The sequence below is a fragment of the Melanaphis sacchari genome, unplaced genomic scaffold (assembly GCF_002803265.2).
Source record: "Melanaphis sacchari strain LSU unplaced genomic scaffold, SCAv2.0 Contig13_pilon_pilon, whole genome shotgun sequence".
NCBI classification, from domain to species: domain Eukaryota; kingdom Metazoa; phylum Arthropoda; class Insecta; order Hemiptera; family Aphididae; genus Melanaphis; species Melanaphis sacchari.
In genome coordinates, this window is record NW_020270588.1 from 2,350,959 (window position 1) to 2,423,047 (window position 72,089).

The 72,089-nt window shown below is 30.2% G+C and overlaps 1 protein-coding gene across 1 annotated transcript; it reads right to left on the reverse strand.

Moving 5' to 3' along the window:
• Positions 1-16,052: 16,052 nt before the first annotated feature.
• LOC112591609 (insulin-like growth factor-binding protein complex acid labile subunit) lies at positions 16,053-49,603 on the reverse strand. Its single transcript, XM_025335473.1, has 2 exons — positions 49,209-49,603; positions 16,053-19,012 (listed from the first exon to the last, which is right to left on the reverse strand). The coding sequence occupies exon 2, from the start codon at positions 18,970-18,972 to the stop codon at positions 17,092-17,094; it is 1,881 nt and encodes a 626-aa protein (XP_025191258.1). The 5' UTR covers positions 18,973-19,012; positions 49,209-49,603; the 3' UTR covers positions 16,053-17,091.
• Positions 49,604-72,089: the final 22,486 nt, after the last annotated feature.

The following is a 72,089-nucleotide window of genomic DNA, read 5'->3' on the forward strand; positions in this document are numbered from 1 at the left end:
CAATAATACATGGTAATTGATGGGTACTTTAATAGATGAAACGAAATTGCAGTTAGTGAATAAAATGTTAAACATACCAATAAAAAAGTCTAACTTGGTATGGTTTATTAGTGGTTTGAGATTCATGTAAATAATGTACCTACAGACATATGTTACAAAAAATAAACTCTTTATTCTGTCAACAAAACTCGATAAAATAGAAGGTAGTTAACTTTTTTTTTTAAAAATAATTTATACTTAGTTTTATTTCATTTTTGTTTCTATCCTTCTGATGTAAAAATGGCATTTTAAAATATGACAACTGCATCTGTTACAGAATTCATTATAAAAACTTCGTTTAGAATTATGACAGTTGACATTTCTTAGTAAGGCCCGACACAGAATGTGAAGTCCGCAATTGAAAATCGCAATATCGCGGATTTGAGGAGTATTATTTATTGTTTACTAGTAAGTAGTAGTAAATTTATTTTAGTAAATGAGTATAAATAAAAATTTGATATTATTAATTTAATTTTCGTTCATTTTAAAACTATATATTTATGAAAGATTTTTTTTTGAATAAATTACATTTTTATTAAATATCGAATATAGAATCAAGTATTTGTCAATTGCTTTAAATCAATGAAATAAAAATTTATTAATTTTATCAAAATCCTAAATTTAAATGCTCATAACTAAATATTGTGAATATTTGTTTTCAATATTTTATAATTCGATTACGGATTATGGACAATTTATGAGGATGTATTAAATATTCCAATTTTCTTATATAAATAAAATATCATATACAAATCGAAAAAAATTAATAATTAAGTCAAAATTTAAATTACTTATAGTTATCACAAAAAGAGTCACCATAATATGAATACGATTTACTGTTTTATGATTAGTAACATGAATATTCTGTGAACATTTTAAGTCTTCAATTATTTATTTTTATTTAATTTTATTACAAAAAAAAAAAAGAAGTCTTGTCAAAAATTGGTTTTGTATAAAAATTCTGTAAATTACCTTTTTTAATTTTTTTAAAAGTACCTACTAGTATTGGTAATTTTTTATTTATGAACCCCTAAAGTACTAACTAGATTCAATTTACTATCAGACACTGAATTTAAAGTAACATATTTTTGTTGATCCAAGAGGTAGTAACAGATAACGTAAAAAAAAAGAATAACACACATAAAATAAAAAATTGTAAAATCAATATATTCATAGTTCAAAATTTAAAATACATTTTTTATTGCTTAAAAAAATATTAGCAGTGTTTTACACACTATAATGATTTGGAAGTTTTAAAAATATAAGTGTTAAATGTGTAAAGCAAGTTTTCTTTTCATGCATTTATACGATGAATTTACAATTCTTAAATTTTTTTGGTGTTAAAAAAAAAAATAAATGTGCAATATAAAATAACCTGACGAGCGCTCTATATATTAAAAAAATGGTACGCTAATTAAGTTTTTAAATTTTTGTAATGGTAATTAAAATCTTTATACCTTTTGGAATAATGTTCCAATAAATAACGTATTAAACCTATCGTCAGACGCAATTACCATAAAAATCGAAAGAGTTGCCAATATTGGTATAAGAAAAACCTTATATCTATAGGTATATATTGTAATAATATAATACAGTCCATTTTCAGAATCAAAAATAATCTCTATTAGATTAATAATAAAATATAGAACATATTTAGAGCCAAAACATTTTACTATCAAAATAAAAACGACCACAAAATTTTCAATAGCATTCCGTGGATTTTTATTTGAAAGAGATAATGGTTAAATAAGTTCTAAAGTATTTTGGTATAAATAAAAATCATTCGAATCCAAAATGTTAACACCAATTTGATAGATTTTTATCATGCGTACGATTTAAGTAATTTGTGTAATGTATGTTAGTATTTATATTTTCATATTTTATTTTATACTTATGAAAATGTATACGTTTTTTTTTTTGATAAATTATACAAATGCTTTTAAGGCTTGCACTGCAAGTGAAACTTAAATTTTAAAATCATGTGTGATTTTTCTCATTGTAAAAATTAAAAATATAAAATATGTTTACTTCAATACCAATTTATTATATAGAATAATAAATCAGTATCATTATTAAAATTAAAAAATAGATTACTTAACCAGAAGAGCCGAAATTAATGATATTTCCATAAAACAATTATCAACAATAAAATAATAATATTATTTACAAAATTTTAAAAGTTAACTATCTATTTTTTTCAATTACTAGATAACAGACGTGACCATCAATGGGGTTTTACCATTTGTATTTAAACTGTTGTTGCGTGTTAAAGTGATAATTAATTATTAATGTAATTAACTATATTCCTAAGTAAAACAATAATTCAATATTTTATCAAGTTCTGTTTATATTTATTATTTATAAATAATAGCCTTGGCGTATAATTATATCATTAGCTTACTTTTTTATGGGAAGGTATATATTAAAAAAAATAAAACATTAATATATTTTTTAACAGAATTTAGAGGAATATACCTGGTATAATATATTATTATTATATTTTAAGATAGGTACTAAAAATTTAACCTACGCGGTGGTGTAGCTAAATTGCATATCCTAAAAGCCGTATTACAAGAATAATTATATTACTAAAACCCATTTACATTATTTGAGTAACGTTTTATCATACTTACAAGATGTAAGACACCGAGGTAACGGGTAACACGTGCACAAACTTATTCAATGCCGTATTATGATACACTAAGCAGAGTAATATCTAGTGAGTATGAGTAAATTGATGCGTGTATTTTTTGTGTCTTGAAATGCTTTTTTTAGTCGAAAAATTATTTGAACGTAATTTTTTTTTATTTCATGGTAAGAAACTGAATCTTATTGGTATTTTGAGGAGTATAGAGTTCGATTAATTAAATACCCTTTGTTATTTTTTTAGTTTTGATACAACGGGAATATTTACGTTTTAATATCGTATTTGATAAAATCTTTTTTACCGTTTTATTGCGATTAAAATACAAATACCGTAGAAACTTTAAATTATCATGAAATTTTTATGTGAACATAATTTAGTATTAATATGATATTTTAATTGTATAAATTTGAGATTATAAATTATTTTTTATTAATGTTTATAACAATTTTTATACCTGCCTAAAATCCTTTAAAATGTATTTCCAAATAATTCATATAATTGTTTGCCTACAGAAATGAAAAAAAAAAAAAATTAAAATTCATATAGATTTATCATAAGAATTTGAGGTTAAAATTTTAATAAAATTCATTAGAATTGTGAAAATTTGATAATTATTTTGTAGTAAAAATTCATAAAAATTTTATTTTTATTTTTAAAGCTGAAGATTTTAATATAAAATTCTAATTAAATTATCCCGATTAAAATATAAAATATAAATAAAATTAACATTAAGTCATATTGATTCTTTTTACGAGCGTTTTTAAGTTTAAATGTTAAAAATATTGAAATGTACAATAACAAAGATTTATCCTAATAATTGTTGGTTATTTTGTTATTATTCAAACAAATTACATTGAAACATTTTATTAATAACTATTAAATTTATCATTTTCTATTCACCATAAAATTTCCAAAATATTCAAGCAAATTTTAAGTTGTTTATAAGAATTCAAAATTTTAGATTTTTTATTTTAAAAATTACATGAATATACTCAGTAATAACTAATAAGTTTTAAAATTTAATTCAAGGTTTCTAAGATTATGAGTTTTCTTTAAAATTAGTAAAACTTGTCGAAAATATTCAAGCAACATATTTTTTATAAAGCTTAAAGTCCATATTTTGAAAACATTCGTTAGAATTTCAAAAATTTTTAAATTATTTTATAACTGAAAATGTATAGATTTTAATTTTAAAAGCAAGCACTTTAAAATATAATATACATAGTTCCTTAAAAGTTGTTTATATAGCAACATACAAACATCGAAAATTCATATGCACACTTCATAAATATTTCGATATTAAAAAGGTATTATTACAATAGGATTATTTTTATTGGACTCTGAGACTTTTTGCTACTACGTATAATATAATTTATTTAAAAAAATAAAACTCTTTATATATTTAGACTAATTTTAAGATATTTATTATGAATTTATTTATTCATTACGCGATGCTACTAATTTCGGTATTAACTTGTAAGTTATACGTAATTAATAATAATTCATGAAATATTATTTTAATATAATATTATGATTTGTTTTTGTTAAAAAATTATTCAAATTATTTTGTTACTTATTTTAATATAAATAGATAATAAAATTTCCTTAGGCTTGTATGTATTCGTTTAGAATTTGTATACCAAGATACGTCATTGAATTCAAATTTAATACATCTATCGTAGTGATATCCTTAATAATGAGAAATATTCGATATTGCCCAAACAATAAAAAAAATCTTTAGTTTTTTTATTGTTTTATTAAAGTGTATCAACAATAATTATTTTATTGGTAATTTAATTATTTTAATACTAGAATTAGTCTATACATATTTTGTATATGTTTATGTTAGATTAAAGTTCAAAACGTTTTAAATATGCATATTGAACGATTTATGTGTATTAGTTATATTACTTGGATATAGAATAAACTTAATAATTAAAATATTAGTTGTTTGCATTAACTGGCTATTAATAATCAGATAAAATAACTATGAAGAAAGAAATAGATAAAATTACTCATGGACGATGAGAACTGGTCTAAGGGCGTGCAAAACATATGGAGATAATAATATGTACTTTTAAAGTATAGTTATAATTAATAATAAATAATACTCCATATAACAAAACTATTTATTTAATGTGACTAAATATGAAATTCTTGTTGATATATATTAATTTACTTACTAAAACAAATAATGTAATAATAACAATGTCTAGCAATAAAATTGAATTCATATAATTTAAAACAAATTTTATTTATTTATATTATTTTTTTTAAATAAGTCATCAAATATTTGACCATGATATATCATAAAATGATGTCCAAAGTTTTACATTATCCGCTCCCTTATATTTTTTTTTCATCATTAACTTCTGATATTGTCGAATGTTTACGTTATCTAATTTCAAACTTTTGTCACAACATGTACAGTACTACAATAGTATATGTATAATGTACTCGTATATTGTATAATCATTTAAAATGTTAAGTTTTAAAGAAAGTTTAAAAGAATAGCTGTAAGAAAAATGTAAGTATATAGCATATAATCTATAAATAGTGACTTGGAAACATAAAACATAGTCAACAAATATTATAAGATTAATATGAAATGATATTATTAAGAACTTATGTAAATATAAATATATTATTACAAAAATTGTAATATAATAGAACATAAAATATAATTACATAGGCTTTATGTAAAAGAAAATTAGGCACTAGATATAATTGATTGCGAAAAATATATTAAAGTTCATTATCATATTAAATAAAAAAATATTTTATGATATTGTATTAGATGTCTAATTTAAACATAATCTATTTTCTTTTATTATAATATATTATGAATATTTTTATAGCTTTATGATATGTAAGTACCTTTTTGAAGTACTTTTTTGAAACATTTTTTAAAGGAAGAAAAAGGTTCGAAAGTGCTTCTGACGTGAATTGCAAAATTGTATTAAAGTTATTTTTTTGCAAATTAATAATGATAATTACTTTTATAAATGTCGATAAAAACTTTTTAGGCAACCAATGTATATTAATATAATCAAACGAAATACTTCGGTTGGTGGTATAGGAGAAGGGGTTGGCTCTTGTTGCAACTATAATAATAATAATATTCTGTTAAGTGTACCGTCCATAAAAACTTGAGCTACTGTAATAAGTTTACGGGCTTTGCTTGTATAATGCAATTGATTAAAAACGCATTATTCCAAAGGATTGAAACTCAAAAGCGTAAATATACTCGTATACTCTTTACGTTTTATGCACGATTCTACGTAAATCTACAGAGAAGACCCAAAGGCGTCTCTATATAGTGTTGGAACTGAAAGGTCTTTGCCACCGTACCCAAGCACTCTGAATTTCCATTAGGCATATTACTCTACTGAAAATTGTTTTGTGTTATTCAGGTTAAGTCTCTCATTAGGAGTTGGCTAGGGACTCGGGACGTTTTATATTGTTTTTTGGATCATTTTCAGAATGATACCATAATCCTAGGAATTTTCCTTGGTATATCTACCATAGTGAAGGTAGAACGTCGTGACTTTGTAGCGGTAAGTCAATTGGCAACAAATGTTAAAGCACATTAAGTACATCATTGCACGGTGGCTGCACGTAAATAAATTAGTTAACAATAAGTATATTGATAGTTTTTAAAAATAAAAATATAATATGTGATAGAAAATTCAAAGTTCGTAGTATATGATTAAGCACTGAACAATGTTTGTAAATAGTTCATCCGGTGACAAATGGAAATTATATGAAAATTTCAGGTGTAAGTTTTGATAAATACATTTTACAAATTACATACGTTTGTCTTAAATGTTTCACTGTTTGGCTTGTTTATCCGTATAGTAATGATTTTTGACATTAAACTTTCATTCTATGATACAGTAATAATTTAATATCATCTTAAACTGTTTTAGTACTTAAATATTTTAAACATTCAAAAAAGTTAATAAAATAAAAATTAAGATGTAAAAGCATTTCAAACTCTTTCATGAATTTTGTATAATATATAATATCCTTTTTTTAGATTAAAAAAATAATATTTTAATGAAATCGTTTTATGTTTGATTACTTATTCAAATAATAATATTTTAATGGTATAATATTAGTTTAAAATATTTTTTTTTACATATAATTATTATATATTTATATAGAAAAGTTAAGAAAGATATTATATTTTTTTTTCTATACTTTTAAATATTGTATGAGATACCTATGTGATTATGTAATTATCTATAAATATTAAATTACGACGTAATTGTTACAATTATTTAAAAAATATAATTAATAGTTAAATACTGAAATTATAAAGTCATAAACAACAGATTATAGTTCTTTTATTCTTATAATTAATTTTAAGAACAAATTTACAATATTAGAAACTTAAAAAATAGTAATAACAGTTATAGATATAAGAATATATCAAAGTATAATAGACATTAGGGATTTATATTTTATCGCCACCTATCATTATAAATCAATATAACACTCAAATACATTTTTCAAATAATAATAAATAATATACATTATAGTAGTTTATTATATCAATATAATTAGAAGATAATATTAAGTCAAGAAAACTTTATAAATAATAAAAAAAAGATTAATATAATATAAGTAGGTATATCAGTTGATATAACAAAAAAGTATGTTTAAATTAATATATTGCTTGATATTTTCATTTTATTGTAATAACTAATAAATATTAAACATTAAATACATATATTATATCTATTTTATCAATAGTTTGCATCTTTTATAAACAGAAAATATAATAATAATATTAACTCAATTTGGTAAAAAAAGTGTGCTAAGGTTAGGTTAGCACACTTTATTAATCTAACTTGTGCTTTATTTTATTTAAATTTTCAGGTTATTTTTAATCAATTAATGATAACACTTTTTTGTAAAAATATATTTTATAAATTTTACAAAATGTATTAGATACTAATGGTACGTTATGTATGTTTTTTTTTTCAAATTTGAGATAATATATGATTAACAATATTAAGTTAAATTTTTAACTTTCATGTTGAATTGAGTCACAAGATTATAAATACACAGAATTATGAGTTTTCAAATTTTTAACTATGTTTTTACCTTATTTGGTATTTGTATAGATACTCTATCGACTATTAGTTATAAGAATTCTAAATTAAATAGTTATTCTTAATTATTTAAAAAATATTATAAAACAAACTAGTATTAATATTACTATTGTAGATACTATACAACAGTTATTTCTCATGCTAAAATGAAATTAAAATTAATTTTTTATTAATAAATTATTTCATTTAACGGGTATTGATAAATATCATTGTAAGTGGAAATTCTTATTATTTATTATCTCGAAAATACGAACTGTATAGGCTATATCTAATAATGTAATAATATTTTAATTAAAATTCATAATAATAAACAAATAACAGTTATTATGAATTAAGTGATGTATTATAATTATTAACTTAAATGGATAATTTTATATCTAAGTAATTATTTAAAAGGTCAATCATAGTTAACTGACATAATAAAATATGATATATTTTACAATTTAAAATTTTTAATATACATACCTACAGAACACATCAGATAAAAGAAATGAGTATAAATTTAAGTTATTTTATATAAACAGTATAGGTATTTTATATATAATTCCAAAATAGCTCTAACTTATAATGAGTTTTTAGTGATCACGTATAACCACCATTCTTCAATTAATTGACGTTCCAATAAAGTAGTTTACCCTTTTTTCTTTGATGTTGTACTTGTGTTTTAATAAGCCTTTCCTTCAAGCATTAGTGTGTGTACTTTGGTTTTAAAGCTGGCGGCAAACTATTGATTATTTGATGATCAATTGAATCTAAATATTTATAGCATTTCACTCGCTCGAATGTCAATATCAAACTTTTATCCTAATTATATATTTCAAACATGGTCACTAATTATAGTTTATTCTTTTTTTTTATATTATTGTATTGCTGTAGATACATGGTTCGAATGTAGTTTTATAATGTGTAGATTTTTTAAAAAATGAGGTAGAGGTGAAATGAGTTCATATAGCGCGAAATAAGTCGAAACTCAGTATGACGAGAAGTTAACGCTAAATTTATCATTGTATTTATTTTTTGATTTATATGTATATATTACACTTAAATGCATATTGACATGTGAGGAAATTAACTTGAACTTTCATAATACATTTTATAAATGCGTTCTTAAATTTGTATGTTATATTATATATATTTACTAAAAAATAAAAATCTCAGGTCGTCGGCCGCATTTGTGGCCAAGTGACAGGCTAACAGTGGGTGTTTGCGTGAAACGCATTGGTATAATGTTAAAAATGCTTAAACACTCTAAACATGTTAAAATCTAGTGTTATAAATCATATTCGTGTATCATGAAATATTATTATTCAAAGGTCTTTAAACGCGATAGTACTAATCTAAATGGAAAAACGTCGACGTTGAGTTTTCTCAACGTTATACTTCTTTTATTATAACGAAATAAAATATTAGGTCATTTTACTTAATTTTAATGTTCTCAGCGGACGTCACAAAGCCAGAATCTATTGTTATAAATCCCGAACGATTATCCTCTTGGCATTTTAACTTTTAGAGTAATGTTTATCCTATTTAACGCAAAATGTATGACTTTTGAAGACTTGTTATATTATATCAGGTTTATAATCAGGAGTTATAACTCATTCGACGGATATATTGTGTCTAATAAACTTACACAATAGAATACAATAAAGACTACACCGTGTTAGACAAAAACATCGTGCACTGAACATCGTTTCCGAACATTTAAAACGTCTATTTTCGTTAGCCGAGTACGATATTTTACAATAGAAAAGTAATATAATAGCACCGCTGTTAAATTTGACGATATGAGTGTGTTGTGTACGAAATCAGCTGATTATTTTTTCGACATACTGCCAGCCGAGGGTTTTTGTGTACCTTTATCATACCACATGCATACTTATTTTTTGTGAGCAACCCAATACGTTCTGCAATAATACTAATGCATAATTCAATAAAATATTCACGAATCTCGGAATTCATATTATTTCGCATTTTCTGCGATTCATAATGTTGTACAGACGTCATAAACGGTAAAATGCTTATATATACGTACGAGTCGTCTCTTATTTTACGCCTAGTTGATTTCCTAACTTCAAAATGACTATGTATGATATATAACACACACACACACACACACACACATATATATATATATGTGTGTGTGTATTCGAAGTATGTATAAAACCTTTTTACAAATAAAAGCATAGCGGGTATATCGATAATAATATTTGTTTCTTTCGGTTGTTTGTTCGTGGTAAGTGTTGTATAACTTACGGTTTACATTGTTTTCCCGATTTAAGGCACTTTCAAATACACCCGATTTTATTTTATCTGTTAGCGAGGTCGACACGAACGCCTGACAAAAGTTTGACTGTTTCGTGATCACAATCATAATTTTGAAAGCGTAAATAGAATTTAGAAATCCTTGAAACCTAACACTGTATAGTGTGTATACGTCATTGCCTCCCTCCCAGCTTACGATATCGTTAAGTAGACATACATAATACACAATGCTCGTCGACCTGATGACAGATCTGTCTATACTCAAGCTCTTAACGAACAAGTTTATGAAGACTGCACTATTACAATAGTTTTCTGCTTCGTCTGTTTCCAATGTTTCTATCCTTTCTACGGACAGTTTAGGAAAACCCAGCTGCTTCGTATGTACAGTATCTCACCGTGTGGCTAATATATACACTACGACAATTATTAATTAATTATAAACGAAATAACAATGTTTGTATTGCATTATTTGTTTTAAAGTTGAAATATAGAAAAACAGCTGGTATACGAACAAGCATTAATTTCTCCCTTCGTGATTATACGTTAAGTGAATTTATTCTAATATTAGATTACAACGTTCATGATGGAAATACGAAGTAATATTTTTTTTCCATTCCACCCGTTAACGAGACGGTGACAGTTAATGTCGGGGTAGCCGTAGCGTTTGTTTAATGAAATGTATAAATACCCACGTAAAAGTATTATTTATTTGTGATTACGAATGAAAATCTGGAAGTACTAGTGTTATTTGCAGCCGTCCATGGACTTGTATATGTTTAATTTATTGTTGTTTTATGGTTTTTACCCGATTCCAAAGCGTCGCGTCGTAATAATGTCACACTGAAAACGTATTTGGGCGAGGGAATGTGTGTTATACTTATTAGTTATTACTCATATAATAATAGGTATACACTTATAATTATCGAGTATTTTAATATATTGACGTATGAATCATATTTACCGATAAGAAGCTTAAAGTGACACAAAGAAAAATATTACTTTGTATTAAAATTGTTTAGAGACAAAAATGGTTTTTTATCAATTATAATTATTATTGAATGTTATATGGACTTTGGATTATTTATTTTGAAAAAGTTCTGAATATAATTTAATCTATATTATAAATTTTGCAGAAGCACTATAAAAATAGTTCAATATCTATAACTACCTATAGGTAGTTATACTCACTTATTTTAAATTTAATTAATGATATGTATTATTACATAAAATGATACAAATAAGGTATTTACGTATTTAAATAATACGTTAATTCGTCATCACTTGTACTGTATTCGATGCTCAATCCACTTGGATTTTTAATGTTAGTTGAGAGTTTGAGAAAAACTACTCATATATAAGTTCTACTGATTTATTACGTGCAATTTATATTAAATATAAGAAATTTATAAAATAAATGCATATTTATATAGTCTATATTCATTATTTTTAATAGGCACAAAATATATTTTTAGTTGCTTTAGCAACGTTTATTACAGGTCATAATATGAAAAGGTCGGTCATTATTTACTACTTCAAAAATATATTTAAATCCACACACATTTAACGGCTTAAAAATTCAAATCGTCGTAAAATCAATACTTAAACAATCCCGTTCTTTTCGGAATCTAAAATGTGCAACTACTTAGTTTACATTTGCTTTTGGTCATTTTCAATTGTTTTTTGAAACTATAATTATTATTAACACTTTAGTTTAATTAATATTAAAATACTATGTTATGTTTTACACCTACTATCGAATAGATTTTACAAATAGGTTAGAGTAATTATTAGATTATTCTGATGCGAAGATTATGTCACTTTCACGTGTTTACTAAAAATTAAGTTTTGTTGATTTAATTATTCATTAGAATAATGATCAAAAATATAATTTTTATCAAGTCTAAATTGTTGAAAATACCTTCATCGATTGGTTCGATTATGTCAACAGCATAATTCCGTTGTTTGTTTTTTAATTGTTTTTTAAATTTTTATCTCACCTGCTCTCCATTTTTTTTCCGACGAAATATATATAATGTAGTACAAAATTTAGAAATCATCCAGTTTATCATCTTGGTTTTTTTTTTTTTTTAATCAATGACAAGCTACTTAACTTAATCTATGCGCTGTGAAGATTTTCAAAATTATTAAAAACTAACGACACGTGAATACATTTTATTAATTTGCCGTAATAATATATTTTTATAATTTATATTTGTTATTTATTTTTTTATTTGCATAACTTTAAATACAGATAAGTTGTATACTATTAATATAGTAGTTATAACTTATAATGCTGTAGTATTAGTAATAGTTACTAACCCGGTCGGATTATACGCGTATCTAGTTGTTATTATTGTAAGCTATTTTACTTAATGCAGGCAATATCGTCTTTAGGGTTATTACTTAATAGACTGTTATCTATTACAATAATCCTTTATGGTCTGTGTTGTTGTTTTTGTTGGTGATTTAATTATTATACTATAATATCATGAATAATTTACTATAGCACCTAAATCGTTAAAAAAAAAAAAGGTCTAACGGAAATCATAAAATTTAAATTAAAAAAAAATAAAACAATAATAATAACAAAGCGGTAGTCTAATTTAAAGAAAAAAAAAACGATTATTATCAATCACTTTTTTAATATTATACTTTATGTATTATATAAGTGGTGATAAATGATACGAAAAAAAAGCGTTTATACTTTTATTTATGATTATTATTGTTATTATATTCTCTTGCCGTTTTTTCGTTATCGATTTATTCTCATTCTTTTATAACAATAATTCAACGTAAATAACGAACCGTAACTTTTGGTCTACATGGGATATATTATTATATATATATATATGATCGCAGCCTCGAGTATCTATATTATACAGTAGCATATAGTTACTCGTAGACGACCAAATACAATGTACGTTTTTGTACGATATTCTTTGATACTTGTCATCGGGCCGGTTTGTTGATCTGTCAAGTGATTGTACCCGCACTGGCCAAGCGAGCAGCTCACAACCGATATTTAAATAGTTGAAACAATGTGTGCATAACACTCATTAAGGACTTAAATGTAGATAGTAGGTACCATAAAAAAAAATGAGCCTTCATATTTTTATGAGCATCAAATATAATTAACATTCTGTACAGTACACAATTATACATTTTTATACACTATAATATTATATAAGTACAAAATAATACAACGTTGTAACTCGAGTAATTCGAGCAATTGCGCTCGCAACTATAGCCTAATCAAATACAAATGATATGCATTTTACATAATATATATTATACACATAATGATTAATAATAATAATAATAATAATAATATAGGTAATAATATTATATATATATAATACGAAACAAACACGGAAATCAAGATTTTCACTTACAATGTGTAAATAATATATTATAATATATTATGTATAATAAGAATATTATATTATTAAATAGTATTAAAAGAAGGTAGGTTTGAAAAAAAAATACTAATTTTTTACACGGTCATTCGTTTACCTGTGAATTGTACGATTGTTTTATTATATAATATATTATCATTATCATACAATAAACAAATATATCATAGTAATGTATAGTAGCCTGATACGATATAAACCAATAAATTAGTAAATAAAGATAACTGACTCAATAATTAAGCAATGTAGTCATTCTTTTTTCTCACACCTATAATAATATATGTATATATCATGTATATGGTATACACGCGTAGGTATAAATATATACATATATATGTGTGACCTATTTATTTATGGCAAAAGATAAGACGCTATTATTCTCTGTAATAATTATGTTACGATTAAATTAAGAAAAATAATTACACCAATGAATGATTATTAATAACTGTTACAGGTAAAAATGAAAAAATATATTTATTTTAGTCATACTTTTCAAAACATCTCGGACTGTTCGTTTATTTTGACTTTTCGACAATGTATTATATTAACATATCAATTGACTAGTTAAAAATTAAAATATATAATTAGAGGCCTTGTTATGTGGCCGTATTTTATTTCAATATCGGACAAACGGATTTTTCACAACCATCGCTTTTGTAAACCGCCTGCTTTAAAACGCTATTGTTATTTATGTGTAATGTTAATCGAATATAAACGTTAACTTTTAATTGTGTTTGTGAACTTCAAAATAGACAGGGCAATGTGTTGAAACGAAAACAACGTAAATTTCTTATAAATTAATTGTAATCCAAATAATACGACGTGTCGACGAATAAAAGTAGTTTTTTTAGAGCTTTATGAAAATAAAAAATGATAACGACAAATAACGAAGTCCATATGGCCATGAATAATAGAGCCCCTTTGTGGTTAAATATTACGCCAAAGGCTATGAGTAGTTGAAAAAATAAAAAAAAAAATGCGCGCGAAGAGAAACGCGTTGAAGAAGGGTCGCTGTAGATTATTTTTGCGCGTGAAAAAATAAAAATGAATTCAAATTTACGTGTAATTAATTCAAGTTAAAAGTAGGTAAAAATTCTGCAGAGGTCAGATATACGTGAACGTGATATTAATAGGTAGGAATTGAATGCGTTTTCGCCGGGACAAGGGGCGCGTAGATGATTAATCAAAATGATCATCATTCTATACTGTTGAAATGACAAGCACACGCAAAAATATCATTATCGCCGGGACCTTTATAGTCGATTATAACATTTTTTTTGTTTTGTTTTTAACTGCATTAAACCGTGTTTAAACCTGTAATGCTTCGCGACCCATTCGTTTACATAATATTATTTTGTTTTATCGTGTAGTTGTATCGGTCGTTTTGAATTGTTAAACGCGCTTTAATAAAAACCAATCGAAAAATCAATGCAAGACGGCATCTAATAACCATCGCCACGACTATTATAATATAGTAGCGTATTATATACCTGTATGGTTGTTGTGTTTCGTTTAAAACCGTTGTACGAAGTAGCCGTCGATGTATTTACACCGTTACGTCATTTGACGTACCTATAACTGCGGTCGAGTGGGGGGGGGGGGGGCCATTTAAATATTTTTAAACGCGTCTGTGGAGGTTACACGATTTTTAAACACCGTTCGCAGTGTTGCACGACGTTACCGCGTGTGTGTGTATAAAGGCGCCTTATTGCGTTCAAGCGAGGACAGATTTGAAGTACTCGACAAATCGTCGTTCGACAACAGACTTTATTATAATATATAATTGTGCGAGGAGATTATTACGAACGTGAAGCGATGGGCTGGGAACGGGGTGGCTGAGTCAAAAAAAAAAAAAAAAAAACAATGCTAACATCGTTGTGTATAAAAATCAATTATCAAATTATAATAAGTAGGAAAAAATCAAAAAATTTAAAGAAAGTGAGACCGTGAAATTGGGATTGCCTTGATGTAGAATGCTGTTAGGCCTCTATTAGAAAGCGAGTGATCGAAAAGATCATTTAATTTATCAATAAACGGTGAAAGATCGTTTAAAACAATTTTTTTTTCATTTATCAAACTGCAATGATAGATAGCAAAGAGAATAATATTATACATCCGGCGGAGAGTGTAGTGTGTCACTCCGCAGGAATTTGGCCGTGTGATATGTGGAAAATATATAATGTATACCGACACAGTTCATGCGACACCGAGGTGTAGTCGACGTCAGCCATGCATTTCGTTACGGGTAAACACAACAGATTTTCAGATTTTCATTAGATAACATTGTTATGTGCAATTCTTTTTCTAAGGCTACTTATTTGAAAACATTCCGTATAAGCACAAAGATGTATTATAATAGTTGTGTAATAATATTTTTTTTTCAACCCTAACAACACTACTAATAATCAAAATTAATTTTCTTGATTTTTTTTTTCTCATATTTTTTTTTTTTTTTTTTTTAGAAAAATACCGTTTTAACATGACGTATAATATACACTATGAAACCGTATTGAATAGTATATTATTATATATATAAAAGGAGTAATATTATTATGTTAAGTAAGTTATTTTAAATATTAATGTATAACATATATATTATGATAGTAATAATAATTTTATAAAAAGTAGAGAGCTACACATAACATAATGACGATTTCTAAAGTTGATCATTATTAGCACAAAAAAAAATTGTCGGGTTTGGATTACAACAGCAGTACCTTTATTAATTTTTAGAAAAACGTCTGACTCGTACAATGGATCACATAAATATTCGAACAGAATACAACAAGGAAAATGATTAATTTATCTTTTTTTACAAAATTTATTTTTTTTTCAAATTTATCTTTTAAACTAATACTCTACGACTAGATCTAGAATGTGTGTGTATGTGTTGTGGGTGTGTCCAACGTTCTCCAATGTATGTGTATACATGTTGACGTTTTGGTAGCGGCGGCCGCGACGGTATTGGTTTTCCTATATTGAATATTTTTTCGGACTCGTTCATGAAAGTATCCCGTGTAACACAACGACTACAGTCTTTACTCTTTCAAATTTTCATCAAACGGCATATATTACTATATACCGACACGTACCTACGATGAGGCATAGCGCGTGCTTTACATGTTACGCGATCGAAGAGATGCATAACAGGTTTATAAAGGCCACTTGGCCTCTCTTCCTCTCCACAGCCACCAGCACAATCGAGACGACAGCACGATGTCCGCCGTAGCACTTGAACCGGAGATCGGGTGGCAATTGGTTTTCAGTGGTTGATGTGGTGGAGGGTGGCGAGGGGATCGTGTGCAAGTCGGATTATTTTCATCGGTGCGATTAGGGTCGTCGGAGCGGCGGGACAAGTAAAATAGGGTCGGCAAGTGTGTATTATTCGTGGCTGGGCTTAAGAGTCGCAAAAACGACGGAGAGAGTGCGGGTGGTAAACGCGGTAGCCGGGCGGTGGTAGAGATCGGTTGTTCAACGTTTGCCCGCCTCCTCCGTATTTGCTTATTTCGCCAGAAATGTACGAAAAACCAGTGACATTAGTAGTACCGTCGGATGTGCCGGCGGTCTGGTATCGCCTCTCGCCCGTTGGCGTTGAGGCGAAAAGCTCTAGCTACAGTTCTGTGACCGGTATCGGTTTTTCGTTGCGGTGCGGCATCGTGTTCTGGTGGCGTGGTTGCTGTGGCTGGTACAGATGTGGGTTGTGATGGCTGTACGTGCCGTGGTGCAATGGTGGTGGCGGTGGAGGCGGTGGTGTCGGCGACATCATCATCATCATCATGTGATGGTCGTTGCCGTGGTGTTGATGTTGTTGCTGCTGGATGTGCTGTTGAAAGTTTTGGAGGTGGTGGTGCTGCTGCTTGTGCTGCTGTTGCTGGCCGTGATGCTGAACGCCTCCGTGGTGCTGGTTGTGCTGCTGCGAGTTGTGATGTTGGGGCTGATGATGGTGATGGTATTGTTGTTGTTGCTGCTGTTGTTGGTGACTGTGAGGACCGGTATGGTGTTGCGTATTAGTGTTCCGAACGATGAATTCGTCATCCGAAAACGTCTTCTGGTACTCCAGGTCTTTGCGGTTCACCGTCTCCTTGTTCCAGAACGTCTTTTTCAGTGAATGATGCAGACGCTTCCGAAATCGGTACGCCAATAGCAACATGAGAGCTATGAACGCCACCGTGCACCCGAATACTGCACCCACGATGGCCTGTTGCCTGGTGTAGTATTTGGCACATGATAGGTCGTCGGACCCGAGTGAGTTGAGCGGTTTATCTTTGAGCGGTGCCGGGCTGGCACAGTTTACGTGGCTGGTGTTACGGCGGGCCAGCAGCTCTTTGAGCCAAAGCACAGAACACTCACACATCAACGGGTTTTCGGTTAAGTCGATCTGTTGCAATTCTTGCCACGTGACCATCCCCTCGGCGAATGACGTAAACGCGTTGTTGCGCATGATCAGATTCCGAAGGTTTGGCAGCCCCATGAAAGCACCGTTTTCGATGGTCGCCAGCTGCTTGTTACTGCTGAAGTTAATCGTTTCCAAGTTAAGGTTGTCGTTGAATACACCCTTTTTGATGACAGACAGTTGAGATGCACCAGATACGTCGATCGAACGTAAGTTGGCTAGCCCTTTGAACGCGTTTGGTTCGATCGTTACAAAGTCATTTTGCCCTATGCACAGGTCTTCCAACCTGTTGAGGTCGGACAGCTGTTTAGTGGGTATGGCCGACAGCCGGTTGTCCGTCAGTACCAGCCGCCTGAGCACGGTCAGTCCCTTGAATGCGTTGGTACTAATGTTGATCAACGCCGCTCCGGTAAGCTCGAGTACGGAAAGCCGGCCGAGCCCCGCGAAACAATCATCGTCCAGCGTGGTGAACGCGTTCAGGCCGATGCGCATCTCTGCCAAGTTTCCTAGGAACTTAAATGCAGGAGTGGGTACAGCCCGGAGCTGATTGTCGTCCAAGTACAGCACCCGGAGCCGAGTTAGACCCTGAAAAGAAGCCGGATCGATGCGGGTGATGCGGTTGGCGCCTAAGTCGAGCTCCTCAAGCTTGGGCATCGCTGCGAACAACCGGTCCGGCAAGTCTTCTAGATAGTTGCCGCGCAGGTTGAGTATGGTGAGTGATGTTAACCCGATGAATGTCTTGTTATTCATCGACGAGATCTTGTTGTGGTTTAAGTGGAGCTCGACGAGCTTATCCTGGGCTTCGAACCCCTTGTTGGGTATGTTCACCAAGTGGTTGTGTGATATGTCCACGTACTGTAGGGCACCGTAAAACTGAAACGACGCATCCACGATCTTGATGCGGTTGTACATGAGCATCAGTCTTTGGATGGACGGGTTCAGTGTGATCGGGATCACGTCTAGGTTGCCTTCTTTGCATAGCACCACCAGCGTGTCATCGTCACACGAGCAGTTAGACGGACAGTGGGCCCGTATCATCGCAGTCACGGTCAATATCGTGATGGCCCACGTGGCCGAGACGCGGTTGGTCGCAAACATTTTGATCCGCTGTGACTTACACGGTCCGCGTGCGAAACATCTGTAACATAGCAAAAAAAAAAAAAAAATTATTTTACGTGATCAAAAACAGACGATATAGTGTCAGATTAAAATTAAAATACAATATTAATATTAATTTTCACGATCGTGTATAATTATCTCTACTCGAACCTTTTATAATATCAACGTTTGTACTTGTATTATAATATATTATAATATTATGATTTTGCACCCAATTTCGAATTCGTCGATCATTTTAACGCTATAATTTTATGTACATATTATCTAATGGAATATATAGTTTTTAATACGATTTTATGACTGTTGCATTCTATACGAGTGTATATGTATTTGTTCGTATAGTCATATAGGCGACGTTAAATTTACATAAAATGTATTATCTGCAGCACAATCACAACCGTGGTATCCACAAATATTAACGACTTTATAAAATACATCATGTTTTAAAATGCATTAAGGTCAAAGTATAGCGCCGTGATTTCTCTGTTTCAATGACGTTTTATAAAAGGTTTTCTTTTGTTACTAGTAATGTCAGCAATTGCATGTCATGTAAAATGAAAAAAGAAATCTAATGAGTAGAGAAATATTCTAAGGCGTATATGCCGCAAATCAATAATGTACGCGTTTATACCTATTTTTTTTTTTCGAACTTTGAAAGTACCAAGAATCATTCTATATATAATACATGATATTGAAAAAACACTTTGATAAATAATTATTATGAACCGTCGGACTTTAGCACGATGTCTTTAACCTTTTGTAGTCACCTAAATCACTTATCGAACTGACAAGGTCAAATTCACGAGTGTTTCGGCGAAATAATTATTGTTTACACGTGTGTTTTTTGCTTTTATTTTTCTACATTGATTCGTTTGCATGTTAAACTGCAAACTATTGAAAATGATAGACACTACGGATGATTTATTACGAGGTCTCTGAACGTTTATGATTGATATGTTATTAAATAACGTATTGACGTACAAAATGTGCAGTGTGCGCGGGATTAAGTGAGCCATAAGTAAATTGGTACAGTAAAAAGCTATTTAAATTTTTGTATTTAAAATTTTATGGAATTTCATACACGAATGCGTCACTTAAGAAGCAACAAAGGTGATTAGTATATTATTATATGACTCACGCAGGGGAAAGAACCCGTGATGTAGTAATATTTTTTTTATCGATCATCTGCAGGGTGTGCAGAGAGTATACATTATAAATTATTATTAAAACACGTATACGGTGCACTTAATATGAATAATGGTAATAATAACTACAATAATAAAAGTAGGCTATATTATTATGTGTTGACAAAGCAGGGATTTGGTTAAGTCAGGCTAGGCGTTGTTGGATGCGAAACGATCGGGTTAAACCATATAATATTTTGCACACGAGTAAAATAAAAACGTGTCTGGCCTGGGCGCAGAGCAAGCGATAATATGGTAGGAACCGAAACTATTCCGACGCGCGTGAAACAGTCGCCGCACCGTTGTCGTTGATTTATTACTATTATGGTTTAATTATTTTTCCAGCACGTTTTTATTATTCTTTGTATTTTTTATTTTTTCAACTCGTAAGCGAAACGATTGTATTTGAAATGTTTTGGTTGAAACACACATCGCAATATGTATGCGGACAGTGCTGTTTATTTTTTATTTTTTTTTTTAAAGATTTTTTTATTTTTTTATTTCACACGTTCACACATTATAAATCGACCCAGACGCGACAATTTAATAATATTATTAAAATGCATAACCGTGGTTTTTATTTCTCGTTAATGAGACGTAACTTTATGATACGCACTGCAGCAGTGAAACGGGTTTTTATCCGTGTAGAATGAATCCGGTGAACGACGACCAACAAAGAAATGAAATACGAATGGAAAAAAAAAAGAAACGTCCTAGTATAAGCATTATAGTCCGATGATTAGTAATATTATTTCGTTAATGCCCGTCGTAGAGATATTAATTGCGATAGTGTCCGTCAATGGATAGGTTTTTAGATTTTTACTGTCCATTTAAGTTACATCACTGTGCAGGACATAATATGTATATTTTTTTGCTCGGTCGTGTCCTAAGCTATATGCGCACTAAAGCACTAAACATAATTTATTTTCTAACATCGTAAATAAAAATATTTACATAATATTCTTGGGGTACGTTTCTGATAGCAGCAGTTGTTTTGTTTTTATTAAGTGTGTATTTGGAAGCGTTGTACCTTATATAGTTATATAATTGTATTCACAAAAGGATACGCCATTTTCCGAATTATTTTTTTTACAGCCAACAGTAGCTTTTATTTTTAATATCTTAAAATATGTAAAAAAAAATAATTGTTTTATTTAGACGTGTAAAAGTTATATTAATTTTGTTGAACACTATAGAAACTAGGACTTTTTTCAAAGATGTTAGAATTGCGACACAACGTTATATTTTAATAATATATTTAAAAAAAAAATTATAACATACGTAGTAGTACTCACGTTAATAGTTATAGATTGCACGTAAATCGTGTTGCACTATAATGTGGGTTATTAAAGAGTCAGTTAAACTATGTGAACTATATATTTTGTCAGTATTTTGAGAAGAAAAACTGAGTAGTTGTACAGAACAGTGAGCTTTTTATACGGATTTTAATTGATATATTATAATGCCGTTGTTGTTATCGTTGGATAATGATAAAAATATTCCACTGGCCGGTGTACGTGTCGTGCAGAAACCGTAATTATATCGAATATTCGGTTCAGTTTGCGCACAGCCGTCGCCATAGTGTACGAAATGAGTCGAGTGTAATATGATATATTGCTATTAAAAACTTGCACAAAACCGACGGTTCAACCAACTTTTTACTTTTTCAATTATGTTACTACATTGACATGTTTTGTTTTCAGAAATTGTTTTTCCCTGTACGCACTTGAACGGCAAACACATTACATCATTTAATCGAATTCGAAATTATTCAAAAGTACCTAACAGTCTTATATCGCCTTTCAAGCGTATAACGGGAGGGGTAATCGCCTACCCATCAGCGGTTCACCTCATCCGACGTTGATAAACATATTATATTATATACATGCACGAAATAGTTTTTAACTACGAAACGTAGGTATAAGTACCCATACATTATGTGAACGTTGAGCGGGCGGATCTCGCAAATGATTTCTATTCAATTTTGATACAAAGCCGACCCCAGTTCGTACGTTCATCAAAACTTTTCTTCTGTAGTATTCAGGAAATTCTGCGCTTAATCCATTTTTTTTTTTAAAACTCGCGACGTTCCCTGAAATTTAACGTTTTAAGTTTAAACTTTAAAGTTTCTCTGCCTGTTTCCGTCTGTCTATCTTTCTCTCTCTCTCATCATGTATTGTGTGCCACTTGAACGAAGTACGAACACTTCACGTACAACACCGGAATCGTATGCCTAGATCAGCTGTAGCAATAGTCTACACGCCGCCACACCGGCAAGGCCTACTAATTAACAAGTTTACCGTCTCGTTGTATTTATATAATTTGCATATCTAATGTGCATTTTGCGTGAACGAATCGGCCGAGTATTCAAAAAATGCTAGTTTGAATGGACACCGTTCGTGAATTTATTATTTAAACGGTTCACCTGTATGCTTATATACATACAATATTATGTATTATGTAAGATGAAGTAATGGGTGGGGTCTTACATATTAATTTTATCGGTGCGCTGTAGATTGTGTTTTGTACATATTGCGTCTATTGGAAATAATTGTTATATCACTTAAATACAAAACTGTTCGTATGGTAGAAATGGCAAGTATATGACCTAAACACAGTCATGGTGTCTTATCGAATAAAACTTTCGTGTGATGTATAAGTATTACATTATCATTTACAATGATCTTAATTGTTTTTCCATATTTTTTTTTTACGACATTGACTCAAAAAATGTGTTGCAATAGTCGAACTATCCTCCGAACTTGGCTCAGTCACTAGTGGGTAAAAGCCATTGTATTGCACGCACCTATAAGTAAGTTGTTATCGTTCCGCGTGATCGAGGAAACGAGGTGGGTCGTGTCGGGCTACGGTGTCGTTATTATAAAAGTGACGTGGCTGACGAATTTAAACGAAAACTCTTAAAACTCTGTTTTTAGGAAGCATGGAATTAAAAACTATAAAACTATAGTGTAAAACGCGTATGAAAATAAAATGTATTATACTATTTCTTTCCACTAGCGCCGCCCGTGAGTATAAACATTGACCCGTTCTGTGTTCGCTCTGCATCACCTCGCCAACGCCACCGCAGTAACCACGTTTGACGTGTGGTGGTCGTATAAGTTTATTCAAGTCGTCTACTATTATATTATTTATATTATAATACATTTGGGTTCGAGATTTTTATGTGCTCGTTGTACGTTACAGCTTTCCTCATTGTTGACTAAGTGATTCACGCGCAGACAAATACATAACCTAATTATACCATATAAGCACAAACTAATAAAACTATGTTAAAATATTTAACATATATTTTGTTATTTAAACACAGAGTGAAAAAATGCAAACGATTTTCCGTCGTGTGGGTGGAAAATGGACGAAAAGACCTTTCCGTAGGTCATATTTTATTATAAATCTTTCGGCGCATTCGAATATTATATTGATTAAAATAGTAAAAAAAAAAAAAACATAAAAAAAAAAACCGTATACAATACATTTTATTATTTTATTCTGTTGTTTTTATTTTTCGGTCGTCGTCGCCACTGTTGTCGTTGATTTAATTGCGAGAGATTGATTCGTTTAGTTTAATTATTATTATACTGTGTAACCGCTATTGCTATCGGGCCAACATCGTATTATAATATTTAAGCATGCGGTTGTGGCGAAAGTTCTGTGAATTGGTAGAGAGGTTGGGAACGCGTACCCAAAAACGGATCTCAGTTTAATATATTAAAGATAAATAAATAATAATAGCTTATAAGGTATATACGTGCAATTAATGTAAATTATTATTATTATTACTATTATTGTTGTTGCACTGTTATTGTTTTGTTTATTATGCACGGGGGTTCGTTCACCTTTTTCCCCTAATAACCCGGTAGTGATCGAAATGGTAATATTACTAATTACGCGTATCATAATATTATATAATGTATATTTATTTCGCCGTCCGTATAACTTCAAATGATAACGTAATAATATTATTTATATATATATTTATTTAAATCGTTAGGCATTCGTCATCAAATAATATTGTCGTAATATTTTGGAGTTTTCATTTAGATAACACAAAATAATATGTTTCATTTATTTTTATTGTTATTTATATTTTTTCTTTTTATCAACATTTTTTTTTTTTTTTTATTAATAACTTATTGTTTTATCTTTAAAATATTTTCTGGTTTATTTTTTATATTTATAAAAACCGTTTAGCTTATTCGGGTGAAATGTAAAAATACATTAGAAAGTTAGAAAACTCAGTTGAGTAGATAACGTTTTTATATTAATTCTATACGGTAGTATTTTTTTAAGAGATTTTTCGAGTTGATTACACAATACAAATCGGTATTAGTCAGCTTCATCAATATTTATTTATTTATCTTTAATTCTACGTATAATCTCTCATTTTTTTCTTTCATCCATTTAATCCTAACCGAGGGGAGGAGTTTTTCATCAGATGATGCTATTATTATATTATTTTAAGGGTAGCAATTCCATTGTCGTAGAGAATTTGTGTCAAATAGGATTTGAATAAGGATCATACAAACGGAGGGATTTCGCAATACAACCTCTCTGTGTTTATTTGTTTAATATAATGTCATTATTTATTTTAGGGAGTATTTTTTTTATCACTGTTCTAACAGTCTTCGTCTTTGTCATTTTTTATTTTAATTTATGTAATGTAATACATTTTTACAGTAGGTAAATGTCTGAAGAGAATTTCGAAAAATACCCATTTTTCGCATAATAATATTGCTTGCATAACAATACACATTTCTGTGGTACTATTCAGAAATTCGGGCCTTGGTAGTATATAATAGTTAATAAATATTAATTATAGTATAATTATTTGTAAGCGCGTGTTTAATTTTATGCGAAAAACTGAATAAACCTTAATGATTATGTTTTAATTAAGTGTTGACACGTATCTGCGACGACCACGAAGTTTTAGGTGATGACGACGAGACAGTTTTACGATAATATTATTGTTTATTGTTTCCATTACTTGAGCGTAATATTTGAGTTACCTATATATCTAATTGGAAACATTTCTGTAATAGTGTTGGAATTGAATGCATAAATACACCGCCACGAGCATAATGTTATAATTTAATTATATTACACATGTACATATATTGTTATACAACGATAGTACGCAATCAACAATCAGAAATGGAAATGTTGTATACACCACAGTAAACGGTTGTCTATCGTGTTGACGATGCAGCGCAGTCTACAGCATTAATAACGAATAAAAGAGGAAGGACCGAGAAGGAATGAAAAGAAAAAAAGCTGTAGGTAAATAAATAAACAAAAATCCGTCAAAATCCATTCGTCAGTCGATTTATTATTCAACAGACGTTCGATTTATATATACGATACACACAAACGCACACACGCACATACGCACACACGCACACACGCAGGCACACAGTAATACTGTAACGCACGCTATGTTTTACTGTCGCTATGTTAGTCCGATGATTTTGTTTTGTATGGTCTCGACGGAGGCCTAACCGGCAGGTGAAGATCGCGCTCCTTGTTGGATAAGTGAATTGTCCTGTTTCTTTGAACCGTTATCTCAAGCATATTCCAAGTATACGTTCAGAATCCAATGTGGTCGTCGTCGTGTATATGCACAGTATTGTATGTACTCGTAGTATATGTACAAACTTAAAAAAAAAGTAAAAGAACCTTTTTCTGTGAGTTTTGCAAGTTTAATCATTATTTGCCTACCGGTCAAGAAGTCCGTGAAACGTACGTCAAATACACGCGTTAGTCTTTATCTTTATCTTTCTCGCCTTCTCTTCATTTGCATAAATCTATTATATAATATATATAAATTACGTATATCATATTCTTATGTGCAGGTATTCACTATTAACCACTCCGCAAAAACGTATACTCGACGCACATGGATGATAAACCACCTAGGAATGTAAATTTCTTCAGTAAAACAGTCGCAGAAATATTTTATTTATTTTTTTCAACAATTCTGAGCGCGACTAGATAAAACATGAAACACGACTACGTAGATATACGTATGTATATATACACTTATAATATACGCGCATATAATGGACATAGCTACGTATTATATTACAGGGTATATTCTATGTACGCATACACACTCACTTTTATACACAAATAAGTGTATATGTGTTTGTTAAGTATGTGCGTATAGATATAAGAGACCACCATCACTTTGGTTGGCAGTTCTCTTTAACATGGTCAATAGGTATCAAAAAAGGAACGCGATTCGTCCGATCCTCGGATACGATGAAGTTGACCTACTTTTTTTCAAAGACCGTGCAGCACACAAAATGACGCTCAAATGAACGAATTTTATACGTTTATGTAGATGTATTAATGATTTTAGACGGGTAATTGCTTAGCGACGTTTTGTTTTCACCAATTACATATTGTTCTCAGGACAAATTACTTTTGCTAGATATATTTTTGCAGTGAACGATTCACAAAGAAATTTGTATATATATCTGTGTATGTAGTTACTTGTATAGTGTATACAATATATATATATTATATATAAGTACGTGTTTGATGCTAAAACAACAAATCTTTTTTTGACTTTTGTCGTTTAGCGAGTTTTCGAATTACACGCCCAGACGTCAGACGAATTCCTTCGAATAGTAATTTTTCTGAAAACCCTCTGCTTAAACAGAAATACAAACAATATAACTTATAACGACAAGCAGAAAACCTTTGCTTGCATTGATTTTTAAATTTAAACTATGTTCATGAAGAGTGCGACTTTGTTTTATAAGTAGATATATGCAAGACTTTATGTCTTTATGTTTGTTATGTAATTATCATAATTATAAAATAATTATTATTATAATAATAATATATTCGGATGCTCGGAGAATAATTTTGTAAATCGTTAAAGCTAAGACTATTTTTGTCCTACATTGCTTAATGGACTTATATATATATATATCATATAAGTATGTCCGTGCCTTTAATTATTATTCTAATTTGGAAATGTTTACGAATCCCGGAATATAGCTACGCTATGTATAGTATTAAATTCAACTGAAAAGGGTTTTAAATTAGTACCTAGCAAAAACATCGCACAAACTGTGGTAGAAAATAATATAAACACATCTCATCTCCGTTAATGATATACCTATGTTATATATAGAAAAAGGCATCGTATACCGCGCGATGCGTGATGCTATTATACATGACCGTTGGTCGAAAAATGCATACATATATACACAAGCACGGGCCAACTATACGAGACTATATGGTCCGTGAATAAATCGATTGTCGTCCGCATACGAGTGGAATGCTGCACACCGTTTAAAGAGGAAAAAAATTTAACGAAAAAAATAACTCACACACACACACATATATATATGTAATAATAATAATAATAATTTTATATACGCTGGGGCAACGGTTGCCCCCATTTAATATATAGATATAGTAAATAAAACGAGCGTTCGAAACCGAGGTGAAATTCAATTCGATTTTGCGGACCTCAAACGGCAAGATGGCTGAAGGGGAATCCCGTATTGGGACCGTATACACATTATAAGTATACCTATATATATTTACCGACGACGACAATACACGCGGTTTGGCTTGGTACCAAGTCTGCACCGTACAGCTATATTATTATAGTGCATAAGACACGCGCTGCGTTTGGGTCCTCGGCGGCGGGGTCGTAATACGTATATACATTATAATTGCGTTATATCCGCATCAGAGGCGCCGTCCAAGTCTGTTTGTCAAAATATAATATGTATATATACATAGGTATAATATATTCCTTTTTAATTTATTCCTTTTTGTTTATATAATATAATATACATGTGTTATATGTGCGTATTTTATGGGTCGGGCGAAAGAAGCTCTTAGTCAGTCGTCGCGCGTAACCCAAAGTTTTTATTAATATTACTCACGCCAGCGGCGATTTACAGTTTGATTTTGTATATATACTATATGTACTTACTAAACTGCTTTAGGTATTGTGCCCGCAGTATATAGGTAATACTATATTATGTATATATAAAACACCGACGGAAAATGCATATAGGAATAACATTTGTCGAGGGCCGATAGAATTTATTTTTATAGTCTCGTCATATTGCAGTGTCGTTGACACATTTACAATGTAGTATTTCTAAAAGTTCAAATTTCGTGGTTCAATAACAATAATTCTACTGTTCGAGATGAAATGTATAGATCTGTGTAGCGCTATTGTGTATTATCAATCGTTTGAAAGCGCGCAGAGCCAAAGACCGGAACACTCATGTAATAATATAGGTGCAAGACATTGTAGTTATGTATCGCGAAAAAAAAAAAATGAGAAAATTATAAAATACGTACAATATTATGATTTAACAGTCGACCGGAAGAGTCTGTCTTGGTGCGAGACAATATCGTCTAAACGATCGAACAACGTAATAATATTATACTTGTGGCATATTATAGATGATGTACAACAATAACGGCCGGCCGTAGTGGCATATTATTACACTCGCCAACACATAAACACACGTATAAAAAAACGTATACTTCGTATGTACATTTATAAATTATTGTATAAGAACAAGAAGGATAATATTGCGTTTATCCCGGGGCCATATATTATCGAGCGTATACGTGTTGCAGCGGCTGCAGTTTCTCGCATACGCGTATGCATAAAAATGTCATGAAATATGATTAGTGGTGACGGAGGGGGTGGGGTAGCCCATAAAAATCATGTTTGTATGCACGTTTTAATAAGCGTACTGTAGCTAGTATATTATGTAGAATATGTAGATACGCGCGTTTATGGTGCATGCGATGTGTATTATAAATATATCACACGCTTTGCTGGAGAAAAACAAGAAACCAAAACACGGTTTTCGTGTTCACGAGAGTCGATACTGATATTATATTATTTATATATATGTGAATAAATACTATATATATCGACTTTACGACGATATTGCGAAATTTTATGTGGAGCGCATATTATACCGGGTCACGGGACGATTATCGCCTTTACATTCTCCCAACGGCTACGAGATACCCGTGAGTATGTGCACCGATATATATTATATATATATATATATATATACATAATATACATTATTAAATATTGTGCTCCGCGTGGTTAACTCGAGAGGTCAACGTCGCTAGTGTCTCGATGAATGATAGTGAAGGTAGGGATAGGAGCGGTGGTGTTATAAGAGCATTTTTTACAATAAACATAAAAACTATGGTATATAATATAGTTGCGACGTCACACGCAAAAAGCACATGTGTAACTGGCGTATACTGTTCGTACCTGTATTGCATTATACATTAGATAATATCAGTGTCCGACGGACCGGCAGGATTGCCGCGTCATGAGGAGGGGTGTCAGAATAATATCAGAAAGTATAATATAAATACTCTTCGAGTCTCGCCGCCGTACATTTTATGCTCACACCACACACACACACACACACACAGAATATTTATACGGACATGGTATGGGCGATGTTATCGGTGACGGTGTGGCAGGGCCGGAAGAGGAGGCGTGACCAGATCCGCGCAAACGGCCGCGACGGAATCGTGGTTAATACCGAGCATCGTTTGTGCGCGAGTTTCGCCGCAGAGTCGCAAAACCGCCCGCTCACCCACCGTAGCCTCCGAGTTTTTTTCTCTGACTCGTTTCTCTCCCCCTCGGAAGTGCGTGCGAGTGCTAACGCGACCGGCGGACGGACGGCAGCTGCATTATTATTAAATTCAGGGTACATTTGCGTCCGAGAACTCCCCACCTACACGACTATGAAAGAACACAAAAATGTATGTTTATTGTATTCAAGTATATATTGCTACTGGAATAATAGTACACAATATACAATGTTGTTATTATTATTATTATTATGATTGTAATGTGTGCATACAGTGCAATTCGGAGTGTTTAGCCATATCGCGCCGACCGAAGCATGTTGAAAATGCAATATACATAATATACAATATACATGTCGTATATGGGTACTGTGTATAATAATAATAATAATAATATGTAGGTGTCACGTATTTTGATCGGTTTTTATTGTGGACAAAAAAATAAATAAATAAATAAATCTGTCTCACATGGTTATTGGAATTCTTTTGCAAGCATAATATCATCCAGTCGTCGCGGATCGTTTCCCGTTCATATTATTATAATATTTTCGAGATATTATACAATGCACAATAAGTCTGACAATGGAAATATATACAACAGTAATAATACTGCTACACATACAGATACACAGTAATGTCACCTATTGGCACAATAGTAATAAGTCATTGGTATTAAAATATACACTGCGTTATTGTGCATTATTTAGATTTTATATTTCGGTTTTAAATGATGCTAAAAATCGGAATAGTTGGGAAATGCGTGCAGAGTTTTATGACCACGTGAACTACGTCAGCTACACCTAATCAAATGAAAGCGATGGGGGATTATAGTTTCGATGTTTTTTCTCGGACGCCACTGCAGCAGTAAATTTGTCGAAAATGAAATATGCTCTTCGAGCTTTTTGAAATCCCTCTAGTACAACAAACCAAAATGGATGTAACCACGGGGGATTTAGGTTGGGAGTGTAGTTTTGGATAAACGCACAACTACTAAACGACGATTGAACCGTCGATGTATACAATAAAATGTGTACACATAACATATTACGTGCTTGTGTAATTTTACGATTATCGATATGTGTTGCATAATATTGAAAAAAAAACGCTAAGGTGATTTACAAAATAATGTTGTTTTACGAGTGATCCTAAATTTATTTCACTGTTTTTCAGATAACTCTATGTGATTTTGGGTTGACGAAATAACTTATAATATGTTTTCTTGTTGATTTATGATAGCCATATCATGTATCAATGTAAACACACACATGAGATAACGTAACGGCACGGGTATAAATAAACGAGCTTAAGAGAAAAATGATAGGGCCAAAGTGAATCGACCTTGACGGTGCGTTTAATGTCGTTGACGCGTTAAAGTCGGTCAACCTCGAAATCGGTTATTGTAAGTGAGAGGGAAAAGTGAACATTGAAGACTATAGATAATAATAATAATAATCGTACCACCATGTAATATAATATTACAATAATGGAGTGTTTGATGAAAAACCGATAATGTTATATTGGACAAAATATTTATACCTAATTTTTTTTATCGAACAACTATCCATTAATAATACAATTATTAAAATAATATGTTAAGGCTGGTCAACAATTTATCGATCTGATTCAATAACAAACTAATTATTACAAATACGCATTGCAAAATGTGAGCATGGCATGGTTATATAATATTGTTATATCATAATATGTATGTATTATCATTGAGTCTATATTGTACAATATAATAGTATTATCCATTTATGAGTTTATAATAAACTTGTATATTTTTTTTTTGTATTATTTTTAACAGGTTCCACAACGCATAATGTTCATGAAAACATCATGCTTACTGAGAAAGTTTTCTTTTCGGTTCACTTCGGTGGCAGGAAGCGTCGACGACAATGACAACGAGAACAACGAGAACAAGAAAAAACAATCAAGATTATTACGGTTTTACAACGGGATGAATAATGGTTTTTAATTGTTATTTAATAGTTTGAGCGGCGCAAATGTTCTGTTAAAGTCGTTTGTTATTTATTTTTCGTCCCACTCGAGAATAATAATAATAATATGATGCTGCTGCTGATGATGATGATGATGATGATAATGTATGAATATAATAAAAGACTATTATATCCATCATCGTACCACAACGCCATTATTATATTAATGTGTTTAACGTCATTTTTTTTAGAGTCTTTTACGTTGTCAAGTAGATTTTGCATAGGTGTTTTTCAGAAAGGACATTAGGTAGGTTTCGCCCTTCGAATAAATACGTCGACGTCAATGAAATGATCGTTTTGTTTGAAAAAAAAAAATCCACAACGTTTTAATTATAATACTTTTCTGACATTCAATCATTGAGATTACGAAACGACGTGTTACACCGTGTTACGTTCATACATTTTGAATAATAATATTTCCTAAGAATTTTAATTGGTTTTAATTTAAACACATCGAATAAATTCTAATAAATATGTAAATATTAAAATGTTTTATTAATTTTTTTACCTTATTACCTACGCCCATGATAATGACGTATTTAAACGCATAAAAATTCCACAACGCAACCGTTCGCATTGCAGTGTATTTAGTTATTGGTACAATAATTAAATTATTTTAATTAACTACCTACACGACGTAAATAAAATAGCGAACTGAATGCATGTAGATTTTCAAGGGAAAAATATTTGCTAAATCACTACAAAGAACACGCCTGCGGGAATACAATACAATTTTACGCGCAATTTGAAGTAAAATATTGACAAAATTAGTTTAATTTTTATTTCTTGTCGACAGCGCAAAAAACGAGTAGACAATCGAAAAGAATCTACCGAAGAATGCGGTTATTAAAACCTAATGGAATTTTACGGTTCACGACTTTTGCGGCGTTTATAAGCGTTTGTCCAAATTGATCTATAGAACTGCTAGCTCGTAAAAACTTTGGCAAGTTTGCTTCTTTTGACTGGTATTAGTTTTAAAACTTTCCGCCCAGAAATTCGAGAAGAGATTACCACTTTTAGAAAACTGTCGTTTATCCAATAATTTTGTTATATTGACGGAGCTTTAGCCGTAGATCGAGCAATATATTTTTAAATAACGTGAATATATAAAAACACAGAGTGGGCATTACCCGTGCATCGTGTTTGCACGTTTCTTGCGTTAAGTTCATGGAAGAACAGAGTGGCCATTCTGAATACACGCGGGTCTTATATATGTTGGGCGTACAACGTCGTTATCGCTCTTTGCGGAATACGTGTCAAACGACCAAAAGTAGTAGGTAGTTGCTGCGAGTCGAAGTAATTTTCCTGTTTATTTTTTTCTTTCGTTTCTATGGTTTTTTTTCTCAAGCTCTCCAAACAGTTGAAACGTTTCGACGCGAAACAAAATCCGTCCAAGGCTCGCTGCTGTTGGACGTTTACCAAATGTTCAATCCCCTACGTGGTTTTTTTTTTCACCGGTTGGAATTAACGCCCAAACAAAAAGACTCTTCCTTTTGTGTGTACGACACCTTTACGAGTGAAATTAAATTTAGACCCGTCAATTATATTTATATATATATATATATATATATATATTTATAACATGTGTACATATATATAAATACTCACACACATATTATTACACATATCGAGCATTGTTGTCCAATGCCAAGTAGGCGTTTGTATGGGAATATAAAAACCTATAGAAAAAACCAGCCAAACACCAGCTGCAAGATTTTGCAGAGATGATTTTTTTCACAATCGCGCATTGTTGTTATTATTTTTATTATTGTGCTATATATACTCGTATTGAATACATGTACATATATGACGCGTTCGGGATAAACTCATAATTTTATCGATATCCCGCTGTGTTGATCCATATACCCATTATACCCGTATATAATATGTATATTATATTATTATATTATTATTACTGTTATTATGTTTATTACTATCATTATTATGATTACTTTTATTTTTTATCGTAATGTATACAAATATGCATAGGTGTATAAAATAATGACATTATAGCGCATTAGTGGTAAAAACTCATGTGCGTTCTTCGAATTTAGATACAAAAAATATAAGAATCATAAAATATATTATTAAATTATATACATAGATAGACGTCATGTTTAAATGGATCGCATCAAATTCTCAAGTTCCTCAGAACAGCTAACTTTATTCTCTTACTCAATTAATTCAGGTGAATTATACACGACTAGTAAGAAATATTATAACAGCTATACATCTTAAAATATCACTTAACATTATTTTTTATACAGAAGAAGGTTCTATTATACCTACTTAGCATTTATATTGTTTATAGATCATTGATAGATATTATAACATATTATGGCTGTGTACACGGTACACCGCCTATATAAACTAATAATATATATGCAATATTATACGTGTATAATGTATTTTAAAACGTCGTGCCCGGACGTACGTAATTCATTTATAAGTAGTTGGGCATACATACCCTCGTCGTACGTCGTCGCATAAGGCCTACCGACAACGCATAATATATCCTAGACATTGTAATACAACATGACACGAGCGTGATGATACGATCGTCTCTCGTTGCTATGTCAATATTTCCCTAAATCGCATAAAAACTTTAACCGATTAAAATACCGTCGCCGATACCTATTACACGGTTGTGTGTTTATAGTCGTCGAAGTGTCGCAGACACGTAATAAAATCAAATTTCAAAACCCTTATAAAAATGTAGCATACTCAATGTACAAGAGTAATAATATGCACGGTGAATGTCTATAAAACCATGGTACGTACATATATTTTGTGTTTACTATAATACGCACACCCGTACACGCACACATCACGATTGATACATTATTATCGCTAATTAATATGTTAATTTTATTGAAATATACCATTTTTCCAATTAATTGAATACAAATTCCAGAACAATGTGGAAAAACAACTACAAAAAATGTAGTTAATTATACATATAAATAGGTTATAAGTTATAACATTTAAAAACAACTCGATCGAATTCAAACTCAAAGCTTAAAATTGTAAAAAATAAAATTTATTCGCAATAAAGAACAATTATATTTTAATTACTAGTTTAATGAAATACATCTATGCCGAAATAGCTGATTTAACAAATTGTTAATCATCATAATATATTTTAATAATGCAATTTTATTATTCTTTAAGTATACATATATTAATATTTAATATAAATATTCATAAGTACCAATCAATAAATATTTTGAATTCGTAATAATCTTCATTGAATACCCGGTTTAGAAAAATATTGGTTACATAAAAGCAAATATAATATAATATACACACTATAGCTATTTCATGATTTTGTTACTTTTCATACACATTACAACGCTATTATTGCTTTTTATATATAATTACTTAGTAGTACAGTGATAATAGTATTCCGGGTTGAATACCTAGGTACCTACTTTAATATAGTGATGCACTACAAGAAAATATACTCGCAATGTAGACGTATAATAATCGTCTGATGATCCGAGTCAAACTCTACGATCGTGATCAGTTTTACAGAACATGAGTTTTTTACGCTTATTCAATCAACGATGATCACTGTTCACTATAACGTATTCAATTACTATGGAATGCATACCGAATGCGGATATAATATAATATCTATACTCGGACCGTTTTCAATCATTGTAGATGGGCATCGTTATACGTAAGGTACCTTTTTCATTGAATATACTAGCTATATGTAGGTATAAGAATTATAATACCTGGCTGCGCACAAGGAATTTGAGAAATCATACTTAAATACGACCCAGCAGCAGCAGTTAACTATTTACGCGGGGCCACATCATAAACGACGATTAATTATAAATCAGCACGAAGAGATATAATAATTTAACTTTTAAAAAGGTAATTTAAAGAAAAAAATAGTAATAATAATAAATTGTCATAATGCCCACGCCACTGCTATATATTATATTGCGTACGGATTAAAATCCAATTAGAGTGCGTACATTACAATATTGCTGTATGCATTATGTAAATAATAATTACAACAGAACCATTTTTAAAATTAGCGCGTGCACTCCGCATATAGTTATATTACATAGACGTGTTATATATAATAATAATAATAATATATATTATTATTATTATTAACGCGGTCGCAAATTCCGCAGCCAAACCGATAAATCGTCCGAACGGGTCGTCTCGGTGATACATAATACGCACGGCCGTATATCATTACGGCGTACGTAGAATAAAATTATATAGAAAATAATATAACAATAATAATAATACTATACAATAGATATCTGTATTCAATATTAATATACTATATTATGTACCACCACCGTTGGATTGTGGTCGTCGTCGTGACTTAGTTTCAATTGTACTACTCATAGAACATATTATAAAATGTATTGTGTATTGTATATAATATGTTTATATACCTAACTCGTAACATTGCTCAACTCCGTCTCGAGTCGAAAACGGGTTGTGCGTACTCATGGATTGGTGTACATGGAATGATATTACACGTCTTATACAATAATATATCGTAAAATTATTACTTTGACCGTGCAGTTGTTGTAAACACACGGAAAAAAAAACACGTATAATTTTATAATACAGTGTAATGATATTCGATCGCAATGAAAAAAAAAAAAAAACAACAATAATAATGATAATAATAATAATAATAATAGAAGGATGAGAACAAAAAATATAATATAACGCCACGTTGACGATCTGTGGCGAATTATATCATTATTATGATTCCGGCGCAAGGACCGAACTCGGCTCAAGCGACATGCGAACGCCGTCGCGTTACCAAGCACACCCGCCCGTGTGGTGGTTTCGTGCGCGCCCTGCAGATCGATATTGTACGGTGTTATTATTATATACATACATATATGCGGCACAGAGAAGACGTCCTCGTATATTTTATATTTACATGGCATACACACGCGTACATTATATATTATTATAATATTGTACATACAAAACACACACACGCACGCTTATCCTACGTCGACCGTGTACCGTCGTCTGGGTTATGGGCTCGGCAAATATACCTTTAACCAGGTGATGGTTACTCGGCTAAAGTGTGCGGCACGGTTACAGAAATCGGGCGGATGGTTATGGGTTCTGTGTAACAGTAATTATACCGACGCGTGTTATATCGGTGTATGTGTAAATAGAACATACAATTACCTGCGTCCTGCAGCCATTCGTCCGAAATGAAGGCTAGTAAAATTCGACGAAATCGAATAATTAGATTTTCTATCGGCGCATCGTAATAACAACAACAATAATATAATAATAGTACCTACGATAAGTTGGAATATTAATCGTTACGTAAATATTTGTGATAAAACCCAAGTTTATAAAAGACCAACGTCGGTGTGCTGCGCCGCATTAAAAATCGCTCGGAAAGCGAAATTTTTTTTCGGCCAACATTTTTCACGGCCAACCGTCGTGTGAAAGTCAACGATGCCGGACAGAAAGTATTATTTTCACTCTCGTCCGAAACACGATGCGGTGTTTCTGAGAGGGGTAATGCTCGGTTGGTGGTAGGTCTTACACATATGACAGATATAAAGTGACACGCGTATAGTAGTATTGTATTTTCGTTTACCCACATACTATACATACACAAACGGACACTACAGAAAGCTCGTACTTAGATTGAATATAATATAATATGTATTATACGTGTTTACCCGCCGCAGAAGCGAAGGGTTTAGCGTTAACCCTTTGTGAGCGATATTTCTGGCTATATTATTATTAGGGGGGTGTGAGGCTTAATTTTTATCCGTTCCGAATTTTCGTCCTCCACCTCTGTGCTTTTCCATGTCAAAACGAGCACCATATAGTTTCTGCTATACCTATATATACCTATATATATATATTATGTACACAATATGATGCGCACATTACGATGCACGCCATAATACATATAGGTGTGACGGGCGAGCCGCACACGCGATTTTATTTATAATATTAACCCTATGAAGGGGTCTCGAAAATCCTTCATGTCAAAATATAAAAGCCACTTTTTATCTGTAAATGCGCATCACACGACCTATAGTAGGCATATTATAATATTATGACGAAATTCGTGTCGCCGGCGATCGGCATAGTGTATACCATAGAGTATTACATACAATGTAGATAATATATTATTTATACAACGTACACCGTAACACATACACTCACACACACACGAGAGAATATTATCGTACACGTATCGTTTACGGTATACACTTTGGGTTACTAGTATAAGCACTGTTTGCGTGTACCTATACCGGTGTCATATCTAATGGACCATACATATTACAAAACGCTTGGGCATAGGTTGCGTGGGCGTGTGCGGAAATCGTGAGCGCGCGGACTACACGTATTCATCGAGATGTTTAAGCGGTGATTTTCACGCGTAATATCTATAATTATTAACATTATAGATAATCGTGCGTACATTATCGTAGAGACACAAATACATAGGTAAAATGCACAATATGCGTCGGGCGTATTTGTATTATACGTATGAATTATATGGCGATAATGACGGGTTTAGGCCGAATATCATAACTGCTGTAGTGGATTGTCACCGTCTCCATTATAGGGAGTGGAAATTTTCGATAAACGCCGTTCATCTTATGGAATAATGGATACCACAATATTCTAATATACGTGTATAATTATATTATATAATACACACACTACATTATGCACATGCGCTGCGATGTACCTACACTAAAGTTGATAACGCACGAAATTACTGTACTATACACGCAGTTCGCAGGTTCAAATTTAGTGCATATTAGGTGATGGAGGTTAGAAATGACAAGTCAAATTGACAATTCCTCTTATTGGCGCCTCTCGAGGAGCAGTAATATTATTTTACAAATTAGCAAAATATAAGTCTATCTATACAAAAATAATGAATTGATATAGGTACTTAAAACAAATTGTTTTAGATAAAAATATTGTGAAGAGAAACAAATTAAGAAAACAAAAAATCATTATTAGGTGGTTACTATTAAAATCTAAAACCGATTTGACGTCAATTTTTTTTATTGCTCCGACGTCACTTTTTTTAAATACTGACCTAACTATACCTAGTGCGATAAACCTGCGTGTCACGCCGTCCACTTTTATTACCAACATAGCTAGTGATAGTAATATAATATCTAATGTGTGTGTTTTTGTCATATTATCCCATTATTATCCACTCACGAGCTATAAATGAAAAGACTTACTAACAATATAGTGATAATTTTAAAAACTCCAACGTGAACGCGTTGATGGTTTACGGTAAAAAAAATATTGTAGCTGACCTGTATAGCCTGTACATTAGGTATTTTAAACGAAAAAATCTTATCCACTGATAAGAAATGTGTAATAAATATTAATTGTATTCGGTGTTTTGCAGGTCAATACACTTAAAATTGCCCTCCTAGAATTACGTTACGGGTTACGTAGGTTTACACTAAAATAATATTAAAGTCTTACATTTTCGATGATGTAATCACTTTGCGGTATTCACTTTTTCGTAGTAAAAAAGTTTATCGATCTGTTGCAAAATCTACATAGATACTTATAAAAATGATATGGCATTGGGTCATATCTTTGAAAATAAATTTTTAATTTCTTATATTTAATTATTAACATTATAATTTTAGAAAAATTGTTGAATTCGTTTTAAGCACTTTTAAAATTCCAAGTTAAATTAAAACGTTAAAGTACAAACAATTTAAAATAAATCGGATATTATTTGATAAAAATTAAATTTAAGATGGTAAGTAATATAACCGAGAACCATTAAAATCAGGATAGTATATGAGAGTAGTCGACGACTCGTTTTAAGTGAAATAGGTAGGTTTAGTTTTTTTTCAGCAAAGAGCGTATTGGTACAAAAAAAGGTTAACTAGGGAAGCAGCTGGACTATACCCGATTTATCTGGAGGTGGTCTTGAGAGACTGAACAAAGATGACAACAACAATAAATAATGTTTAATAATCAGACGACTAAGTATGAAAGAACAACGTTTTAATAATATATATGAAATATAAAAAATATATACATGTATACACTGACCGCCGAGTGTCGACACAACCATTAACAATAAGCAATATAAACCCGATTATAACTCCATGCCTGGTGTGAAAGGGGGAGTAGAAAGGTTAGTCTTTAATTATATTTATATCCCGCAAAGCAGGTTATTATTAATTATTATTATACGATATTATATTAACTGCGAAAAAAAATTAAACGCTAATTCGGAACGACGTTTCATCGTGAAAAGCGACTAAGTGTGCACAATTAATTATCTCGGCGAAATCGTTAACCGAAACATTAATAATTTAAAATCACATCGGTAAAATATCATAGAAAATTTCAATAAACAATATTCAAACGTGTAACAGAATATTAATATCACATAAAGTTGTAGGTAATATTATATTAATTTCTATATTTTTTTCATTGTAGTTGGAGCGACTAGGATGATGGCGTTTTCGCTGGTAGTGGCGTCGGCGACGTACCTTTTGGTATTTAATCAACAATCAATTTAGACGGGTACACTCGTGAAAACAGACGACGTTGTCCCAACAAATTTGATTTACTTGAAACACGCTCGCGTTCGTCGTCGCTGATTAAAAGCGATATTTATTTTAGCGTGCAGAGTACAATGCGAAGGTGGGCAATCGGATGAGTGGTGGTGAATTAATTCAATTATAGTTACACCTACCCGAGCGTGCGTGCAGCTAAAAGTTTTATTTTTTGATCTATTTTTGGTGAAAAATATATTTTGTGAAATAAAGAAATGCCACCTTTAGAGCCACAGTTTCGTATAGTCCTATTATTATTACATCCATAGTACACACTCAGTGGCCGATCGTGTATATACTTCATAATGCCCTGTATACATGCACACACGCACAAAATTATCAAGTTGTTGATTACTATAAATATATATATATATATATATATATATGCATGTGTGTACGAGGGGGATTTAAGCAGCTGCAGTAGAGAATGACAAAGAGGCGGTGTAGGAGTAGACGCTGTGTATATAATTATTTGTTCCCTGTATGCACACATTTTCGTGGGACATTAGATGCGACGTCATAAAGGCTTCCCGTAGAACCGAGTTTATTCCATCCGTCGTTTTTAAGTCGTTCACCTCTCTATCACAGTTCCTTGCATTCCGTGTTCTAACATTAGCAGCACGTGACATTTTTTACTATTTAAATGTGATGTACGTTATAATAGGTACCTAATAGTTTATTTTATTCTATACTCGATATACGCGTATCTATGCAATTATACTAAACAATATAATGGTATGCAAAATAATAATAAAAAAAATATGTAATATGCATAGTATGTAAAATAATATAATATAATAATAGGTAAAGTGTGTAGTAATCCGAATAGAATTTTTCGCATAGATTCCATGACTCTTGCGGCGTGTGGTGTAGGTATTGTAATAGCGTAATAAATACAAAAGCGCACCTCGGCGGCTATTGCAACGAAATGCTTTTGATATTCGTAAAATTCGTATTTATACGCACACAAGAACAACTGCATGAAGTAAACGACTCGAAATGTGATTAAAAAAAATTTAAGTTAAATGAGATGCGACGGCCTACGGCGACGACAACGCAGTAGTCTAAAAGTTTTAGTGAAAAGAAAAATAAAAAAAAAAAAAAAAAAAAAACAACTACCCAAAGCCATAAAGTGGTGGTCTAACTTTTTAAACGCAAACTCAAAGGTTTTGCATTACTTATTTATGTACATTATAATGCACGCCGCCCCTTGGATTATGCGCCAGTTTAAAACAAAGAGCGCATCATATTGTCGTTGACGACGTCATTCGCGACTTTTTGTGTTTTCGTGAAAATGTCGATAATAAACGAGCCGGCGATTGGTGAAGAGGATTGGTATCGATGATGGTTAATTCATTACGCATACACCTACGATCTGCATTTACATGGACAGCTCCATGTGGGTATTGTATGGGATGGTCGCCGCACCAAAGTCAATAACTTTCCTGCAGGATTTTCTAAAGGATTGGATGAGGGGTTGGTGGAGTCTGCCCTGAAGCTGTAACTACATATAATATCGTTTATCGAAACGTAAAAATAATTTTTTACCAAACTTCACGTTTACCGAATGGATTCACGAACATGGTTATAAGAACAAGGCAGAGAGTGATAGAGAGCCGGTCCGGCGGCGGCGTTATGGTTGGTCCCTCGGGTGTCGTTCAGCACTAGCCCAGAGCTACTAAAGCGGCCATCTTTTTATTTTTTAATGGACTTTATACATTTTTCATCGGTCTATACGTACTTACGCAATTACATATGTTTTCTTTATACTGGGTGATGGTTGTGTACTTGCACTCGATGCCCAAATGTTTTCAATTTGTCGATGCAATTTATGCAGGTGCGATACAATACGTGATTTTATTCGTTATATATATTACTAGTTATAATATTATAATATCATAAACATTTTGTTTAAAAGAGTAAACATAAACAAATTTTATGATGAACTAATAAAGATTATTGAAACACTGCATGCTTGCGTTATTACATTAATTGTTTTTGTAAAGGTGGGAGGAGTATTAAAAGCTAAATGATAGTTTTTTATTTCTAAACTTTAAAGCTTCGGTATGAGTTTGAACACCAACCGCCTCATATACATGCTCCAAATTATTCTTTGTATAATTATTTACGAATACTCTTGTTTTAAGATCAAAAGATGAAAATTAAATATTATTGTTTGATTTGACAAGATTAACTAGTATTTCTCTTATATACTCGTAGGTACATGATATATGTGTATAAACAATTATTATGTATATATGTAGGTAGGTACCTACCTATATTTAATATTTTGAAAAAAAAGAACAATTGAATACTTTTTTTAAATAACATTCTGAATGGATAATTTTAATATTATTTTGTAGTCAAAACGAATTCTAAATTAATTGAGTTCATATTTTATAACATATTCTATTTTGTCAATTTAGCTTTCGATATTATATTATACTGAACATATACAATTTCCAAATTTATTTAAATAGTTTTGTGATAGATATAATAAAACATATCATGGTTAATTTAACTTATACATATTTAACATCATAATTTTAAGTTAAATCGACTAGGTTCTTAATTTTTATCTTTGATAGCTGGACAAACATCGTTACAAAATGATGCAAAATAATCACGTTTGTATAATAATAATTATTTTCAATAAGAGTGTTGATATTTCGACGATTTTACATATTTAATGATATTTACATTAGTTGGTTTTATTTGGTTATTGGTTTTGTTGCACAAAAATGTATTCGGGTGTGTATAATAATGAGTGTTATGCTATTATGTCATAATAGAGTAAAAAACACCAGAGCGGCTTGTACTTTTCTTAGCATAATATTTTGGAGATTTTGGTTTTAATATTTAAAAGTTCTCCCTGGCCAACTCAAATTTTTTCTACATTCTTGGTAAAACGTTTATTCGGTCAAATACTTTTAAAACTCAATAATGTCTAAGCTGGGTTCGAAAGTTTGGAGCTAACCGCTGTCACACACATCCTTTGCAGTAAGCTGGTGGTGCACAACCTTTTTCTCTAATATATATGGGTGTTAAACTTCAAAACATATTCTATCTCAGGCATGCACATTTGTATTATATAATATAATTTAAATGTATTCATATAAAATTAAATTAAAAGTATTTTTTTTTTTACTAAAAGTTATATATGATATTATTTTAACCTTTGAACAAACGTATACAATATATTAGATATTTTTGCAGGTATTGAAATTAACGTTGCGATTTTTGACAATGATATGCACCTTATTAAATGTGTAAAATATGAAAATAAATCCATCTGCAGTGACGTCAAATCATACAAAATCCAAGAGCATATCAATAATAAACAGAAGGTTTTGTTAACCGGACCATTAACCAATGGCCGAAAAATGGCATTGTCCAATTCAAATTCACAATATATTTAAAACATAATAATCGAGGGGATTAGTTGACCCTAAATCATATGAATTATTATATTTACGCCCTCATAACTTAAAAAAATACACTACTCACACACATATGCACGATTTTATTCACATATTTATTATTATAATAATGATATATATTTTACTATAGCATCATATACACTTTCATCGTACAAAGCATATATGTTATATATTTATTATGAGCAGCCTTTCTAAAAATATCTATTGTGAAGAAGTAGCAGTAAAATGTAAGTTTTCATAGCCTTTTCCGGAAATTTTTTTCACATTTTTTCGTTATATTAATTACCCTTCGGGCGCAGTGTTCAAAGCGAGACTTTCTTTTGTATATATTATTATTTCTAAGTGGAGGAAAGCAAGTGTAATTATTTTAGTTTTTTTTTTTTTATTTCGTTCTGCACTTAACGCGTTTGCTGTAGAATGATGGTAAACGTTGGTGTGTGTAATATTTATGTGTATAGTTGTCATTGTATATAGTCATCGTTAAATTTTACGGTAATTATAAAATATTTACATAATTCAAGTGCATTGCGCAGCTATACGTACACACACCCACATACTCACGCAAACACACATACAAAATTTAATATGTGATGTTCCTTTTTAAAATGTTTAATAATACATCACATTTTTTTTTTTTTTTTTGTTATACAACTAATGAGTTTTAATTATTCTTTCTATATTTCTGCACCAAGGGGAATGGGGCAAATGGTAGATTTTCGACGTCCTCGGAAATTTTCTAAAATATTTGCGTTGCCATTGGATACTATATATGGATACGTTGCATAGCAGTTTAAGATTTTCAGCAAACCCCTATTTCAGACATTGAATTCAACGAGTCTATTGGATACTTTATTGCGGGGAAAGTTGTATATGCTCTTTGCTATCCGATCAGCCAAGCTTCATTAATACCAACGCGCAAAACGTCACCTAAAGGCTACGAGGCTACTTTCAATGACCATTTTTCAAAATAAAGAAAGAAATAGTGAAAAAAAATCAATGAGGATAATTTAAAGTACTCTACTCCTAAAAACAGTCTTGCACTATATTTTCTAAATATCGCGTTCTTTTTTAAAAAAAATGTTAGCATACACAAATAATTTGAGCCATGGTTTTAATCAATATTTAGAACTTTTTTTTATTATGGAATATACAGCCTGCGTATAATATGCAAGGCTTTCCATTAATGCTTACTGTAACAATTATATTTATGAAAATAAGAAAAAAAATCGTAATATGTTATATGGCTAATAATAAAAATAAAAATATAATCATACCATATAAAAGTATTCAGGTCTTAATATATAGTACTATATTTTGTATGCTTATTTTAAACTATTTCTTAACATACTGACATTGAGTATATATATATATATCGTCTGTCAACTACAGAGTCAAACATGTATTTTCGAGAGTAGGAAGCATTGTTTTTATACGTCAAGAATAATTTAATATTGAATGCGTGAAAGGGAAGTTTAAAGTTTCGATATAAACAAGTTTAAGTGACGAGTAATTTAGTAAGCACGTAAACATATTGTTGGTAAACTTGTACCTAATCCCTAGTAGGTACAATAAAAACTATAATATCTTGTCAATTTAAAAGAGATGAAATATACATTTTTGAGTCAATTTTTTTTTGATTAAATTCTCAAGAATGATTAATAATTATTAAAGAAAATACAATAATAACTATAAAAATGACCCTTTTTAATGAAACTTTGTAATTTTGTGTACAGCTATTAACATTCAACATTTTAGCCTACGATTGACGATATTGGTATAATGTTACTTGAAACAATTTGATTTATTATGTTAAAACATTGAATTACTGAATAATAGGAAACTCACGTATGTGTACGATAATTGTATCTGTCAGATGAAAATGGCTCGATAACCAAAATGTTATTAAATTACGAGTTTGTGATGTTGGGAATGACAGTATTAATGGATTATGTACTGGCTATGACCATAAACCGAATATCGATGTAATTAATTTCTCAGATTATGTTTAATATTGAACTTGCCGTTGCTGTATATACAAATTGAATAATTGCATTGCGCCCTAATGAAAGATAATACGTTTACTTTGTTTGATATTTTACAACGTCCATCTCCATCACAGCAACAATTTTTTTAAACATAAAAAAAAAATGTCGTTTATTTACAAAAATGGAATTCCTGGTTGACATATTATCGATAATGATTTAATTTTAAAACATAAATACTGTACATATTATATTATAATTAAATAATACAACTTGTATTATACGTATATTTGCATGAAAAAAAGGCTATGTACTCAATCAAATGATAAACATTTATAAGCAAAAGTTGTGAACCATTTTAATGGAAATTAGATACTTCCATTGGTTTGTCAATTCGATATACTCAAATTAATAACGTAGCAATATCACTATATTATATAGTGTATACTGTATATTATACATATCTTACATAAGAATACACTTGAGATCGCTGCACCGGACCGCAGTTGTACATGTCGACACGACACTATATTAGTTCTTCACAAAAATGTTTCATACACATTTCGCAACAAAGTACATCTAAAAAGGTATGTAAAGTCCAACGAATCCTTTATATATATCGCCAGTGCTGCAAGTTCCTCATGGGATCTGGGTCACTATATCATGAGCTACATTCTAAAGTCCACTGTGGTATACATTATACGTACAACAAAACCTAATATGTTCGACCGTTGTACAAAATATATATACCTTACCTATACTGCATTAATGACTCTGCCTCTAGTGTATTCCCAGCTGATAGCTGTATACGTGCTTTTTGTTTTGTTTGTTAATACCGTTTTAGCTTTATATACGTATACAGTCCCAGGGAACACACTAAGCCATAGTCGGTGCTAAAGGGAATTTTTCTCAAGATAGATATTAATATCGACTTACCAAGAATACAATCCATTTAATTTAATACGATCAAAATTTAAAACAAAAAAAATTACTATAATAAAATATATAATAATAATAAAAATAATAAAATACTATCGACTTTTTATTGGTTAATGTATATGAATTTTTAATTTAATTTTTAATTGGATATGCGTAATTTTTTCTAAGTTACAGTTTGCGGTCAATCATTTTGGTTATAACCGGATTTCCAAGATATCGGACGTGACGAACAAAAGTGAACTCACCTCTCAACTACTATAATATCATCTTATAATTTCACACACTGGACCGAACGTTAGGCAATAATATAATACTTAATAACTGTGAATAGATTGAAAAAATCGTTGTGCCTACTACATGTCTAATATATTATAATATATATATATGTTTATAAGTATATGCACGAGAATCAATCGACGAGAGTCAATTTCGGAAAACCACAAAACTATATTACCAATCGATTTCGTGAACACAAAGCATCATCTTTTGGCTATTATGTGAAACGACATGAATAATATAGATTAAAAAAAATATATATATATATTATTATTTTACCAACACTTAGCTAGGAAAAGAAGCAATTTTTTGAAAGGAATATCGGTTTCCTAAAACTCTTTCAGAGCATTTTCAATAAATAAAAATAATAACAATAAATAAGTAAAAAAAATAAAAAATATACGGGTAGGTAAATCACTATATTCGTAGTTTATATAGTTTATATGCATTTTACGCACCCCCGGGACATAGAGATATCCAATTTTTCGTTCGTTCTTGCATATATTTTAGTAAAATACAAAAATCGGTTTAGTCAAACATTATGTATGTGATGGTTTTATACAAAGTACTTATATAATAAACAAATATAGTTTTCTTTTGCTCATGAAATAAAATAAATACATTTTGTGTTAGTTGGTAATAATAAAACAAATATATAAAACACCATATACGCAATAAATTGTGGTAATCAGGAAATACAATATGTACGAGAACAATGCAAAAAAAGATACTCCTACTAGACATGACATTGAACTGAAAACAATCGAATTTAATTGATTACAAAATATATGACCCAACATGGAAAATACGAAACAATTAATTAATCGTGTAAAATGTTCATTTATTTATTGTTAAAGGTATTAGCAAAACGAGTTTTGATGAAAACCGATGAAGTTCGTAACAAATTTTGTAAATTATTAATCAAGTATTTGGTAACTGAAAACTGTTTAAAATCGACTAATTCAATTTATATTCCTAGTGTTAGACCTTACTTGCAATAATAGAATTAGGATAAAAGTTTCTGCTACTATAAATACGAAGAATAACTTATTTGTATTGCGCTTATTTAGTATTTAATTTCGTGATTAATGCGGAAACATTTTTTTTGCTAAATATCATAGAATATATGGGTTTTTTAAACAATTTATTAATAAAATTTTAATTTTATGAAAGTACAGTCGTTTTTATCGGAACAAATAAAACATTTTACGACTTGATTCTTAATAAATTGTTTAATATATCGATGAGGTAAAACAGTGTTTAAATTTTTCTTTATAACTGTTTTGAGTGCATTATACAATATATTATATTAAAACTTTACTATTTTATATAAATTCAATAAAAATTTTACTCTATTATAAATGTTTTATATACAAAAATATATTTTTATAAGCTTTTAAGTATTAATTTCATTCATTTTATTATTGAAATTAATCTACTAGAGAAGAAAAAACATTTTAATTTTTTAACATTTTGAATTCGACGTTTAAAATGTTACTCATTAAAAAAAAAATATTCGTTTTATTTTACTTGGAATTCTTTTATTAAATTATACTATTATAATTAATTGGTTGTCTACAAATTACTTACCAAGTCATATTTTCGGAAAAAAACTATTTTGGGAATAAAATTAAAATTAATTTTTTACACATCCACATTTTAGATTATTTTTTCAAAACATAAATATTAATTTAAAAAACAAAAACAAGTCATTGATCTTTGATATTCTCAAAACTGTTAAAACATACATATATTTTAAACAAATTATGATATATTTTTGTTTGGTTTGTGGAGACTACTCATTGCTTTTCAAAATATTTTAAAACGTTTAAAACCTTTCAATTTTAAATTTTCTCAAAATGTCAACATTTTCATAAAAAAAATTCTAAATCTTTTCTGTACTGAGAAAAAAATCTAGAAGGCTTATTGACTATTTTATAAGTTATATTATCAAGTATAAATACGTACAAAACCAAATAGCGTACCTATATTGAATCATATATTTTTCATCAACATAATATTAAATAAAATAATAATATTTATTATCTAGATATTAAATATATATATGTACGTATTGGGTAGGTTATTTTCATTTAAATTATATTTTTCGCGATGAAAATTCTAAAAATATTCCTAGCTTTCTTATAATGATAACAATAACAATAATCGTAATCGTTCTTACCGTAGTCACAGTGAAGATGCTAGCCAAGAGGCCAATATCTCTGGTCACGCGATCCTCGATATGTCTTCGCAGCTTCCCGCGCGACAAATATTTTGTGATAATGTGTGGTCGGAGATAATAATTATGGTCAGTAGACGATATTATAATATGGAAACAATCGGCGAAAAACGCACGTGAAGTGAATCTCAAGCGCTAGTCTGTCTCGGACGAGAAAAAAAAAATTTCAATAAATTCGGCTGAATCTGTGTTTTTCGGCGAGTGAGGCAAAAAAAAAAAAAAAAAAATCAAAACACCGATCGACGACGACGACAACGACGACTACGACGACCACTACGAAAGTGACGACAGACTTACGCGACCGAGCTGACTGAACTGATCGTCGAGCGTACCGTAGCGGTAATGCGCGAGGCGCTCGCGAGAGAGTACGACGGCGGCGGCGACGGCTACCGACAACAACGACGCGCACACAATCGCGGCGGCGGCGGCGTCGGGCAGATGGATACGGTCGGCGGGCGGTGCAGCGGCAGCAGCTGCCTCGCAACGACGACGACAACGGTGGTGGCGGCGGTTGAAGACGACGGCGCCGCCCTGGGCTCGTGTCGTCGTTACCAGTACACCGTCGAAGCTGTACGGAAAAAAACGCGCGTTCTCCGGAGGGGCCTCGTACGCCCGCCGCCCGTCAGTGTTGCCACGGCGGGAGCGCGTTGTCGTCGGCGGTCGTCGGCGGCCCTCGCCGTCCGTGATATAATACATTATTACGACTCTCCGGCGGCGCAGCATCCGGACCCCGCGAGATCGGTGGTCGAGGTCGGGCAAGGGGTAGGACCTTAAAGCGGCTAAGCCATCAAAACTCGCGAACCCCTCGAGAGAACCACTGCCACCCCTCATCGTCACTTTGCCAGCCGCGTAGTATACAGAGCCCTGCGCGCGACTCGCAATCCTTATCATTATGACATTATCATATTATTCTATACACATATATATTATGTGATTGTACGTGGCGGAACTTTGGAGTTTTGGCCCGGGAGCGACAATTTCAGACTCGAGCACTGGGCGAATGCACAATAAAAGTGATCGGAGTGAACAATTCGTTTGCTCTTTGATTCGTACTGAAATAGTAATGTTACATTGACATTTTTTTAACTTCGGAAAAACATAGATAGAATACAGTTTGATAGAAACTTCGTAGTGTGAACGATTTTAAATATATAAAATTATACATTATTTTTATTAAAATTAAAAATTGTATTTAATTGGAATACAAAACGACAACGACCAGAAAAAAAAAATCAATAACTAGTTATGATGTATATTTTTATACACAATATCAATAATGGGATCCCTCTAATGTATAAGTGTTTGCAACTTGGGTGCCGTTGCAGTACTCCCCTTTGATCCCTTCTATATTATACTTCCTATTATAGTTACGCCACTGCACAGATCATGATATATTATGTAATATGGCGGCGGCCGAATGCTGGCTGATGGTAGTCGATATTATTGCGTTATTATTGTTCCCATTATCTGGAATATCGCAGCGAATAACAATTTATTACGCACGTTCATACGATGTGTATATAGGTACGATATTATCCGAACGTCGTGACATCATATAACAATATTCCCAGCCCGTTTCGTATAATTCGTTTGCAGGTTAATTCTATATAGAGGTACTCTACTTACAAGGCATCCAAACGGCTATGTCTCCCTTGAATATTTGTATCTTGTGTGTATATTGATGTTGGGGGCGGAAAATCGGTGTGAAAATATCACATAGAACACTCGGTTTTGTCACACATTGGTGTTATAGTAATTAGTAAACGACATAGGTACTAACTAATTAAGGCGCATTTGAAATATAAACGTGTACTATATGAATACGTTAATACAGAGGTATATACTCGTATATATATATTATTAAATAATTAATATCGTATGATATTGTATATTATAATATCATGAGCTCGCCAATGGAAGACTTCACAGCAACGATACGTTTTATAAGGCTTATGGCACGCGTTACGCTATGTGCTTTGGTTTAATCGCGTTCGTCCGCCATCTATGCCGTCACGCCGCGCCGTTCAAAAGCAAAAAATTACCAATCAAACTTCTATACGACACGGATTCCGTACGACCGCAATCAATCGATTCCCCGCCCATAACCACCGGTCGCCGGTAATGTCCCAGCAAAATATTCCCATAAAACATGTACGAATGGGATTAGGTTAAGTCAAGTATATGTATATACCCACCGGTAAATATACTTGTAGCGATTTGAGGGGATTTTAATTTTCGATCAGATATTTCTGATCGGATTATTTTTTAAGTTTAGTTAAGTTCGGATTCAGATTATTTTTTAGCGTGGTTCAATGAAGTTCATAGCGAAATTTAGTTTAACCCCTATTGACAAGTTGATTTGACAGGTGAGTTGTTGAAAAACAGCGAAGGAATTTGTTTAAAGACGATATTGGTTTGTAAATCTAATCATTTATACCTATATAATATAATCTATAATAGTACTAAAAGGCGCTTGTAGAGTATAGTCTATTGATTATCTACATGAGCGTCTTTGTTAAAGTTGTATTTATTTAAAAGTTGTCAAATGAGATTTTTTGGAAATTCTGATTTGTTAAAATATTTTAGTTTGCGGGCATTTATTTGTAGAGCATATTATTTTATTTTTCTCCCTATACAAAAGTATAATATTATACATAAATGTTTTGAAAATTTATCAAATTCTGTTCCAATGTCGATAAAGTTCCGGTTTGATTGTTTCAAATTTTATTGCAGCCCAATTAGCAACTAATAAGTTAATTCACATTGACCAATTTAATTATTCAAATGTATAAAAGTTATATTATGTTGGGCTTCGACTCCAGTCTAAAAAGTTTTACAAAATATTTAGAAAACAAAAATGTATACATATAAACTAAGAAATCGAATGAACACATAATAATATAATATTCGCTATTCATATAAAATTACATGCAATTATTGAAATGTGTATCTCATTAGCATAAAATTGTACTTGAAAATGTTGTGAATGACTTACGAGAGAATAGCTTATTTTCATTGATTAAATCTAATTTGACGAAAATGTTGACACTTCGAATACTTATTCATATTAATTATGTGACGTTCCCAATTAAAAACGATAATTATGCGATAAACTATGAAATAAACCATAATAATTAAAAAAAAAACTTATTCGATAGATAATTATGGTAATTATTATTATTAGTTGTCCGTAATTTTTTGTAAACATATATATTTTTTTTAATAATAATTATTGTTATAACGTGGTTTGGTATTTTAGAACAATAGAAATGATTTATTATTCGATAGTGCATAAACTAAGCTGTGAATGTAATGAGTGTGAAAAATATATTCATCATATTATTCACCAATCATACTGGATTTCAACGAACGCGGTATTTATCCTTTGTCTTAAAAATATATGTGTATACATTTAATGCAAAGACGTTTTTTATTTAGCACTAACGAAAGGGTGAAGTGTTCAAGCTGGATCGATCATGGACTTCCGGAAGCTACGACCAGCCAACCAAAGTCAACGTACAGTAAATACAATGGGGTCTTCCGTTTTCAAATCGCTGGCAGATTATCTTGCGAATTCAAATCGAATTGTGGGTTTTTGTTTGACTCCATGATTGTCTTCGGCGCGGTTTTTGTTTTTGTTGATGGTATAATATATTGTAATATATGACATAACGGCATGTGTTCTAATAAATTATGTATAAAACTTAATCATTCAACTACCCTTCAAATTACTACGAACCAGATTACGATATGAAATTAACGAACGAAAAATGATAATAAACATACAAAAATAAACCGTATCTGTGTTCATATACATAGAAATGGGTCATATTATGATTATTTTTTACTTTACTCCACCGTTCTTAATATATGCTCCAATAATGAGTAATAATTATGACATTTAATGTGTAACGAGAAAAATCTAAAACAGCGTGTAACAAAAATCGATCGTTTCTTTTGTATTCGCTTTTACTGTATATTGTATATTATAAATATATATTAAATAATAAATTATTATTAAAAGCGATGAAAAAATAATATGAGTAAATAATATACTTAAAAGCAGGTACTCAATAAGATTGTGTATCGTTTTACAAGAACCCCATTTATAAAAATTAGAAACCTATTAATATTATGAAAAATATAAATATCGTTAACACGTATTTTGTGATTTTATTTATATACAGTATACACAAACTTAAATATATATAAATATATGTATATTAATGAGAAAATTGTTCTCATTTAAAACGGGGCTACGTCTAAAAGTGATTTTGTATAGGAATTTAATTTTTTGTATTGTCGGCATCATATATATATTATATATAATATAGCACCAAAGGAAAAAAACAATAATACTATATAATACGAGGTTATTGGTTTATAACCTTGCTACCGACGAATCATCAAATATAGGGACGGTAACCTTAATTAACTGAAAAACCATATACCTTTACCTAATATATATATATATAATATATAAAGGACACCGCACATACTTAACTGCACAACGTATTTGTCGGCAAATGGTATTTTGTCGGTGACCATAACACGAGAAACAATAATTATGAAGGAATCGCATCGAGAAAATAATTTATAATATAAAATTGTTGTACGGCGCGCCGTTTTCATTGTGTCGGGTGTCGGCGTATGTATCTCCACAAAGAAATCGTATTAAATCGCGATTTATTATTATTATGAGTTTTTTCTTCTAAACATTGACGTTTTATGGAATACAGGTTTCGGATCACCGCGCGTAATAATACGCCTCATATGGCTTATATATTATACATTTATTATATAGATACGCGCAATGTATGTGTTATAACTTATAATGTACACACATTTGCAGATTATTGTTTGCCTATAAATTGCACATACCTGGCTTGGACTGTTATCAATTTAATTTTTACTGTGCCGAGTATTATTTATTTTTTTTAACGGTCATACTTTTAAACCACTATTACTTTGATTACTACAACGCGTTGTTCGGGAAACCGTTATAACACACCACCCCGCTTTAGCGTACGAAAACTACGATAATAAAATGTAATATTATGGCTATTGGCTACTTAAGGGAAGCATTAAAAACGTTTATATTTTTATTGCGTTCACGGTTCGACAAATGCAAAATAGCCAAAACACCATATTAGTTTTAAAGTATTCTGGTTTAGGAATTTTCACGTAAAGTCATTGAAAATATAATTAACTGTTTTTTTTCTTCTTTTTGTGAGTGGAGAAACTATATTCTGTAACTCTATAATTGTAGGTTGCAAGTAATTTTTAATGATATTTTTTAACTAGTAATAAAATTAAACGTATCGTATAGTCATTGAATTTAATAAAGTTGACTTTTATTAATAATAATAGTCGTGAAGGAAAATACAATTGCAGTTTCACTGTGTACATAATATATTATAAAATAAACCTATAAAGATAATTCATTTTTAGTTCTAAGTGCTTCAAATTGTTTCAAATGTTTTCAAGAGGAATTTGATAACAATATATAAAATATATATTAATATATATTTATATTATTATCATAAATATTATCAGCTGGCACGATGATCAAGCTATTTTAACAACGAATGTTATTGTTCTTAACTTTTCTCATATTAACCTTTGTGTCATTTCTGGGATAAAATACCTTGAATCTATAAGGGTTTACTCATTGTATTAGTTAAAGGGGGTTAAAAGGGGTTGAGTTTTCGGTTGAGAAGATACATATTTACCGAAAATTAGATTGTACGCTGAACAACAATTCCTCTATATAAAAAGTTTGGTTAATGTGTCAATACGTTTTAATTTTAAATATTGTTTAGATTTTTCAAATTATTCATAGTATATAAATATAATATAATAAAACGCATTATATTTTATTATTATTCTTACTACATATTAACTATAGTTTCAATACTTGTGAATATTGGCCTAAAGTTTATAAATTATTATAGGTATAACATACTGGTAAAATTATAACATTTTTAAATTTTAAATAAATTAAATATTTTGTTTATGATATACCTACCTAGTTTAGTCATAATTAAATTAAACATTGATATTGTAGAAAACAATTGTTGCGTTATAATTAGTGATATTTTTCCTAAAATAATTTTCTTAAAAAAAGAAACTTTTTATAAATACAGAAACGCATTTTAATGACGAGTTTTTTGTAAAGGGTTTTTCTTTAGATCTACGTGCACAATGGCCATCTATTGTATTGTTAATTATTGTTTGTTTGACGGTGCCACACACAAACGTTCGTATCAGTGTATACTTAATCTTAATGGTACGAGTTTTTTATGTTGTTGTTTTTATTCATTCATTAAATATAAAAATATTCATTGAATACGTAATATATTTTATATTGGATGTGTATTCATTAATAATGAGTTGCGTTTGAAACGGAAAAAATCTCTAAAACATAAATCGGTTAAAAATTATACTTAAAGGAGTCGTGTCTACATATACATTTTACGTTTTATTTTAATGATTATTTGTAGTAACATTCGTTAGTGTGGTTCGGTGTAGAGAAATAGGTACACATTTCGAATTATTTTTCATTTGCTGAAGTATGAAAATTATGAATTTTCAAATGACGGCTATTATTAATTTCGGGCCGTCTCTGCTGAAATGCGCTCCCATCACTAAACCATCACCATTAAATATAGTTAACAATTTTTTAAAGCCGAAAATAACCAATACAAATAAGCGTATTGTGTACAAGTTTCGAGAATCGATAATTTAAAGTTTATTTAGCTACCACTATTATATTATAAATACAAATGTAATTATGTATACAGCTGTCAACTGTATAGACAATAGGCGTAAATAATATTATTGCAGGGTAAACAAATCGTTGCAAAATCGTACGATTTTTACAATTTTACAATTATACGCGCGTTCAACACTATATATATATATTATCATGGCAGAGTAAAATATCGTTCCTATATCGTCTTTCTATTTTTTTTCACAGCTACTTTAACCGATGACTTAGCATTATTTGACCACGGTACCTACCGTATATCACACATATTGTTATTTATTTTTAATGCAACAACGACCTCTGTAAGTCTTAAAAGCAGCAGACCAGATAAATTGTAATTTTTCACATTCACTATTTAGATATTAATATCATCGGTACTTATAGTTTAATATGATTTATTCATGTATATATATATTATATACTATATACATATTTTTCTCACACGGTTCTGTAATATGTAAAGGTCACCCGGATACGGGATAATAGAAATACCACCAATTATACGTTCATTTATATTATTTTTAAAACGACTATAATAAAAATGTGTAATTTGAAATTCGAATAGCCACGTAAGTACCTAATGTTCGTTTGTTCCTAGAACGTAAAACGAACCTCACGTACAACTCTTTATACAAAAATTGGTTGTTGAGGTTATTGTTTTGTTTTATTATTAAAATATAGAATGTATGCGTTTTATATTGAATGCGTAAAAAAAATCAAAAACTACTAGACATGCAGGGGACTTATTATACATACGGCATACGGCTAGGTACGGAGAAAAAAAAAATAAAAATAAAAACAAAATAATTTTTTGATAAAATCGCTTTAGAATTAAGACAACATACGAATAAGTATTGTTCAAAAAACATTATGATGTGAAAAATGTTATGCAATACTATATACCTAATATTTTACACATAAAAAAAAAGTAGCTTACATTAAATTTAAAAATAATCAAGCTGTTTACAATAAGCATGTTTTAAACATGTATTATATATACGGTGTGACTATAAACTTTTAGAAACTCTAACTTATAGTGTTGATCATAGAATATGATAACGTGTAAATTAATCTTAAATCGTTGTATGTTATCATAAAACGTGATTCCTTCTCTTCTATACACATTTAGGGTTTTGGAACTTTCTAGATATGCTTTCCGTACTTACACATATTACAATATATTATATTATATTTCTGTATTTCTATATCTATGTATACTTAATATACAACAATATGTAGAGATCAGAATTAATTTTCTTGTATATATTATGCACAGTATAAATGTATCTATATAACTAAATTGTTTGTTCGTATTTTTTGGAAAATAATTATCATTAGCATTTCGCAAATTAATTGATAATTAATACCTAATTATAATTATAAATAATTAATCTTGATTGATTTAAAAAAAACGCTAAAAAAAAGTTAAAAAAAACTACATTTTTACGAATTATTTACACTTAAGATTTGTATTATCTTTGATTTCTAATAATTTTATAAAACTATATGGTATAAAAAACATAATAATTTGGTAAAAAACAAGTCATAGAGTAGGTAATCACAATTAAATATTTATATTTTTCTCCCAATTATTTTTAAATTATTGAGAAATTTTTACTTTAAACTTTAAACCCATCGTAGTACATATACTAAATCTAATTTCTTATCAGAAATCTTTATTAAAATTGATGAACAGATCATTTTTTATTTTTCAAAAAATATTTTCAGATAAAAAATATAAATATTGTATTGTATAATATAAAAATATTATTTTCAAAATTTAAAACTTAAATATTAATTTGAATTTTTAAAAATATATATTATTGTAGATAACATAATGAGCATAAAATAAGCTGACACGCTAAAACTGTAGTTTTAACTGTGTTAAGTATTGTTTCAAGTATACAAAATTGTTTTAATCTCACTGAGTGTGATAATAATACGCACAATAAGTTAATATGAAAAGTATATAAGTATAACTCTTTTAAAATGTCTGGTTATTACGAAAAAATCAATTTCTATCATGCTCGAAGCAGGGAGTGTGCTTCAACACAATCAAAATTATACTATTTAATCAAAATGAGTACTTTCAAATGGAAATGAGAGAAATAAAAATAATATTATACTGTTCATAGTAAATTATTAAAAAAATGTGTAAGTTTAGATAAATGTATTGTTATTAAGTGAAGATTAAAAATTTAGAAAGTTCATTAAATTGTTTGTAAATATACAAAAATAACATGCAATAAGAATATGACCTGAATATATTATATCTTAGAATATTTTTTAATAAAAGTGTTACTTATTTACTATTGTAATCAGATAATTGAAAATATTATTAACATTGTACGGATAAAAAAACTCGATAAGACTAAATGAGTAAATCCTTTAAAATATTTATAATTTATAGGCAATTTCTTTATTTAACAAAATCTTCTTAACTTTTATATAGGTATTTAATTTTATATAATGCATTTTAAATTTTTAGCAAGAATGAATTATATTGCTTTTTGAGGATTTTATTTATTCTCGAAAACACTTTTTGAGGACCAATAAAAGTTTTTTAACATTTTAAAAGACACATCTCTATATTGACAAAACAATAGACATTGTCAACATTTTACTCATTTTAGGCATGCCTATTTTATAAATTGTGGAGTCGTTGATTGTTAAGAGATGTTTATTTCTTCAACCTTATCGATTTTAAACTATTTATTTCCTTTTATTTTTTTTAATGTATTTTATTAATTTCTATGATAACATTTTCAATTTAACCACTGGTGTTATGTATATTATAAATAAAATGTGTAAATAAAAAATTAACAATATAATTAATATTCTAATTTTAAACTATTTTTGAATTAATATTTTTATTGCTTTTACTGTACACGATTTGGTTCTAAATATTTAATAACAAAATGTAACATAATAATAATAGTTGTATTATAATATTATATGCAAAGATTTTGCTAAAAACTAGTTTAATAATTAGTATTAGTAATAGGAAAAAATATTACTAATATTATCATAAATAATTTTAAAATGTCCTTAGAAATATAGGCTAACATGCCGTCTTCACGTAGAAGTATTTTTATATACTCGTACATTGATTTAGAATTTTATTCAAATTTAAGACATCTATATCGGCCTTGTGATCTGTTTCAACGACTGAGACACTTTAAAAATACCATACAGCAAAGCGATATTTTTATAAAAATTATTATTAATAAAAAGTATATTTAACTAATTCTTTTAAATTGTGATTGCGGAAATTAATTAGTAAGAATAAGTCGCATTTATACGTTGTATTTTCTATTTCCATACACAAAAAATAATATAACGAAATTTATTTATTTTTACATAGAATAATATAAAACTAAGTTTAGATTTGTTTAATTCAAATTTCGATTACTATATGACTAGCATTATGGATCTTTCACGTAGAATTCACGGAGGATAATAAGAAATATGGCAAGAGAAAAAAATATGTGGACGTTTTAAATATTTATGAATCGTTTGATAAAACAAAATGAAACTGGCGACGACGAGTTTATAGATTGAATTCTATTTTTCTATACATTTTATAACAGGTCTGTGCAGTATAGTTTGTATGGGTAGTATAGGTACGTTCACGTTTCTATGTCAACTCTGGCGGGACTTGCGACTTTCGATATGTACGGAATCCAATTTTACAGCGTACAATATTTTATACACACACGCGCACGTTGTGAGACAGGTATACGCGGAGACAACGAACTTTATTATTGCACCGTGTCATGTGTTAAATACGTAATACGAGTACCGATTGGACGGCTGTGGAATGTTTTCACGAACAAACGGGAAATTCGGCCGGTAATGTGCGTCTTGTAGAATTACGATTTTCTTTTCCTGACAGTGCTCCCCGCAACCCTTTCTAACCCTAGCGATAACAAGACTTACCCCTGTTCCAAATCCGCACACGTGTATATAGTTTCTAGCTTGATGGTAATTGGTGTGAGCGGATTGTGACTTTTTAGTTTTTACAATTAAATCATGTGGTTTATATATATCTTTATGAAACACGTCTAAACTTATAATACAACAATTTATATTATACATAGAAATAAGTAATAACCGCTGCTGTCAAGAACAGTTCACCAGACCAATCTTAATAATAATAATAACCGTATCGAGAATAATTATATTTTATAAAATATATATATATAGAGTAGATGAATGAGTAGGGTAGGGTGATGTCGAAAGAGATTTTATTACTAACGAAAATCCTCAAAAATTCAACACTCGGGCGCCACTGTAACAACAGCAGTGGCGGTTGTGGTATAATATCGCGTGCGGTAGAATCAGTTGCAGCTGTTCCAGTTCATTATAATATACATAATATAAGTACCCTACTTATATCTTTGACGATAACCAGTGTGCGTGTCCGCGGACAATTTTCGCCGATCGCGTCTGATCACAATTAATTATTATATTGTATTATATAATGCTCATCAGGACAATGTTAATAAAATATTTGGTAACCACATGTGATATCGTGATATTATAATCCTATAACATACCATAAGTAAGTAAAATAATTATATGATATTACCGCCATAGCGATTGGCCGCCGCCTCCATCTCGTCTTTCCGCAAAACGATTGTACTCCGAAAGCGGAAATTCTAATACCATCGTCTGCGCAATATAATATAATAATACAATAAAATATTATACGTCTGTCTCTCACTTTTTCTTTTTCATTATCTCTTTTTTTCTTTCTCACACCTACATGTAAGATTATTATAGTATTTAATATACACTGCGCACGCGAATCGTTTATACTCGACCGCCACCGCTGTCGTTTTAATGTCGCTACTGTTCTCTCGCTCTTGTTCAATGTATATTACGCAATATATACTATAATTAATATTGTTTTACGACGGCGGCAATAGCATCGGAGTGTATGATCTCCAACAGTATACAATTACACGATTTACGTCATATAATAATTATTGTATTGTTATTTTACTATACGGGTAAACGCAGCAGCAGTTGTACGGCCATAATATAACGTATATATAGACACACTTGGCCGATATCGAGTGATAGAAGTACCTGCTTGTCTTCCTTTGGTATAGTGATCTATAAACATATTATGACGTATGCATCTTGATAGGTTACCTCAGAACTATAGGATTACCTAGGTACTGAAACTTTCTGTAGTGTATTAATAATTGGCAAATTTTATTATTATGGTACTTGAAAAGAGCCATTAATAAGTTTTATAATAATCTAATTCATTGATAACATGTATACATATTACCTATATAAATGCAAATTATGTACTATTGTTCTATATCTCATATGATTAAATGCTATATAATATTATAATATACTATATAAATACATAGTACATTGTTAAATTATGTTGTCAAAATAAAAACTAATTACAAAATTGAAAATCAACTTACACTGCAATTTTTTCTCCTTTGGTTAGCAAACACAAACAAACACACGCACACATATTCATATTTCTGATAAAACAAAACTACCTATTGTTTAGTTTAGTATTTATGATTTTATTAATATAAATTGATTATTAATACGTATTTTTAAATTTATGTAAACATTTATATTACTTGAATCATATTATGATGTAATACTTAATATGACAGGTAGACAAGAATCATAAAACAGTAATGATAGCGATATCTGATGACTTAGCATTGAATCATTACAATTTCAAATTAATTTTTAATCTATAAGCACCTACCTACTCGTATATAAAATCTATAATTTAAATTTGTATTTTATTTATTATTCTAAACGTATCTAAGAACACTTTAAAACGTTTTATTTAATGTAAAAAAAATAATTTTTAATAAATGAAACATAAAACTCTCTAGTTCTATGTAGGAATATAATAGAAGGTGTGATAATAGAAAAATGGGAATATAGTATAAGACGAGTATATCGATCATAGGTTAAACGTTGACAACACGCACATAGTATGTATGACGTTGCGCCGGAAAGCTTCTTAAAAGCTGCGATTACATAGATAGTGTTCTGTATGGTTTGATATACCTTTTTGCTCGATTTTCCTCCTACAGGTGCACATTAGCGACATTTTCTCAGTGACTTAATAATATCGATTATTATAAGTCATAATATCATACATTTTATTATATATATATATGCTTAAATGATATAAAAACTCGCAGATAAATAAAATATTTTATTCTGCCAATCACATATTCAGCATTGCTTTCAAATAATGCATTAAAAAGTATAATAATCTCATTTTGAAATTATTATATTATACTTTGTCTAACATTTTCGGTAATATACCACGCGTATAAGCGTACACGTAATTTTAAATGACTACACGTATACCTACATAGGTAAAAATATCTCTGACGATTTTTGGCCCGTTTGTATTTTCGTTTCTGGCACGTCTTCCGGTTCGTTCGACCGATATTATGTACGCACGCCCATCAGTGTTTTGCGTCACCGTAACGTGATATTGCCACTGTTCTGTATAAAATATATATGAAAAAAAAATAGCGGTGTTATCCATGACAGCCTTTATAGCTAAAGACGTGTTGCGGTAAAATACCATCTCGCGTAGATGCACTCTTTATAACAATATAATATTGTGCTAAAGGTAAGAACGTATAGTATACAACGCGAGACGCCTTTTGCGTTTTTATCAGCTGCCGGACGGTGATCACGACGCCTGGAAAATGCTAAGCCGTGGTTATGTGGGTAAAACAAATAACGAAAAACCTATAAATCGGTTAGTTTTTCCACCGTGAGCGCGGATGACATTATAACAATATGGAAAATAATATTAATAAATAAATCCTGTGTCGTAGAGTTTCATGATTTTCTTTCTAAAACTACGAGTCCATGCAAATTTATACGAACCGCACAGTATTAAACGCGAACAACGTTTACATCATACTATCGCACATTTAATATTTTGCAACGACACTACGAAACATCGTATACGGAGTGGCTGTACAATATATAATATTAGGTATATATTAATTATAGTATGCTTTGTACCTATAGAGGTATTCTTATTATGCTTGTAATGTCATCATTATGTACTTTGCCGGGCACGTTGCGAAGTCTTAACGGTTCGAATAACGCTCGCGCGACGGAGTCGTCCGCCCAGATATCGGAGTTAATCGATATACAACCATTCGCCCCCCCCCCCCCCCAAAAAAAAGCTGGCGTGGGGTGATTTGTGCGCATATATAATATATATATCATATATTTTATTCTATTATATATTACACACGAGGATACGAAGAATTCTTTGTACAAGGAAATTCTCAGAAAATTAATTCGTAATCAAGTGTACTTTACCGGGTTTTGTATGATTTTTGTACATCGCGTGTGCTGCAGCGTGCGTTCAAGCGCGCGCGCGCCAGCGCTCATGTGTACATGCGTATATTTTATTTTATATAAATTATTAATCGAAACGCTATTTGGACGAACCACTGACGTCGATACACCATGTATACATTAGTGTTTTGTGGTTTATCTGCACTCTCGTTGTGTCTATGATTCGCATGTAAATATATATATATATATATATATATATGTATATGTATATTGCATGTACGAGTATGTATATATGATGCGTGTATAGTTGACACCCGCAATGACGCGTAGGTATATAATATTATTTATAAATCATACGTATGTATAGATAATAGGCCTATAGGCGGTGTGGATTTATACGCTGTATATTATTATTATTATACATTATTATTTAAAAACACATGTCTGGTTATGTTTTGCGTTTCTACATAAATAAATATCTAAATTATATTGCTACGTTTCGTTTGGGTGAAAAGGGAAAAAAATTATATTTTTCACCAATATTATAAGAATATTTTCAATTATTATTATTTATGTCATAAATTGTACTCGTAATAACACGTCATCGCCGTATATTCATTTTTCATATTATAATACCTATAGTAAACTGTGTTTGATTAGAAATTATTCGACAGTCACACATGAAGGATATATTATTAGGTATCCTGTGTCTCGTGGCATAACGTAAATATTAATAAAACCAAAAACACAATACTCAATCTTAATTTTGCCAAGTTTATTAAAATTCTAGGAAAACTTTTAGTATTTTTAGACTTAACAATTTGGTATGCGTTTGAAATTTCTCGTGAAATTATGTATGTACAATGCGTAGTTATATAACGGGTAAAGGATGAATCCAACAAATAATAATAACAATAATGAGAGCAATAAACTAAAATATCTGTTTAAAAAAGTATTTAATTTCTGAGATATTTAAATATAGAATAATAATTATTATGTGTTCCACGAACACTAGTTTTAACTTTATAAATTATAACACCTTGAATAATAAATAAAATAAAATATGGAATTATTAGCTCAATTTGATCGGATAATTTATCGGTAACGCAAATAATAGAATAACATGCCAAAATAAAAGCAAAATTATTTTTGAATAGTTCGGGTTTACAAGTACAACTTATCGTATAGAAAAATGTCATTATAATATAATATAGTGTAGAAACAACATTTCTAAAGTGCGCAATAATGTCGTTTTATATATCGATGTGTTTTGGTCATTTGTCATTTATTTATTAATTTATTATTTTTCACCTCAATGTATTATATTTCAAGTACAAACAGTGAGTACTTTGCATATATGAATAAGATTGCTAGGCATGATAAAAAAAAAAAAAAAAAAACCATAAATAAATAAAAAAATAATGACTGTGCATATATTATAACAAAGCTTATATTACAATGCAGACTAAAGAAATATCTAGTCGTTATATAGTGTATATCTAACATTATTAATATTTTTTTTTTTTGTTATCAGTTTAGTCAGGTAATAAAGAGGTCGACGCCTCAAGAGTTTTAATAGTTTTATACGTATAACCAATGAAGATATTTTTAATATTTAATACTCTATATTTTTTTTAAGTGTTCTGTTGTTGCATCATTTTAGTTAATTTCTATTATTTCTAAGTAATAATGTACTATAACTATTCAACCGTGTGTTAATGTTTAATAATTTCAAATATAATCACTATATTAACTGTTTCAATCGTTTGCGTTCGTGCAGATATGAACTATAATACATGCGTTATTTCTCCAGGCGCCTACCTGTTTACACGATAGCTTTGCGATCGATTGTCTATTGCAGTTTACAATAATTAAATATTATATTTTGTGTTTGAATGCCAATAATTCGTCACGCAATCACAGATGGGGCGCCAGCAAAACAATACGACCACCTGATCAAATGTCTTGGATCCGTTCGTCGAGTTTTCATCATGCAGTGTGTACTCGTACTTACATGAAGGCGTTTAGGTAAATTCAATTATGGTTTTCACGCAAAACGCTGCTCCGAAGCACTTAAAACACTGCAACGTGCGGCGCTCAATTGATACGCATGGACCGAGAACAATGTCTGATCAATATACAATGAATGCTCAATAAACAATTTATCATTTACAAAACATTTTCACGTATACATATGGCGTATTATACGCGAAACAATGGAATGGAAGAGTATACACAGATGTCATGTGCGATGAATTGATTCGCATTTGGACTATTGTATAATGCATAATATAATATAATAAATATATATATATATATATATATTATATGTATTGACAGCATAAATTCTGTCTAATGTGTTGGCAATATACTGTGCGCCGTGATAAGGAATTCAGCAACACTAAAATGTGTATCGAGGAATGGTTTTTGTGAAAATCAGTCTTAAATATCAACTCGATTGAGGATGTGACAAAGTATTACGCGATCAACGTAAATGCACAAGAAATGACATTATAATATTTAAACGCGTAATACAGGTCGTGACAGATCCGGATATGCTGTCGTCGTGCTCGGTCCAATCGATAAAATTTCAATTTCTCATAGATATTGGTACTTGTATACACACTTAGATACATAATAACATTTCAAAACATTTTTACTTTTTTTTTGCAGATGTGAAAATTGTTTTTAAAATTCTAATTGAATTTAAACTTGGTAATTTTATTATTTATTATTTAATGTGAATTCAATAAAATCATAAGTCATAATATTATAAGTGCATATGTATTGGCATTTTAAATGTTATTTAATATATAAGTTATGACTTGTTTCCGGTGTTTTTTTTTTACCTTAAATAAAAAAAAAAACACGTTAAATCATTTACATACAAAACATCTATAATATACAAATTATAGAAATTTTAGATGTCGTTAAATTTTATCAGGAATTTCTTGCAAACAATCATCATTCGGATGTTTCAATTAAGTTTTTGAAAAAGTTCACTACCTAACACAGTAAATTGGGATTTTTGTAGTAAAAAATGATTTCCAAAAGATTTACTCGTAACAATAAAATATTATTCCAAATTGTTTTATGAAACAAAGATTTCATTTAAATGCAATATTATTAAACCCTTTTAATAACAAATATATAAGCTTAAAATTTAAATATACCTACACTTAAATTCAAGATTTACCAGGTTATAATTATTAAATATTGATTGCTGTTATACAACTTTTAGATTTAAAATACGATTTTATATACGTATGTCAGTAACTTTTCATTTTTTACTATAGGTACTGTATTTTATGGATTTACTTAATTACCTAAGTTCAATATGTATTATGGTACTTAGACTTTTAAGTTTTCTACCTTCTAGAAAGTATTTATATGTTTAAAATACGGTACAAAATTAGTACTTTGTTATTATTTTATAGATTTCCGGGTAAACCATTTCTTTTCAATTATAAATTACGAGTATTATTATAATATACACAGTTGAGACTCTAGACTAATAAAAGTTAATTTGTTCATATCGCGAGCGCAAAGTCTATCACATTTGTGTATAAAAAATAAAAAAAAACATTAATTACTAAAATAATTTTAAGGAAATATTATATAATTAAGACAAATTGTTTCTTTGGTACGTTTTTTTTTTTTAATTGGATTGAACATTTTTGTTCGAAAGTGTAGCGGGTCAAAAGGTCTGTACGGTTTCCGATTCACATAATAAAAATAAAAATAAAACAAATAAAACAGAAATAAATAAATAACTTTGGTCTAGAGTATACCCGGCGCAACTAGAATAATATATTTTTTATTTCTGAGTGCACTTTTTGGTTATTTGACAGATTTTTGTCTTTTACAGGTTTAGAACGTGTGTAAAGGTTTTTATGTTAATTATATATTTATTTTTTTTGAGAGAGAGAGAGAAGAAGATCAATACAATGGAAAATAATCATAAGAGTTTCGATGGCCTTTAAAAAAAAAAAAAATAATAAATAAAATGAAAACACGTACTTTTTATTATATTCCAACGTGAATAAATATCATACTCAAATTAAAAATATATTGTATATGTGAGTATGTCAATTATTCTCAAATCTAAATTTTTTCAAATTATTTATAAAAACATAATTTATATACATTGATTTTACTTTGAGGTTGAAACATGTTGAAAAAATTCAGTTTTACCAATAAGTAACCATAATAATGTTAGACTATCGTTATTAGATTAAAAAAAAGATTTTTTTTATAAATTTTCTTTACTTTAAATGTATGATATACATCATTATTTTACAGTGCGTTGTATTTGGTATACATACTTCCATTTGCATTATTAAATCAAAAAATTTTAATCAAATTTTAAAATGTTATTATTTATTTATTGTATGATATTTTGAGTGTAGCATGTGTAACTATGTAAGTAATAATAAACTGTAAATAAATAAATAATCTAAAATAATATAATGCTTTAGAATTAGGTATACACATAAAAATGTTACATTGCTATTTTTCGTTTATGATGGTTTATTTTTCATTTTTTTTTTTTCTATACATCAAAAAAGAAAAGCTTATATAAGTACGATTAAAATAATACCAGTATTTGAAGTTGACGTGTCACTGGTTTTTGTTTATGTCTCGTTCACATTATGATTATGTGTGATTGATAAATTGATATGGAACAGCCTCCTTCGCAGTCCACGGGTGAGGAATACTCATGATAAAATACGCTTACTACACGTGTGACCCTTCTTCAAAGGATTTTTTTTTTATACTCAGCTATTTTTAGATAGTATACATTTAAAGTGGTGTTTATTAGTTATTTTTTGCATATATACGTATACTATATTATGTTTTTTCTTATAGTATTAAAAAATGCGACCGAAGGATTAAATGAAATTTTAATTGCTCAGAAAAATATTAAATAGGTTTTATATGTGTAGTAATAAAACCGTCTGACGAAATCTGATGAAAAAGCTTATGTTATATATAAAGGAACACGCTATGCCTGTCTGTCACGTCATGAAGCGAGCGATCATCTGATGGATTGTAGTTTTTCAGGTAATGTTTTAAGTTTTATTTTCTCACTCAATGGTTTAAAAAACTCATAAAACACAGGTATAGTTTTATATTTTTTTACATGACATTGTCGGGGGCGCTGCAAAGAGGTCAGTTATGAATATTAATAACATTATATTTTACAATATACATATAATATAATGTATATTAAATATTATGAATTTTTTTTGTACATATTATATTTGTTGTGTTAAAATTACTATACATTGTGCACTTTTATCAGATTTAATTTTAATATTATTGGCTTCTATAAAACGTATATACGTTCCTGTAAAATAGTTACCTATACTAAATTCATTATTGTTTATACAGTGTTATACTTATGAATACGTGGGTACTTTATTTTATAAAATCGGTCAGCACGCGACGGTGCTGTTTTTATTTTTAAAATGTTTTATAATAAAAAAATAAATAAATAAAAAAGCCCACCCCTTAACCTGTGTAAACATATAATTAGTGTCGTTCAAATTTTGTTTTCGGTAGACATTTTTATTTTTATTTTTAGATCTCTGTCGAAGATTAGGCACCTATATTGATTTTACGTCAGTTATTTTATATTATAATATAATAATATTTGACTCAGTGAACGCTAATAAATAATAATAAAAGAAACAACAACGACGAAGTTGAAACCATATACTTCTGAAAAGGATCTGATACCTATCCTACTTATAATAGTCGACTGAGATAAGTATGTGTCGGACAGATTTTCGGTGTACCCTAATAATAATTTTGCTACAGGTCATCGAGATTAATTTGGTCATGAAAATAAAGCACAAACATATGGTTTTACACTGAACGCATCAACTCGATCGGGCGCATGTTTGACGAAGAAAAGATGCCATGCCGCAAACAATATAATGGGTATAGGTCGAATGCGATATAATATAATACAATATAATAATATATTACAGCAATAACTGTGTAATATGAGGTTTAAACGTTTCACGTGTGTGCCATTAGACTCGCCGTAACATCGATACGATTTTCAAATGAAATGGTTTAATTCTCGTCATATTGTATTACATGTTCTCGAAAACCGTTGCACGTCTAACAATGTAGGGAGAGGGCGAATTGGTGGCGTATTCGATTTGTTAAGTCCGCGACAGTCCAGTTTTATATACCAATACAATATACACATAATAATAATTTGTAAACCTACGGGTACCACCCGAAAATCTCGCCTTGATCAACCGACATCGAATAATGACACCGCGTATGTTATAATATAATATAATAAAGCAAGCGTCTCAAGGTTGATTAGACATGGTGTACCCGGTGTTTTGAAGCATGAAGGCGGGCGAACACAGACGAGATAGTGGAGACCACAGAGTCAAAAAAAAATAATAATAATAATAATAATAATAATAATGATAATAACGAAAACGTATAAATAAGTATAGGTATTATTGTATAATATGTATTAACGGTTCGAGTATGTAAGACGAAAAAAAATACAAATTTTCTCGATCTCTGTTACAGTTTTGTCGTCTCGCCGCTAACACACATAATAATAATACTATTGATGGATGTAAATGCGTAGTAAGCAATATTCTAGCTGAAAATTTATACTGCCGGTCCCCAATGAGTATACATATACTTCATATATTTATATATATAATATAAATAATATAATGACGGAACGTAAAATATTACATCGAGGACTGAGACGATAAATAAAAACCATTTGTTTTACGATCGGCGGTGCGCCGTCATAGCACATCACAATCGAACTGACTGGACGCGTCCAGATAATAATGTGATACGATACGATGTGATATTCTTTTATTCCTACACAAATCTCATACATAAAGTCGTGCGTCGTAAACCCATAATATAATATAATGTGGAATCCATAACACACGACGCGCGAATCCCCAACGATAATAATAAAGACGATGATATGCGCGTACGCTCGCAAGAAATATAATATATATATATATATATATATATTTGATGTATGCGCGTATTATCATAACACATAACATACACGCTATACATTACGTGGTATATATTATATTGCGCACGAAGAGTATTATATACCTACCTAATATGTTGGGACGCCATTATCTAGTGCTGGGAATAAAAATAAATCACAAAATAATTGTAATTTCTTAATTTTACTGCACATTCTAGTTGCGCGTACAATAATCAATATCACTTGCATTCTCTTTCCACCAATCGTTATATAACAAAAAAAAACACATTCCGATCATTCCATATTATACGTATAGGTGTACATTAAAAAATTCATCAACACTAAACAAATCTTTTATTTATTTTAACAATTTTATTATATTATTCTATTACAACTCCGATTACATTACAAACAGAAATTTCAAAAAAAAAAAAAAACCCTCACGTACTTATAGATATAAACATAAAAGGCATTTTGGACATTCTTTTTGAGAATCTTATAAGATCGTCTGTATCGACTGTATAGTGTAAATGTGTTATAATATTATGTTTCAACGTCATATCATACGACGGTGCTCACGACAAGCGCGAAATTAACGATGACGGTTCATATTCATATATAATATACTATACATTAAAATACGAACGTTCACGTAGGTATACTCAAATTACTCGTACTCGATACGGACGGGTGTAATAACGTTACACTTTTATTATTATTATTATTATTATGTACAGACGGGTATGAAGCGTGTGCATTTCACAGATACCCGCTGCATTATATTATTATTATTATTACTTACATGTGACGTGTCAGAACCCGTGGCGAGACCAATTTTGAAATAAAGCGAAAATATCATGTTTTACGGATGGATTAAATATTAATTGATTTCGACTACTCGAACTTATTAAATGCGATGAACTATCAGCTACGTTTAACGTCACATTAACGCGTTCCACTAATTATTGTAGAAAGGAAAGCGTCCTGGTTTTTGGGTTTTTTTCAAGAATCGAGAAAAGAAACGATCAAGCTCATCAAAATAGTCGTAGTTAGAAGCACGCTGCCTACAGCTGGCGTGTACACAGATGAAATCCGATTTTTTTTTTTTTTTTGTGTTTTTACGCGAGAGCTTACTCCTCAAAGAGTATAGACCACGGAATGATAAATAATAATAATAAAAAAAACAGAAATATATATAAATATAAGAAGCCTTATTCAAAATAACGGCCGTACAAGATGATTCCCCGTGCACATGCTACTCATTATAATATATAATATCATTAAAGGAGTGCGCCTCCAGGGGCTCGTATAACGCCAAACACGCATTTATATTACTATGCACTGCCGTGGCAATGACAACCGACGACTACGACTACGACTTCCGAGTATTAATCACTTAAGACATATTATAACGGCCATCGCTAACGATCGTCGGGTATAAGACGTGGCTATTAAGTTATTGTTAAAGGGGTCCCGTGCCAGAAAAATGTCCTTTATTTTTATTTGGTTTTAAACATTTATCTGTACACGCAGCACACTCGCTACTACAGCATAAACCGAACGCATTCATCACGCACACGGCAATGTCTACGTTTATTTTTATTTTTTTTTTTTCATATAAATTATACGATCATATTGTACGCTCTGTCTCTGGATAACTTTGTGTGAGTCTTGAAATAAGTTCGGGATCCGGAAATTTTTCAGCAGCCCTAGGTCGTAAACT

What these genes read in the sequence shown, in the direction of transcription:
- LOC112591609 (XM_025335473.1), bottom strand. Translation starts at nt 18,972, where the DNA reads ATGTTTGCGACCAACCGCGTCTCGGCCACGTGGGCCATCACGATATTG.